Source organism: Periplaneta americana, chromosome 8 (assembly GCF_040183065.1).
Source record: "Periplaneta americana isolate PAMFEO1 chromosome 8, P.americana_PAMFEO1_priV1, whole genome shotgun sequence".
Classification (NCBI taxonomy): domain Eukaryota; kingdom Metazoa; phylum Arthropoda; class Insecta; order Blattodea; family Blattidae; genus Periplaneta; species Periplaneta americana.
In genome coordinates this window covers 97,201,545-97,273,633 of record NC_091124.1, presented here as the reverse complement: position 1 = coordinate 97,273,633, position 72,089 = coordinate 97,201,545, and positions in this window count along the sequence as shown.

The window sequence follows — 72,089 nt, the reverse complement described above, 5'->3', positions numbered from 1 at the left end:
TGCTGAATGAATGTCTGTAATGCAGCGCAGCAAGAGGTTAGATCATTGTCAAAGTTCCGTAATTAATGGACGTTTAGTAAGCTAGTATACTTTTGACCTTGCAGAAACTGAGTTGTATGTACTTCGATATTCTAAAAATAAATTCTGTAGCATCTTTTAATTTTGTTATTCAATGAAATCATTTATAGGAGTAGATTTACAGCCAGATGGCGTCGATAACGTGATTAAACAAGCCTTCTCCTGTCACACCAATTGAACATGCAGCATGGAAACAAATTCTAATAAAGTAGCGAATATGAATCGTCTCCAGAGGTTTTGAAGGTTCGCTGCGCAGTGTTTGCACGTAGTTAATGAGGTCAGCGTACAAGGTGCGGCGCTCGGACTTTATGTTCTATTTTTTCCCACGCCATAAGCCTAGTAATATGTACATACGGAAGCCACAATATGGAGGGCGGGCCCCGGCAAACTTCCTGTTCATGTCAACATTCAAACAAGCACCGAAATATAAAGTAGATGTTTCCACTGCGAGTAGTCCAGGATAAATGTGTTGTTGCAAAGTATTTTAAAAGATACTACCTTATCTTTAAATAGAACTATAAATGATTGGAATGACCTACCTGCAGCGGTTTTTAGGGCTGTCCTTCCTTAAGGAGATTCAAGAATAACTTAAAAAGTTGTGTATAAAATGTAAATTAAAATTAAGGTGACATATAACATTTAATTTTTTAAGGTGACATGTATTTATTTAGCCTGACGAGTTACTACCTTGGTTTGAATTGTAAATTATTTTAAAATAGCGTGTAAGAGGTCTCAGATTATAAATGTTTAGTTTAAATGTAGTTCTGTTTATAAGTATGCATAAGGGTGTAATTATTTGTCTCATTTGAGCTGTTGTATCAGTGAAGCGTGACGAGTCAGTGAAGTTATGGTTTTACAGTGCAGTGAATAGCTCCGATCAGTGATAATTTATAGTGTCAATGAAATGTGTTCTATAGTGTCAGTGAAATGTGCCCTAAAGTGTCAGTGAAATGTGTCATAGTGCCACTACAGTGAGTGAGATGAGAGTAAAGTGAAAGATTATTATCAGTACCAGTGTGAAACTTATGTAGGGCCTATACATATTATATAGGTTGTATTGTACAATTAGGTTCACTTATCAATTATGTTATTTCATGTATTATTATTAATTGTAATTATTGTGTTGAATTGTATTGTGTATATAATTGTATTGTGTTTTGTATAATTGTATTATGTATTGTATTGTAATTTCATTGTATATTGTTTATATTGTGTATACCATTGCCACCGGGTGCTTGCCCACTTGCAGTGTACATACATACATACATACATACATACATACATACATACATATGTATATTGGTGATATGCAAGAAAACGTGGACTATTATGTCATATGAAGGGTTCTTTTTCTATCCCAAATGTATCTACTGAAATATCACAGTCGTTGCGGCCTTAACCATCGTGTTCCGGTGTCATATTAATTGTTTGCATCATCTCATATTCACTCTCTTAGTTTTCGACTGTACACAATAATTAGTTTATGATGCTGTTCCTTCCATTAACTTTACTTTGTTTATTAAGTTATATCTCATAATGGATTAATAAATTATTTAGTATTTTTTCAAGCTAATTTAAGATGATATTCAATTATATAAAGTCATATGCTACTTATTCGCTATAAACATAGACTAATTTACGATTGTCAAATAAAAATATCCATTTATAATTCATTCATGGTGGAAACTTTTTAAATCCACCTTTGTCCAGCAAATAACTAGAGAGATCTTAGCTTACCAATAGTTAATATTTGTGATAGGAAATCAATTAAAACTATTTCGGTACAATAATCTTTGCGATATAGTCACAACACTATGAAATCAAATCGTAAAATAGACATTATAGACGAGAACCCTTACAAAAGGATCAAACAAAGGAAGATATCCTATACAATGCTCCGACTACAATAGAAAAATATTTTACTTTACATGCATTATTCATATTTATGTCAGAAAGTCATTAAGACGACTGAAGTCTAACGCACAAGGCACAGATGGCATCAGCATATCACTGTTAAATAAAATAATTGATATGTCGTGCCGACAGTGATCCATATATTTCATGTACCCCTCATAACTAATACTTACTTATGGCTTTTAAGGAACCCGCAGGTACATTGCCGCCCACAGGTAAGCCCGCCATCGGTCTCTATCCTGAGCAAGATTAATCCAGTCTCTACCATCATATCCCACCTCCCTCAAATCCATTTTAAAATTATTCTCCCATCTACGTGTCGGCTTCCCCAAAGGTCTTTTTCCCTCTGGTCTCCCAACTAACACTCTATATGCATTTCTGGATTCGCTCATACGTGCTATCTCAAACGTCTGGATTTAATGTTCCTATTTATGTCAGGTGAAGAATACAATGCGTGCAGTTCTGCGTTGTGTAACTTTGTCCATTCTATTGTAACTTCCTCCCTCTTAGCCCCAAATATTTTCCTAAACACCTTGTTCTCAAACACCCTTAATCTCTGTTTCTCTCTCAAAGTGAGAGTCCAAGTTTCACAACCATACAGAACAACCGGAAATTATAACTGATTTATAAATTCAAACTTTCACCTTTTTTGAGAGAAGACTGGATAACAAAAGCTTTACCTTTGCTAAAATTTGGAAAATAGCACTAGTAATATCTATATCTAAGACGAAAACGCCAACCTCATGAAACGACTACAGGCCTATAAATATATTCTCCCCGCCCCTTCCAAAGTTCTGGATCACATTGTACACCGACAGCTGTCAGACCACTTAAACATGTACAAATTTATCAACGATCACCAATCTGGTTTCAGATCTTCTGTTACTTTGCTTCCATATTCATTCAGAGATAAAATGTTCTAATGGCGATAGGATAATCGCACGCGAGTGTGCTTAGCAATACTACTGCTACGTTTCGACATTCAATAAAAAAAAAGATTCTAACATTATTAAGTGCCTGTTTTGTGACGAATTCGGTAAAGATAATGAACTCTAGTATCATTGTGTCCTGTGTTCAGGATGGGTTCACTCAGATTGCAGTGGTGCTGAAATTCCTCAAAATTACATATTGGTGAATTTTGCCAATCCACATGGAAGAAATGTAGCGTTAGGTTTCTATAATTGTTTAATATTGTTGCTAAATGTTGATTCTATAACTATTAATAAATATTCCAATTGCAATTGTATCTGTGTACTCCTAACCCAGCTGCCTGCGTTCCATTTCCCACTTAATAGGGTAATGACACTCATTACAAATTGTTCATATATCAATAAAAAAGAATGTTGCTTATAAATACGTTTTGTAACTTGTAAATATTTTTAGAACGTAGTTATTCTAGTATCTCCGAAAGATTCAGTGTTACATTAAAATTATCGTGGAATTTATAACAATAGGAAGTTAATGTAGGTGCGTGCAATTACCCCACTCTCCCGTACGTTAACTAGGTTAATTTTCATCTTATATTAGAGCAAGACACTTAATTTTGTTTAGTGATATTGTAATATGCTATTTTCGTGAAGTAGCGTTTATTAAAGTTGCAACGGAAATACAACGAATTATTTCAAAATTTCTATGTGTCTTGAAATTCATTTCTAGAATGTGACAGAGGATTCATAGAATTTATATAATTTTATGAAATATTTACGCTCTCGGTTAGGTATTATATATATTTTAAGGAATTGTTTCTATCCATAAGACGTCTCAATACGAGAGCGAAGTAAATGAATTGTAATTTATCTGTCATTTTGTAATGATAATTTTTACTTAATTTTATTGAACATATACCATAAGCCTACATTTATACAAGTATTTAGGATGAAATTACTGTATTTAGCTTCCATGTTGAAATGCGATCATCATTTTGACTGTTAAATTTGCTTGCATTATATGTTTGGTCATTTTAGAGGTTAGTTCACCTATTTTTATTTCTAAGTTTTAGAGAATAAAATGAACGGCCACATCCTGGACAACCCTGACGAGGAAAACTTTCATCGACAAACTTCATCCACCCACGTGTTCGAAAGAGAAACTTGGCTTAGTATTTGAAGAGGATATATCAAAGTTTACTCAAGTTAACCTGATGGATGTGTGTGCGTGCGTATATGTGTGAGTGTCAGAATTTGCTCAAGAGATACTTCGAAAATTCGTTTTCACTAATCTCAAACTGTAACGCAAAGCTAAACTTTTCATATGCACAATTCTACGCACTTAACATACTACTACATATTAATGGACGTAAAAATCAGAAAAGTTGTCTTCATTACTGGATAAATAAAAAATTATGTGGCTCTCTAATCAACACCTCTGTGTATCAGAACTGTTTTGGCTCCCTGCACTTTAGTCATAATCTGTTTGATGTTTCTGATATTTTTTATCGAAATTGTATACCTTTTTTATAACTAACCAATGGTGTATTCGTTTCTCATCTCTTTATTCTTATAAATCCTTCAATATACTCGTATTTCAGAACACTCATTTGAGATGTCTCCATACTCCATCTACTTTTATTGCTGTCCATAATTTGTGCAATGTGGTTATATTAGCATGATCACTACATAAGCAAATTCTTTTCTATGTACAGATTTGCTGATTATTAAGAATTCATTTTCAAACTTGCGCGCAATTTGTATTTAAATAAATGTATGTAATGCAATAAATTATATTTGTCATAGCATTTTAGCAATCCTAACTTGAATATAGGGAAGTTAAACCTGAAAAGTCACAAAATAAGGCAAGAAACTTACAAAAGTTGCTGAAATACATTTCCAAACTTAAGTCAGTAGAACACACAAGTTTATACAAAAGAGGCAAGGAAAAATTTAAAGAAAATTAAGCTGCATAAATCAACAGAAATGGAAGAACCATGCCTCAATCCAAATAGTGCTGACAATTTTTTAATTGCAGACGAAACATTTTACTAGGGAAATGACGTTTGAGAAAGAAGGCATGAATTTATTGAGATCAAAATCAAACACTAATTCTGCACAATCTTAAAGGTAATGCTGATGGTTGTGATGATGATGATGATGATGATGATGGTAGCGATGTTTTCTTTTTGTTGGTTATTTAACGACGCTGCATCACCTACGAGGTTACTTAGCGTCGAAGAGACTGGTGATAGCGAGATGATATTTGGCGAGATGAGGCCGAGGATTCACCATAGATTGCCTGGTATTCACCTTACGGTTGGGAAAAACCTCGGAAAGAACCCAACCAGGTAATCAGCCCAAGCGGGGATCGAACCCGCGCCCGAGCGCAACTTCAGACCGGCAGGCAAGCGCCTTAACCGACTGAGCCACGCCGGTGACGATGGTAACTTAAATTCAAATAATATAGTTAGGAACACTGTGTAGAATTTATATCCAGAATTTGAATCTTAACTTTCGTAGGATATTGTGAGTAATTTCTTTTAATTTTCAATTTTATGACCTATCATTAATGCGAGTACATATTGACATTTGCTAATACATAATGATTATAGAATAAATATATTATGTTTTCGCCTGTTATGGCATCATCACATAGGCTATATGGCTTTATTTACTACGATATCTGAATAGGTTATGTAATTGAGTTGCCGTATCATCCAAATTTGTATAACAAGTACTAAGTGGGTCACGATTTTTATATAGTATGTCGCATCATATGGAATAAAAATATATATGTTTAACAATCTATTTGAATTTGATTTTACAATTCTGAAACTTTAAAATGTATCTATACATAATGCTCGTATTACAAAGTATATTACAGTTGTTGAGTTTAATACAAATTCAAAGTTAAAATATTGTAAAATTGTAAAAACCAAGGGCAGTACTATCGTACAACAGACCAATAGGACGAAGAGATCAGGGAAGACCACAAACAAAATGGTTAGAACAGTGAACAGAACTAGGCAAAAGTGTCTAAACCGGAAAGTCAGGAGAGAAAGATTATTGTTGTTGTTTAGTCAACTGTCCGAAGACAGGTTTGAACCTCATAAGCAACACCAATAAGGCATCACTCAGCAGGCAACTAGACCAGGAGATAATGGAATAGGGCGACCAATTCCTTTTCCCCTCCAATGCATACATCGCCGATTAGCTACATATGCCACTAATCAGACTTCAGATGCAAACAATAATTGTTCTTCCTTTGACACACATCGTAAAGTGAGATGTACTGCATGATAATATGTAGATATACATATTTGCCAGAACCTCAATCAGAGGTATGATTATTATTATTATTATTATTATTATTATTATTATTATTATTATTATTATTATCTGCTGCAAACTGATATATTGTATTAGGGGAGAAAGGGGTTTTCGAACGCAGCGGGTAAATGATAAGCACCTAAATTTTGGGATATGACAGGACTTTATTGGCCGTGTTCGGTGAGTTAGTGTGGCTGGCGCAGTGCCGTATGTCTATGGCAAGGGAAAGATCCCAGACCATATTAGAATGTCCAGGTGCTGAAAATGTCGTAAAAGGAAATACAATATTGTTGCTGCTGCTCCAGATACTGCTGCTGCTGCTATACCTTCAGTAGGTTTCGAGAAAATAATTTAATATTCTGATGATAGGAATTTGCTCACCAATATCACCTTAAAAGCATAATGCGATAGAAGTTTTGTTATGGAATATTAGTTACGCTTAAAACATATACAGTACCTAGGTAACTTTGCTTTGTACTTTAATTTTGTTTTGATTAGTTCACTGATTACTTTTATGAGGCTAAAGATACCATCAATATCAATTCAAAGTTATCATGTCACACTCAATCTCTCTCTTTGGGGGGGATATCACTATTTTTATGAATGATGTGTATCATCCACTTGGTACAGTATAATTGTACTACTATGGAATTTATGTGAATATTCCTTCTTAATTCTTTAGTATGTTATTAACGTTTAACACAACTGCAATGTTAAGAAATTGGTGTTAGTACTTTTGTTTTACAGACAATATAGATAATATGAAACAGAAAGAAGCCATATAAAATAACGACATGATATTTCACGTTCCGTTTGAAGTTTGTGCACTACTGTTTTCTTAATCCAACAGGCTGCTTATTTCTCATTCCATACCTAGCACTTCATGCCCGCGCACGACGTCGTCAGAAAAATGCGCTTGGTTTGACATCACTGGGCTACAGAGTCCTCCAAAAAATGCATAAGGAACGAAAACTATTTATTATGTGTTTGTCTTACATTGAAATACTGATGACACATATAGTACTGTCTTCAGTTAAGCGCATGGTTACTTTAGACATTAAAAATGTTCGCCGTTGGAGGCCAGACACATAACGCAACGACGAGCGGTCGCCGGAGCTACATCGGTCAATGTTTCAATGGAGATCGCTGCACATGCCGCTGTAATCTCCTGGCGAAGGTCCTCCAGCGTGTGCGGCTTACGTGGATATACTTGATCTTTCACAGTTCCCTACAAGTAAAAATCCATAGGGGTTAGATCTGGCGTGAAGGGAACTCAATGGGCCCTCTTCGTCCAATCCAATGTCCCTGCAGATTGTCATCCAGGAAAGTTTGTACAGCTAGTTGGTAGTGTGGTGGTGCCCCGTCCTGTTGGTAGAAGACCTCATCATCGGTTCCATAAATCGTACGTAAACCTAGTAAAATTTATGTGCGTAACATTTCGAGGTACACTTCTCCAGTGACAGTACCATTAAAGAAAAAGGGTCCTACTAAGCCCTTAGATGATAGTCCACACCACACATGAACCCCTGGTAGATAGACCGCCTTATCCACTTGAACATGCGAATTTTCCTGTGTGCAGTAGACGCAGTTATGCTGATTCACTGTTCCATTAAGTTTAAACTGGGTCTCATCAGACCACACTACCTTCGTCACAAATTGTTCGTCTTCAGTTTTCATTCGCTGATACCATTCGCAAAATTGCATTCGACGATTAGGATCGTCATCATTAATAGCGTGCAGTAATCATGGGATTTAAACTTTACACTTGCAGCTTTCTGAATTTGTCGTACACTTGTACTGCTTATCCCCACTTCACGTGCACATTGCGTAGCAGACTTCTGTGAAGAAATAACAAATCTTTCCAACACGACAGCCGACGAAGCAGGACTTGTAGCTGTACGCGGTCTTCCCGATCTTCCTTTGTGAATATCACAAATCGCTCCATGTGCCTCAAACTTGTCAATAATGCGTTTAATTGTCAGGCTAGTTGGGAGTTCTGTTTCGTACTCCCGCCTCCACTGACGCTGCACTTCAACTACATTATCAAACCTCATAAACCACTCCAGGATGCATTTTCGATGCTCGAACGTCAAGCGTGCTTCAGCCATTTTGTTTTCTCACTATCTTGATGAAAGTATCGACATGTGTTGAGCGAAAGACCATACTACAACATATTCGTAATTCAAATTAAATGACAATATCAATATTCCGATACAGTCTGACAAAGAGTGTATTCATTCTTTTGGCGGACTCTGTATATGTAACTACTCAGGGAAAAGCATAAATAATTCATTTTGATCATTCATTTTCTTAAGTTATTTTTACAGTTGTGCTCCGTTCCTACCGAAATTAGGCATGTACAGATTTCATTTTCCCTTTCCGTTTTTCTCCCTTTTCATTTTCCTCATTCACACTTATGCATAGACGCATATAGAATTTTTTCCCACATATTATATGCTCTCCAGTTAGAACTTCATTAATACTTTTTACACACATACCCTACAACGTACAGTTTTGACCATTCTATTATACCACTAATACTTAAAAATTGCAGTTATTCATCATTAATGAATAATTCTTTACAGTTCTGATATTTTTAATTTAATAACACAACACATAACACCACATTTAGAACGTCAGTCTGTCTCACTTTTTAAAGTCAACGTAAATTAACTTAGAACAATATCATGAAACTCTTATAGAAAATCGGATTTTGAAATCAGTATTAATTTTTTTTTTCTATATAACAAGTTGATGCATAAGTTTCTATCGCCTTTTTTCAGAACTATAGGATATTTGTAAGGAATTTGTTTGGGTTTCGTAAATCTTCATTTTAATGTCATAGTATTATGCTACTCAATACGTCTTGTACGTTCAATTTCCCGAAAAATTTGTGCTAATTATGAGCTAAAGAATATGGACTGTTGAGTAAAAAAATCGGAGTAAGCTGTGTAAGCTACGAGATTTATGCGTGAATACGTCGCTGATAGAATTGTTGTTGAGATAAACGTCAGCAATGACAATAAACATCTCCTCTTTCCAGATATCATGAAAACCTGCTTTATTTTCCCTGTATTGGGACCTCTGGCAGTAGCAATCATGTATACATAGAGAGTAAATATATCGGTGCTGTATCTTTTAATATCAACTGCTTATAGCTACGCCCGCTCCTATACTGTATTTGCGCTGCACCAGCATCGACATTGTAAATTTTCTCGCTTCTCTCAAATTATGATGCTCGAAAAAATCAGGAATACAATATCTGCATTTTGCTGCTATTTATAAGATAAATTCGTTTATTGCATAAAATTAATTTATTTATTTTGCTTTTCAATATTAAATTAATTGCTGGTCTCGTATTAAAAATCGAATACCTTTTTTCAGTGTTATTTGTGCTACTTTTTTGTAACAGTATGAAAGTTACAATACTTCTTCCATAAACCGTTTAATAAAAACCAATTTATTTCAATGGTCAGTATGGTTGGTCTCTTATTGCGTAACTCCGTCCAATTATTAATTTTGGTGTAGAAACATAATAAAACTATTAGCAATATAGTACCATAACATAAAAATGCTAAAGATATGCAAGAATGTAAAATAATTTTACCCAAATAAACATTATTTTGTGTATTACGATTTACACGATTTTAAGAATGGAATCAACGTAAAAAAGCTGATGTTACATGAAACAATATGTTAGCGAAACTTGGAAACTCACGAAGAAATTTGGAACAAAATACAAAGGGCAGAAATGAATTTTTAAAATGATATATGTCGTAAGAAAGTTAGATTTTACATAATTCAGGAGAGCATAATTAAAATTAGACATTATAAACAACTGAATAATCTCTGAGGGCACGAGTTCCAATTCCACTTGGACTGATAACATGGATTGGATTATTCCAAGGTCAGGTAATCCTATAGCTATTCTTGGCTTCAATTTTCCAAATAACTAATACTAATTCCATTGACACTAAGTAGCTTAGGAGTTGATATAAAGTCTTTAAGTAATCTACAAATGCAATAAAATACATGCATAACAAATAATTGAATACATCATGAAGACATAAAATAAGAATAAGGAACAATTAAACCACATAATAAAGAGATCATTATGAAACAGAGATGTCGGTAAGCCGAGATATAGGAAGATACCCTTGGAATTCAAGACATTAAGTATACCTATTAGGCCTACTTGAAATGTAAAATAACCACAAGATGGATTCTCTAATGCAGTAGATATTAGCTTCTTTAGAATTGAATTCAAACATTGACCTACTTACTATATTCTGAAAACTCCATAGGACCAAGTCTACCTTGAATTTCAGATTAATACTGCGAAACATGAAAAATTACCTATATCATTTAATCTTTCAAATAAGAAAATTACTTATTAATTGATATTAACTTTTGTGAATATTTTTTACAAATTGTTATTTTTGTGAAGAATCCTGTTTTCTCACAAGTTCGTACTACTTTACGAGACGTAGCTTTAATAATAATAATAATAATAATAATAATAATAATAATAATAATAATAATAATAATAATATTCATGATGAATCTCTTGTCCCTGTGAGAGAGCTTTCAATATCCTCAACTATGGATTTGTTAATTATAGGAATGGAAATAATTTTAATTGTAATTTGACTGCATTACTACTCTCAGTAGAACCTATTTCCTATTTCACATTATAAAATTAAATGCTTATAAGTTGAAACATTACCCTAATGAAAGAGAGAGAATTGTGATATTCAGCCAGTTCCATGAAACGTTATCCCTTTGATCCATTATTTGCATGAGGATTTTGGCATAAAGATCATAGAAAAGTACGCTCTACCAGCACGGGGAATTTAATCCGGCAAGGCGGCTGAAATCCCTTCCCTCAACTTTTATGCAGAATCCTGCCTATGCAGGTGCTTTTTCCACCGAAAAATTCCATGAATACCATCTTCATTAAGCGAATCAGAAATACTTTTTCAAACACCTGATCAATATTCTCTCAATGTACATTACGTAGCAGAACTGTCTCAGCAATGAACTCAGAGATGTGTGGGTGTGCTTAAAGTCTTGGTTTTCCTGAACCGACGCATGCGAAATGCAGTGTTGCCAACTGGATATCACTGAATCCCGAGAGACGGAACTTAAATATAAGCTATTTTCGAGCGAAAAAAGCTACATTTCCATAAAGTACTTTAAAATCAAGTAATTAAAAACTTCATTTATAGATACTGTTAGTTATATACAGGGTGGCCAACTTAACTCTTTCACTTCCGATAGCGTGTGAAATATTTCAGATACACACAAATCGACATTTACATGTTAAATTACATCGAAGGGTACATCTGATACAAGTTATATATTTCTTGTACATACAATAATTTTCAAGATAGGCTATTAGAGTGAACTTTCTTTTTTTTTAATGGGAATCAACTATGTATTGCAAATGTTGCTTTAGCTGTGTCTAATAACAACTGACTACTATACTTTACTGACGTAAGCAATGTCTGACCAAGAATCGAAAAGAGGGAGAACAATTCTGGTTAGAGTTGTGCGTCAATTAAATCACAATTACAATATACCGTGCATTTTAATACTACGAAAATGTTGCACATGATGAAGTGAGATATAAAAGTAGTGAGCAATAAAAAATAAACAACTGTTCTCAAAAAACAAAACACAAGATCTCCGGTGTGCAATCAGATTTCTCGCCGATGTCTTATCGTTCAACTGTCCAGTACAGAACTGAAGAAAGAAGGGTTGTATTGGGTAGTGTACAGTACTATGGATGTGTTCGATTTTCAATTACGTCAACATTATGAAGAATACGTAAAAATTGTTTATGTTTATTCTTACCGGTGGTATTCAAACAGTCTGTAAAGTAGTAAGTTGTTATTAGAGGGAGCTAGCGCAACATTTTCAATACAAAACATAGTTGATTCCCATTAAGAAAAAAGAAAGTTGACTCTGATGTCTTGAAAATTATTTATTGTACAAAAAATACATTATATGTATCAGATGTCCCCTTCGATTTAATTTAAATTGTAATTGTCGGTTTGTGTATGTTTAAAATATTTCACAGCCTTTCAGAGGTGAAAGAGTTAAGTGAACCACTCTGTATACTGTATTACATGTTTTAATATTGATTAATTTAAACTATGATTACCTGATTTAAATCAGGATCATTAGAATCAATGTATGGATCCTCAATGTTCAGTATTAATGAAGAAATACTGGCATTGGCGGCAATATCTCTGCTATTAGATGTATGTGAAGTACTCGGTGACTTGATTCCTCCTTGTATGCAGCCAGAATCCCTACTTTACGCATCACATCTATTGGATATATATATACTTAATCTTTACAACAACTGTTCAACTTTCTTGAAGAAGAAAATACACTTGATAATGTATTTGTGTTTTAGGTTTTCAATATGTCTATAGGCTATATTGATTAAGTGAGTCACATCACCTCAGTTAAAAAGGAAAAGATTTGGGAGGGAAGGATGATAAGCAGGTCATAATTATGTTCTTGCATAATGAAACATGTTTCAAGCTCCTCTCTGTCTATATTATTACGTGCTTACCACGAATAGTTCGAGATTTATATTTATACAATATTAAATGAAGTTGATCTAATATTGGATTAAACTACGCAGCTGACGTGACTGCTAAGCGAAGGAAATTGGCTAGTCATCCCGCTAAGCGGGATGGAATTTCTTTTGCCGCTGAGCTAAACATCAAAAGAGCTACATTTAGCCTTAAAAACCTATATTGGCAACACTGGCGAGGTGTGAGGTGTGGTGGCAACACTAAGGAAACAGAGCAGTGACCTTGAGCAGTTAGTGCCCTTCAACTGAATAGCACTCCAGCTTAGTGTACTGTAGAGAGTGTTTAGCGGTATCCGTTGTCAACGTAACTGAGTACTATAACTGAGTGTGCTAGCGCATCTACCTCTCTGCGGAGAGAGTTATTATGCTAAAGCTTTGTATTTCATCCACTTCTGACAACACTAATTCCTTTTCACACATTTTATACAGTACAGTAACTAAAGGTCCACGATGCTAGTTATATAGTGCGCTATTTAACAGAAATATCACATCACGTGGGCAGAATAGCCCGCTATTTGTAATTTTTTGTATAGAGCTAGAAGCTATCACGAAGATCTTGCAGTACATGTTTACATGTTGCTATGAAATTCGCGCTGGATTTTCTGGCGCAAGAGCGTTCTACTTGACCTTGTAGCACTGACACTCACAGTGTAGACCTAGACGTATTCATTGTAATTATTTTTCCATCTTGACCTAAAACGAATAAAGTGAAAATGTAAAACAAAATGTTAAATAAATTAAGAAATGTTCTTGATTATACTGTATGTCAATTCACAATATCACAACCATTCCTACACCTTATATATCAAGATCATACATAGGCCTACATAAGTGTTCTGCCAATGGGCAGGTCTTCCACTGTAAACCCAGTTTTCTTCAATCGTCCCTATTTTCTGCCTACCTCTTAGTCTCCGCATATAATCCATATACCTTAATGTCGTCTATCATCTGATATTTTCTTCTGCCCCGAACTCTTCTCCCGTTCACCATTCCTTCCAGTACATCCCTCAATATGCAGTTTCTTCTCAGCCAGTGGAACAGCCAATTCCTTTTTCTCTTCGTGATCAGTTCCAGCATCATTCTTTCTTCACCCACTTTCTCCAATCACAGCTTCATTTCTTATTCTGTCTATTCATTTCACACTCTCTAGTCTTGTCCATATCCACATTTCAAATGCTTCTAGTAGCTTCTTTTCACTTCGTCGTAATGTCCATATTTCTGCCTCTTACAATGCCACACTTCACACAAAACATTTCACTAGTCTCTTCCTTAGTTCTTTTTACAGAGGACCGTAGAAGATACTCCTTTTTTTTATTAAAAGCTTCCTTGCCATTGCTATCCTCTATTTTACTTCTTGGCTGCAGCCCATGTTTCTGCTTATAGTACATCCCAAGTATTTGACGGTGTTCACTTGATCTACGGCCTCATTCAGTATTCGCAAGTTTATCTTTATTTTTTCTTCCGACAACCATGGTCTTCGTCTTGTTTATATTTATATTCATCCCATACTGCTCACAGCTGTCATTTAGCTCCAGTAGCATATTCCTTAGTATCGTTTTGTCTTCTGCTAACAATGTCACATCATCAGTTATCATTTACTTACGTTTTATTGTTCTTTAGCGATGTAAATAATAATCATGTTATAATTTATATTGTTACCATTCTTTAGCGATATAAATAATATTCAAGTTATCATTTTTATTTTATTATCGTTATTAGCGATATAAATATTCTTCAAGTTATCATTTATATTCTGTTATCGTTCTTTAGCAAAATAAATAATATTCAAGTAACATTTATATTCTGTTATCATTCTTTAGCAATATAAATAATATTCAAGTTGACATTTATATTTATGTAGTTTAGCGATATAAATAATTTAAATTTAATTTTAGATTTAGAAAACTACAGTTGCATAATTCTAGTGTTAGTATTTTCTTCTTATATTATTACATTATACTATCCTGTAACGCAATACAGTGAAAAGGAACGACGAGGATTTCAGCTTGAGACGTTGACACCTGAATTCAGACGTTCTTTCATCTGAACTACAGAGGCACAAGTAAAGAAGCATAATAATATGCGGCAAAAATGTCACAATCCCTCTCCAAGACGTCCTGATGATTTGTGGAAGCTCGTCCAGGACATGTCCACTCGACTGCAAAATATAATCGAGATTGGGGGAAGATGGACTAAATATTGAATAGTGGCTTTTGGTTTGTTTTTTCAACTTTTAATTGTTTTTTTATGTTTTTATTGGGTTATTTTACGAAGCTGTATCAACATCTAGGTTATTTAGCGTCTGAATGATATGAAGGTGATAATGCCGGTGAAATGAGTCCGGGGTCCAGCACCGAAAGTTACCCAGCATTTGCTCGTATTGGGTTGAGGGAAACCCCCGGAAAAAACCTCAACCAGGTAACTTGCCCCGACCGGGATTCGAACCCGGGCCACATGGTTTCGCAGCCAGACGCGCTGACCGTTACTCCACAGGTGTGGACTTTTAATTGTTTGAATTTTTTAAGGCAGACGCCAGTATGCTTGTTTTGTTTATGACACGAAAGATATTTTTGTTGAGTGTAATATTTTTTCTTTCTTTCCATTTGCAGCCATACTGTCATAATAAATAATAATAAAGTCATGGCTTAATGCATTCATGCATCTGAAGTTAAATAGGCCTACTAAAACAGTCATAAGAGAGACAGCAGCAATTATATTTTCTCTCAATCTTAAAAACAAAAATAAAGATAAAAAAACACTTTGTGGTGTTCGAACGCACGACCTCACGAATAGCAGCCCGGAACACTATTATTACGCTACAAGTGTAACATGCAGCATGCTTTACTTATAAATGTATATAGCAGGCATCGTAGTCCAACAACTTCGTCTGGCTTCGAATTGTAGCGGAGGTACCCGAAGGGAACTTAGTATCTAGAGACCGGCCACTTTTTCTTTTGACAGCTGCATAAAGGACTGGCATCCTTACTGCTATTAATGTCATTGATACTATTAATCCCACTAAGGTGGAAACCTTAACCTTTCGCCATAATCTGGGCCAGTTTGGTCTGTAATGGGATTGACTTTACTTTACCTCACTATAGATATACATAATTGTAAGTGTTAAACATTTCATGAAGTAGCTTCCGGTTCAATTAAAATCCATTAAATGACCAGTACACGAAAGTAATAAGCCTATTATATATTGAAATTTCATATTGGTTAAAAGTCATTTTTTTTTTAATATTTGTTATAACAATTGTGCACTGAATTACGGACGGTTAAATTACAAAATTACATTTTTCGGTTCTGAACGCGTGTATATCCATGATATTCTTGTGAAAGGTTTCTCAACAGTATATGCCCTACATTAAATCCAGACGTTTGCGATGGGCAGGGCATGTAGCACGTATGGGCGAATCCAGGAATGCATATAGATTGTTAGTCGGGTGACCGGAGGGAAAAAGACCTTTGGGGAGGCCGAGACGTAGATGGGAGGATAATATTAAAATGGATTTGAGAGAGGTGGGATATGATGATAGGGACTGGATTAATCTTGCACAGGATAGGGACCGATGGCGGGCTTATGTGAAAGCGGCAATGAACCTTCGGGTTCCTTAAAAGGCATTTGTAAGTAAGTAAGTATATGTCCTACTCTCTCCATAATTCGTTTGATGAAATACTGAAAAGTAACAAACCAAAGATTCTCACTGTTTTAAACTTGATATGTCATATATGTCAATGCGAGAAAGATTGTAATATTTATTTTGTAGTGAAAATATTACTCTATAAATATAATAATAATAATAATAATAATAATAATTGTTATTATTATTATTATTATTATTATTATTATTATTGTTATACGATGAGACGTCGTGACGAAATTAGCATGAGACTGGTCTATGAGAAAAAATTGACTGAACAGATTCCTTGTAACAAAGGAACACTAATCTCTTTGAAACTGTCTAAAAATTATATTAACGACATGTTAAGAACCGAGAAATCTTATACTGATCCAGGAATTTGTAATAGAACAATTCATTTTTGAACAACTTTCCCTTATAACTCTCTCAGTTGATAAGGCAATCATTTTGGACAGAGAAGATAAGCTACAGAAACCAATATTTCCTTTAATTAAAGAAAAAATAATATTGTTTTAAAATATTGTCTAAAGAAACTAATATGACGTTTAGGGAAAATACACCCAGTAAAAATTTAGGAATCAGGCCCTAATATAAGGAAAGGTTACAGAACAAATGCAATGCTTGAGTACCCGAGATGTTACATACCTAGGCCTATATGGGAGAAAAAAGATAGGCCTACTTAAACAAAATTATGTAAATATCTCTGGAGGAATTTATGAACGTTTAGAGAAGAAAAGGTTCCGTCATTTTTTTTTAATGTTGCTGTGTCAGTGTTAATATATGAAAGTGCAGTCAAACTAATCAAAGTAAGGCCAGATAAAGGTAAAGGTATCCCCGTAACATGCCATGAAGGAACTTGGGGGCATGGAGGTAGAGCCCCATGCTTTCCATGACCTCGGCACTAGAATGAGGTGGTGTGGTCGGCACCACGCTCTGACCGCCTTTAACCCCGGGAAAGACCCGGTACTCAATTTTATAGGAGGCTGAGCGAACCTCGGGGCCGTTCTGAAAGTTTGGCAACGAGAAAAAATCCTGTCACCACCTGGGATCGAACCCCGGACCTTCCAGTCCGTAGCCAGCTGCTCTACCAACTGAGCTACCCGGCCGCCAAGTAAGGCCAGATAGCTCGTAAAAAAATACATTAGAGCAGTGGTCGTCAGCACTCGCTGAAATGGGTAACGGAAAAGCAGTGTATCGTAATACGCAGCGTCATGCAGAAGGTCCCTTCTGAGAGTGGAAGCATACCCACCAGCAGTCACGGGTGCACGCTAGTGCAATGTCTTATCCGCGGGTAAGAGAAGCTAGCTCGAGGGTGCACTGTGCTGATGACCGCTGCTTTAGAGCATACAATCCTAGACAAAATAAGATGTCAATAAGAAAGAACTCGAGATAATTATAACCCTCGCAGAACAAACTAAGAAGAAACAATAAAAAGAATATTGGACAACAGGTTATTACCTTCATCTATAAGATACAGAACAACAGAAAAACAATGCGTAGGAATATACGATAAGAAAACGCTGGTGCTGGTGGCTACGGAATAAGTTCAAGGTGAACCTAATCTGCGAAGTGAAGAATAAAATTATTATTACAGAAGAGTGCGTGAAGTAGCACCCATGAGCGTAAAGCAAGTTAGAAACCACGTTGGGAGAATGTAATTATCACCACAGTTTTTTTTTTTACTAATTTCGGCACCGCAGCCTGAGGCTTATTGTGCCTAGACCCACAACTCTACTGAACACACACACACACACAATGCAGGCCCCCCCCCCCCCGTTTACTGGATCAGGGTACCCGGGGGCCACTGCGAGACACCACACATACTGGGACAATGGACAAACAATCAGTCCCCGTGAAGAGGTCCGATTAAATCCCCCTAACTTCACGACCGGGAATCGAACCCGTGCGACCTTGATCAGGAGTCCAGCACGCTACCTCGAGACCAAGGAGACGGACATCACCACACGTTCCTCGTGCGAGGAGTAGCAGAACTTTTTAGGTTGGATTGCCGTGATATTTCTGTGCTTACAAACAGTAGAAAGGAGCAACAGTAATATTGTAGACACAAAAATAAATACGAATACGTTATAAAAATTATATAAAGGAGTTTTTAAATAAAAGGACCTTTTTATATTTTCGTGCAGAAATGAGTATTTTACATTAATATTATTGTTCTACATAAAACAATAGTACTAATAGAGTCGAAAGTAAAAGAAGCAGCTCTAGTGACACTAGTTTTAATAGTAGAATATTAATAGCAATAGAAGAAGACAAAAGGGAATATAAGATCTTCTGAGTAACATTTTAAATTAGCGATCATAACTAAATTTAGTACCAAGTGAATGATTTTAAAATGTTGATATAGAGAATTCCCAGATTTTCTCCCTTTTACTGTTATCAAACAAGAAACTTCACCTTTCTCCTAAGGAGCGTCTCCAATATTTTCGCAATAAAATTTTCATAGCTAATATTTCTGAGTCCCATAACTACATACGTACAAAATACATTTAAAGCTACCGCTTACTAGATATGAACAACGATCGAGAAACCGAGACTAACAGCGCCATCAGTGGTTCTTTTAATATTCTCTTCAACCACCTGATACAAACTACTGAAGCTTCGATTGAATAATATATTTCAAATTAAACCCTTTTATTCTTACTATTATTTTGCAATATTAATTAATAATTGCCATAACAACACTTCTGATTGGTCTGCTAGAAACACTAGGCTTATGATTAATTCTTACACTTTAATTGAGATTTAATTACAAGTAAGGAAGTAATAAGTGTATACAAAGAGATAATAGGTTTTCAGAACTTTGGTTTAAAATGGAGTTAAAAGGAAATCTGAAAATGGAAAACATTAGTTATAAAAAAAAAATAAGATCCAGACGTCCAAAGGAAATAGGCAATTGAAAATACTAAATAGATACGAAGATAGATAACAAGTAGATTAATAGGAAATGAAAAACTCAGCTTATACATGTAATTTATAAACATCAGATACAGAAAAATACAGTACTGTGTGCAATATATTTGAGTTAGACGATCTGTCATGGAGCGGCTTTAGAACACAACTGACTTCCACCAACATATTCTGCGCAGTAAAATAATAAGCGCAAATGGCGCAGGTTCTTTTCTACCTTGCAGACCAGTGATGTCAAAGCAAGCACATTTTTCTGACCTTGACGTCGTGCGCGGGCAGTAAGCGCTAAGTATGGAAAGAGGAAGGGTTGTGTATATAAATAAGCAACCTGTTGGATTAAGAAAACAGTGGTGCACAAACATCAAACGGAACGTGAAATTTTGTGTCGTTATTTTTATATGGCTTCTTTCTGTTTAATATTATCTATATTGTCTGTAAAACAAAAGTACTAACACTGATTTCTTAATATTGAACTTGTGTTTAAAATCTGAATAACATAATAGAAAGTTAAGAAGGAATATTCACTTAAATTTCATAGTAGTATAATATTATACTCTAGCCTATTAAGTGGATGAAACACATCATTAATAAAGAAAGTGATATTCCAAAGAAAGAAATTGAGTATGACATGATAAGTTGGAATTTATGTTGATGGTATCTTTAGCCTTACAAAAGTAATCAATAAACTAATCAAAACAATATTACAGTACAAAGCAAAGTCACCTAGGTACTGTATCTGTTTTAAGTGTAACTAATATTACATAACAAAACTCTTATCGCATTATGCTTTTAAGGTGATATTTGTGAGCAACTTCCTATCATCAGAATATTAAATTATTTTCTCGAAATCTGCTGAAGCTATACAGCTGATATTTTTACAACACATAGGCACGTATCTTTTGCTTATGATGTAACAGTAGTTGCTTTGTTAATTAATTTCCTTACAAACAGTTTCCATGCGAATATTTTCAAAATTTTCAATACACTATCTTCAGTAATACGTATATACGGTATATTAGATTTACGAAAACATTCTGTAAGGCTACTAAATAAATAGGCCTATATCTGAAAATTTCACTTTTCTATACGAAAAGTTGAGAAAATATTTCTTTTCAATAAAAAAATCAAACTTCTGAAAAATGAGCATTAAAATTAAAACTTACATTCTTGTAATGCAGTTATACTTCTCAGGCACATCTAAAAATTAACATGGATACAGTTTTAATAAGTTCTTTTCCCTTTATCTATAGATTGAGTTCTGGCCATCCCTGAATATAGCTCGACCAAGCGGCATTTACCACCTATTTCGTCTGTCTCTCTCTTTCCGCTGTAAAGCACTCAGGCTCTCCTGGGCTCTAAAGCGCGCGCTTGCTCCTGTGGGCATCAATTAACATGCCTGTTGTAGACTTTATAGGTCGCAGCGTTACACACATATACATGCATACGATAAGACACAGACTACAAGAAGCCAACATCTCTGTAACACCAAGTTTCACAGTCCTCGTCACAGATCACTAAAATCATATTAGTCACAATTTGAAGATTAAAGATGGTACTGAATGTTAATATAATATAGCAGAGCAAACGATAGACCATAAAATATTAGAGTTTAAAAATTAGAAAAGGAACGAAATAAGTAAAAAAAAAAAAAACAAAATGTTTCAGTATAAGTCTATGACAAAAACTTAAAAGAAACACCTTATACACCTTGACATAAAATTGATTTTTAACTTTTATAATCAGAGTAAATTCAATTCCCAGTAGGCTTAATTGTATATATTTCAATGGTAATAAAAATGTCAAGACGCTAATAAAACAAAAAACACACGAAAATGAAACCTTAAAAAATAAGAAAAAATTAATTCATCTGAAAAGAAATCTATTATGAATTAGTTTGAAGATTGCTAAAATAAAATATGCAATAACTAGCATATAATATTGCTTCTGAAGTAACTTAACGTGCTGAAAAAATACATACATACATACATACATACATACATTACACACATATACATGCATGCATACATACATACATACATGCATGCATGCATGCATACATACATACATACATACATACATACATACATACATACAGACATACATACAAACATACAAACATATGTAGGCCTATACATTAAGACAAAGCTGCAGTTAATGAAAGAATGTATACCCCTGAACAGTTGCGTCTTCATTAGCTAATGGCTGAGAGCCTCGCAGTCACTGCGCCCCAACACTTTACTAATTATATCGGGATCAAAGAGTCCGCACACCCATACGCGGATAGCGAAGAGGGCGCCCTTAATCTTACACAATTAACACTGAACCGCGCGCCGCCACGGCAAAACACGGAGCGCAGTCCACGCACATTTTCTTGCAACACTGAATACGCATGAGTGCAATTTTAGAGTCTGAGGAATGCTGACTACTTCGTCCATGATTTATTATTATAGGTGTGAATTATAAATATGTCTTCAGTATTAGGCAACTAACATATTAAAAAAGTTAATTTGAGATAAAACTTTTGTTTTTTTTAATTTACGTACACATTCTCTTACAAATTACAAGCTAATTAAGAAAAGTAACGTTACGAAGTAAAGTTCTGTCAAATGATCAAATTGAATCTTTAGAAACCAGTTACTTTTTCACAGTTGCAAAATAATTCCAAACGTCGAAGCTTTCTATCTGCTGTACTTCCTGTAGCCTACAGAAATATATAAAATACATCAACAATAGGAATGCTTTCAACCCACATCAATCCAACGGATTACTGATAAAAAAAACATTGCTAACCAGAAGGTGATATTTCTAGTGAATCACGTTTCTTTCTCCTCTTACCGTCTCTATTAATAATGATTAATATTAGTTATTTACTTATGAACTTATAGAGACGAATAAATGGAAGCTTAAAGAAAATAAGTAGACAGTTGGGCAAGCGTGTTAAAAATTGACTTAGGCCTATATGGTACCGTGCGGAAAATATTTTTAGCAACAGTGAGAAAAGTTATTTTAACACTGACATTCAAATGTGTGCGCCGATTACAATTGACTCATTTTGATTCAGAAACTTACAGAAATTAAATTAGTTGTTTCAACACCTACTTTATTGATAACTACATGAAATAATTATTAAAAATGAAAATTAGTTATAAACATTGGTATGTACTCGGGTATTAACAAATGAACTCTGGATTTGCAGTCAATTGCTGCACTTCGTAGTTTAACTACCGTCATTTCCCAAACTATTATCCTGGAACACATCTGTGGTACACGATACAACCATTCAATGAACATTGTAGAAGCAACTGTAACTACAGTACAGCAAAAAATATAGATAAACGAGGTACTACGTTATGCAGTACAAAATTTGAATGGGTGTATCGTGGACCATAGCTGTATTCTAGGGCCATAGTTCTGAGAAATGACGATACTAGCTGCTTTTAATGTAACAAAGATTGATTATTACGAAGGGAGGGAATATAGCAGTAGAGAAATCAAAGGGATTGTCTGTATACCAGCACGGACGAACGACTGTCTAAAAGTTAATGTAGGAGACATACAATTAATTTATGTTAGTTTGTAGTCAACTGTCTTATCTTTACACGGATAACTAATTCAAGTTTGTAGCATGTGATGCAGTGTATCCCGAAACTATTAAAGATACAGGGTGCAAATATTTGAGAACATTTATCCACAAAATTAGCAGTAAAATCATTAAGAATGTTGTAAATAACTTACATGGCAAACGATAGATTACAAAAGACCATCAGTTTAAACGACGGATTCTATTATTAGGCAAAGAGAAAATCTATTACGCAACCAAGACTTCAGCTGTATCGACGAAATAAATAGGTAAATGTCTTACGTAATTTTTTTCAGACCAAGTACGAGTAGGAATACCACAGAGTAAGAGCAACGCAAGTCTAGCTACGGAGTCAACCTTATATGAAGCAAACTAAATGCTACAACTTGTAATAAGAAATCTGAGAACATGTACACTATACGTTTTTAAAACTGATTTAACAAAATATTTTGTACAGAATGACTGCATGTACTGTACACCATTCATTAATTAAATGAAAAAAAAAAACTACATTATAAAATGGATGTCTATAGACTCCACAAGTGGATAACTTACATAATTTTAATTGTAGTTTCAACCTAACATGTTCTCACAAATTAGCGAATCCTATCATGCGAAGTAGCTACGGAACGTTATGGGCGAACTGAAAAACTAAAAATTCCAGAAGAAGACGGGATACGCAATGAGCAGAAAAAATTGGGCTAAGACTGATGAAACCTATCATAACCTCATTCAACAGAATCTTAGAAACAGAAGAAATAATTCCACAGCAGCGAAAAAGAAGCATAATGGGAACAAAAGGAGAACAAGGAGAACACAAGGATAAAAGTTGGATTAAAAGAAAAATCATGGAACAAAAGGAGACCAAGAAGAATACAAGAATAAAGGTCGGAATACAAGGAAAATCATGGAAATAAAAGGAGAACAAGGAGAATATAAAGATAATATTTGGAAAACAAGAAAAATCATGGAACAAAAGTTGAACAAGAAGAATACTAGGACAAAAGTTGGAATACAAGGAAAATCATGGAAATAAAAGGAGAACAAGGAGAATATAAAGATAACAGTTGAAATTTAAGAAAAAATCATGGAAATAAAATGAGAACAAGGAGAATATAAAGATAACAGCTGGAATACAAGGAAAATCATGGAAATAAAAGGAGAACAAGGAGAATATAAAGATAACATCTGGAATACAAGGAAAATCATGGGAAGAAAAGGAGAACAAGAAGAATACAAGGATAAAAGTTGGAATACAAGGAAAATCATGGAAATAAAATGAGAACAAGGAGAATATAAAGATAACATCTGGAATACAAGGAAAATCATGGGAACAAAAGGAGAACAAGAAGAATACAAGGATAAAAGTTGGAATACAAGGAAAATCATGGAAATAAAAGGAGAACAAGGATAATATCAAGATAACAGCTGGAATACAAGAAAAATCATGGAACAAAAGGAGAACAAGAAGAATACAAGGAAAAAATTTGGAATACAAGGAAAATCATGGAAATAAAAGGAGAACAAGGATAATATCAAGATAACAGCTGGAATACAAGAAAAATCATGGAACAGAAGGAGAACAAGAAGAATACAAGGATAAAAGTTGGAATACAAGGAAAATCATGGAAATAAAAGGAGAACAAGGAGAATATAAAGATAACAGCTGGAATACAAGGAAAATCATGGAAATAAAATGAGAACAAGGAGAATATAAAGATAACAGCTGGAATACAAGGAAAATCATGGAAATAAAAGGAGAACAAGGAGAATATAAAGATAACATCTGGAATACAAGGAAAATCATGGGAAGAAAAGGAGAACAAGAAGAATACAAGGATAAAAGTTGAAATACAAGGAAAATCATGGAAATAAAAGGAGAACAAGGAGAATATAAAGATAACAGCTGGAATACAAGGAAAATCATGGGAAGAAAAGGAGAACAAGAAGAATACAAGGATAAAAGTTGAAATACAAGGAAAATCATGGAAATAAAAGGAGAACAAGGAGAATATAAAGATAACAGCTGGAATACAAGGAAAATCATTTAAATAAAAGGAGAATATAAGGATAACAGTTGGAATATAAGGATGACAGTTGGAATACAAGGAAAATCATGGAAATAAAATGAGAACAAGGTGAATATAAGGATAACAGTTGGAATACAAGGAAAATCATGGAAATAAAAGGAGAATAAAGAGAATATAAGGGTAACAGTTGGACTACAAGGAAAATCATGAAAATAAAAGGAGAACCAGGAGAATATAAGGATAACAATTGTTGTCCTACTTCATAAGAATGGCACCAAAACCGAACTCAACAACTACCGCCCGATCAGCCTAGTACCAAACCTCTACAAATACAGAGTTGACAAAATCCTGACCAAGACACGAACGAAAATACTAGATGTAAACTAACCCGAAGAAGAAGTCGGATTTAGATTAGGTTATAGCACAGCAGACCACCTCCAGACAATAAACCAAATTTTGGAAAATTCAGCGAGTTCAACCGAAGACTGTAGGCCTACGTCGCATTCATTGACTACAACAAAGCCTTTGACTCCGTAGAACACAACAAAGTACTGCACGCACTGAACAAACGAGATGTAGAAGACAAATTCATCAGAATACTGTCCCAAATCTACAACCAAAGCTTTACAAAAATAAAGAGCAAAAGGGAACGAGCACCATTCTGATTAGAAAGAGGAGTAAAACGGGGAGGCCCCATCTCATCCAAACTATTTACAGCAGTTCTTAAGGAGGTTTTTGGCAACTTGAGATGGAACTCAAACCAATGCATAAACATCAATGGGAGAAGGATAACAAACCTCCGCTTCGCGGACATCATCCTGTTCGCCAAATCAGCACATATACTGCAGGAGAAGATAAGTGACCTAAACACTCAAAGTAAGGCAATGGCCTAACAATGAACGGTATGAAAACAAATAATGGCAAACAGTCAAGAAGCCCCAAGAAAACTGGAATGACACAGATTATAATACATCTCAGAATGCAAATACTTAGTACAACACGTAGCCTTCAACAGAATGCCACCCTAGAAGTAAAACGTAGTATAACATCTGCTTGGAAAGCATTCTGGAGTCTAAAATTCGTACTATTAGACATAAAAATCAATCGTAGACTAAGATTCGTGACCCTAGAGACTTGGATCTTCCCAGTAATTCTATATGGATGCCAAACATGGGATCTAACATCAAAACTCAGTGATCCAAGTACTACGTACGAAAGTTGCAAAGGAAAATACAAGGTGTCACTCCGAAAGACAAATCTCAAACGACAACCTACAAAAAATGACCAACATAGCTGACGCAGCAGGACGAGCCAGGATAACAAAGTGGAGGTGGGGAGGCCACGTGGCAAGAATGGACTCACGCTGTCACCATGTGGGACCCACGCATAGGAAGAAAAAGTCAAGGAAGAACAAGACTCCCATGAGAAAACTTGTTAGTGACAACAGCAGGCAACCAGTGATCAAGAATAGCGAAAGGTAGAAAGCAGTAGAAAAAAGAAGGACTTACAGTAGTCTAACAACAACCAACAATTAAGAGTGCAAAAGTGTAAAGATAATAGGACACAAAAACTGAAGTGATAAAGAAATGTAAAGGGACAAAATTTTACCTCACCCCAAATGGCTCACCAGGCGAGAAATAATTAGACAATCCTCTTTTAGGTGAACTTGCTCTTTAAGGGACAAAATATCTCCATTCATTGAATAAGGTAAAATGTCTTTTAACTCAACATCATAAAATATATAACACGATTAAATCGCCAATATAGTGTTCAATATAAATTACATTAATAGGACCTGAACATGTTTTATGTAAGAGCAAAAACGTTACTCCATCTATATATGTAAAATAAGGTGTAACACTGATATATTCACTATTGTGTTAAGTATATAATAAAGAAATGCCTTACGCCTTTCTTGAAAATCCGTTAGCCCTGTGAAAATCGCCGAGCGAACTTAAAATCAGGCCTGTCAACCTACGAGAGATGAGATGGGAACTTAGTAGGATAGCCTTTTCAATCATATTAACAATAATAGTAATAATAATACTAATAATAACAATAATAATAATAAATAATAATAATAATAATAATAATAATAATAATAATAAGAAAAATAAAGTAGCCTACACAATCTTGTTTACATTGTGTAGGCTACTTTATTTTTCTTTTCCATTTGTCTTTAGGCTATGGTTACGGTCAATGTATCTTTTGTGTAAAACTATAGCTCTAGTATATATTTGTAAAATAGGGCTACCCCCATTGGAGATTAATAATAATAATAAAAATAATAATAATAATAATAATAATAATAATAATAATAATAATAATAATAGGAACAAATCATATCAGTGAATGCGAAAGTAATGCGATCATCTCTAAATCGCGGAGCATGTAAATGCAGGAAAACGGGAGTCTTGATCTAAGTGCGTGTGACTCGCAAATTATGCGTGAACACAAACTCATGAGAACAAACCTACAACAGCGATCTGCTTTCGATACAGCTCACCTCTTGGCCGCACAGTTTAGAATGCACTACAGAAATAAAACGTAGGCCTACTCATGAATTTATCATACACCCAGTATCTAGAGTAATAAAAGCAATACATTTTTGCAGAATTTGTGATAATAATAAAATTTGTGGAACTTAAACTGAGAGGATTCGATCCGACATCTGGATGGGACTCCGGTGTGTCTTAGTGGATAGAGCATCGGCACGTAGAGCTGAAAACTCAGGTTCAAATCCCGGTGCCAGAGAGAATTTTTTCTCCGTTTCAATCATCTTTCATCAATAAAATTTGTGCCTGAACATAAAATATATGATCAACTATTTCCATTTTACCACCTTGGTTATGATATGAGAATATTTTCTAGAAGACACAAATTGTAAAATCCTCAAATTTCAAGCAATATGCAGCACCAAGAGTATAACGTAAACAAAATGAGACATACAAAAATTGTATATGTAACCTACTGGTTTTCTCGATGCTATTCTATGGCAAACAAACTTTTCCAAGAACATTACAATAGAATTGAGCAATTCCATCAATGTAAGGAATGTCTCTTGCGGCCCAATCCTATACTGAACAAATGGTAGTCGATGTATGCAATTCATCGGGTAATACTGAACAAAGTACTTTTTGTAATCTGAGTATTATTCCTATTGGAGAAAGGGATAACTAGAATAGAAAAATGAAATTCTTAACTAATGGTACGTCGAAATATGGACACCCTCAGAACGAGGAGGTAATTGTATTACTCTGTGAACTAGTTACAGACCGAGGTGGCCAATATTACGATATTGATTAGAAGAATATAGAGAAAAAGTGAAAGAAAAAATAACATGAACCAAGAGAACGTCAATTATATAACGTCTCAGAAACAGTGGAGAAAGTTTTCTTTAATCTGGGAACAGGTTCTGGTGGCCAATATTACTTGTGATAAAAAAGAATGAGAAGAACACAAGAAAATAAAGAGGAGAAAAAGAAAGGCACTTCCTTCATAAAGGAACAAAGTATAGACTACAGAGTCCAAAAACAACAAGTTAAAGCAATGATTTACCATTTTAAAGTGCAGATGTTAATAAGATACCCATGATAATAACGAGAACTAAAATTATTCAGGAGATATGTATTCGTAAAAATCTTTCCCGTAATCACAATGTCTATAAAATATCTGATAGGATCTGCAGTAATATACAGGGTGATTCAAAACCTCTGCGACAAACTCTGAAGGGTGCTAGACCTAACAATAATTAACCTATTTGTTTAACAACCTATGTCTTTTGACGCGTCGTTTCGAAGTTACCGTTGAAAATGTTTTTGCGCGTGCGGGCGTACGTCTATGTATGCGAATGTGTGCACCCCTGTTTGTTTGTTGAGATGTTTGTAAGGAAGAGAAGGGTTGTTGTTTCTTTACGTTTAATCTTCAATACCTTTTCCTTTGAGTTCAGTGTAATCATCAATTGAGAATGGCTGTGTGTTATGGGAAGACTCGCGGAAACGGAATAAGAGGGTAGAACCGGGATACTTTAGCAATCAGTGTACGCAATTGACTATAGCTTTTACACACTCGGTACTGGGCACATACTGCGGATACAAACAAAGGTAGTAAAGTCTGGTTATGATTGAAAATAAAGTACATGAATACATACAAGGTTCCGTCTTCTTTGGTTTCGTTACCGGCATTACAATGAACAACAAAATACATCCGAAGATTTGCGAACTGAAACGTCCTGCGGCGATCACTCAAACAGTTTTTATATTTTGAGAACGACCATTCAAAACCACAGGATGTCAATGGTGAATGCAAATAATACGACTGGTATTTCGATATTGCACTTGTACACGTTACCAAATACAGTAGAGCGTCTCGTTTAGGCACAGTGAAAACGCAAAGAAATACTGGGTGTTCATTTCAAAGTGTCATGACGTCACTGCTGATGAGTCAGTGATTTGAAGCGAGTTTCAGCTTTTGTATCAGAGAAGTTGCCTATTAATCAAGGCTTTCAATCTGAACTTGAGAACGTGTACGGTATAACTTGAACGTCGTAGTAACAGATGGCTGTCTGTGCGGTCTGTGTGCTACGATAACCTCTTTCGAACTGTGTTTTGCGCGGGCAAGTCATACGCAGGGTATTTGTTATCATAGGTTGCGTACGGAAACAATCCACAACACAAATGAAATGCTCCGTGTCCATGTTGACCGTCGAAATTAATGTCAACAAATACGTAAGTAATCGTCTTAACTCTCTCCACATATCCCGACAGTAAGAAAAAAACTCACCTCAGTACACGTTTCGAAACAGTTCACATTCCTGCCACTACCGGCGTTACCGTACGTATCAGTAAGTACTCTTCTGAATGATCGCCGTACTTGCTAGGCAACTTCTCTGGCACATAAGTAATACACCTCCGCGGAAGTGTAGGAAGATTGAATTCTCTAGGCTCATCGACTAGCCACATGACGGCATACAGCGAGCCATGACACCCTGTAGAAGGTAACGTGTGGGAGAGGACGAGACGTACGATAAACACGAGGAATGCACAAGGTTTTAGTTACAACATTTATGGCGGAGCATTAATTGAAATTATATTTTCAAAAACACACAAAACAAAAGAACACAAATTGCATAACTTTATCATACACACATTTTAAGAAACAAGCAATTGTAATGTTGAAATAATTCAATATAAAAAATCAAATTTTACTACATATATGATGTTGCTTGCAACCAGCATTTTTCATAGTCACAAATTTCATTCTCTGTATGACTAACATAATATCACCGTCTTCTGTGGCCGAATTAACAAAACTATAGTCGCGACGCTGTTATTCCCGGCGTGACTCCTCCTCTTTGCTTACGTCTTAGGAAGTCAAGGCTCTATGAAGTCTAGGTAGGTAGTATCGTTCGCCATTTTTGTTCTTTCGTTACCGAACTACCAGACGAGGGATCTATTTGCCACACCGTTAAACATTATCATGTCGTAGCTCCTATGATAATAAATCAAACGCACTGCAATTCAGCAAATAATTGAGCGGCAAATAACGTCCTCGTGTGCTTTCTGCGAAGGCCAACGAAAGAGCCAAAATGGCGAGCGATTATATATTAAGTACTTATACAGCCTTACGAAATGCTTTACATCTTCATCAGCGAATCACAAGACGCACCCGTTTAAATGTAGCCGACCTGCAACATGATTGGCTGGAGGAAATTAGAGCGACTGGACTATACAATCTATTGGCTTGAAGTGACAACACTATTTCCTAATCATAATAATTATCCTTCTCAAAGTTCAATTTATTCAGGTACAGTACAGAAGACGGTGACATTATGTTAGTCATACAGAGAATTAAATTCATGACCGTAAAAATGCTGCTTGAAAACATCATATAGGCCCTAAGTAGCAACATTTGATTTATACGATGAAAGAGTAATGGAACGGAGAAAAATTCTCTCCGGCGCCGGGATTTGAACCCGCGTTTTCAGCTCTACGTGCTGATGCTTTATCCACTAAGCCACACCGGATACCACCCCGGCGTCGGACAGAATCATCTCAGATTAAGCTCCAACTCTTGGGTTCCCTCTAGTGGCCGCCATCTGCACTAAGTCATAGATGTCTATGAACGAGGACCGAAGTCCACACATGTGCTGAGATGCACTCGTTATGAGTGACTAGTTGGCCGGGATTCGACGGAATAAGCGCCGTCTTAAATCACGAAGTGATTTACGCATATCATATATATTATTTTAATGTACCGAAGTGCATATGATATTTCCATGCAGATATTCTGCATCATCATACGATGAAAAAGTAATGGAACTGAGAAAAATTCTCTCCGGCTCCGGGATTTGAACCCGGGTTTTCAGCTCTACGTGCTTATGCTTTATCCACTAAGCCACACCGGATACCACCCCGGCGTCGGACAGAATTGTCCCAAATCTCGGGTTCCCTCTAGTGGCCGCCCTCTGCACTACGTCATAAATGTCTATGAACGTAGGACCGAAGTCCACACATGTGCTGAGGTGCACTTGTTATGAGTGACTAGTTGCTCGGGATCCGACGGAATAAGCGCCGTTTAAATCACGAAGTGATTTACGCATATTATATACAATTTGATTTCTATATTGAATTATGTGAACATTACAAATCCTTGCTCGTTAAAATCTGTATATGAAATGTTATGCAATTTGTGTTCTTTCATTTTGTGTGTTTTTGGAAAATATAATATCAATTAATGTTAATTGATATAATTAATTATAACTAAAACCTTGTGCATCTCTCGTGTTTATCGTACGGCTCGACCGTCCCCACACGTTACCTGGACTTTTTTTACGTTTTCACTATGCCTAAACGAGACGATCTACTATACATGTAAACATTGTGACAAACAATCTCGACACTAACGTCAGACAACTGTTCACTATGACTGCGCACAAATCTCTGCTGGCTTAGGTTCGGTCCCTACAGCGCGCAACGGGACGGTTGACATGTCATTTTGCGTTCTTAACAAAATGTACCTACGAGAGTAACGTCACATGTCTAAACTGCGTTGTGCATCAATATATTGCCGCCGTATAGGTAGTCTAGTGATAATGCTAGCGAAATGAAACCAAAGTCCAGCGCCGAAAGTTACCAAGCATTTGCTCTTAATAGGTTGAGAAATAGCCGGAAAAACTTCAACCAGGTAAATTGTCCCAACCAGTATTTGGACTTGGGCCCACTCGTTTCATGGTCAGGATGGCTGACCGTTACTCCGCAGCTGTGGACTCCTGCCCTGTTGTGTTGAACTGAATTTTGCACCGCAAAGTAAATGTTTCTAACTTATTTTAGAAAAGGATTACTTGCCTAGGAAAATACCTTCATTCAAGGAGTAGTTTAGTAACTTCTAAAGAAAAATAATTAACCCGAACAAGATTAGAATTCCATTGACTTCACAAAGACATGAATGCATCATGAGTGAACTAATGATCCTAAAGATACCTTCTCTACAGACTACCATGTATTTGAAGAGTCCACTGCAAGAATAATGGATGTCACTTGGAATACATTTTGCAGGAGAAGCAATTGAAAGTTTGAAATGCTTAGCGCTCAAAGCTTAACTGAGGTAGGTTTTCCGATCATTACTGGACAATAGGGTGTATCGAAAAAAAAACTTTTCTTGAAAAATGAAGGTGGCTAGTGCGGAAAAGTTGCTATTTGTGGCAGAAAGAACGTAGAAAAAAAGAAAATACTAATTCGACAATATCCTGTGTTTCCGCATCAGCCCTAAAGTTTTGCGAGCTTAATGCTCTATGTCTCTTTTCAAATTTTGTTTCGTAGTGCAACTCTTCACATATATATATTTTTTTTTAAATTTACACTAAAAAATAACCCAGGGCTCACTACGAGGAGTTGGTTGCACTTCCAGCCCCATCCCTCGACCCACCCTTATTAGTATACCCAGTGTCAAATGTTGATATACGCTGCATACTCAGACTTCGTTTCGAAGCATGGCATTTCTCAGCTGTGCATACTAAATTATGTGAAGGTTTACTAAAGCTCACATACAAGTGGAGAATCCTGTAAGTAGTTCTAAGTCATCGAGATTGAACAACTGGCCCTGGTTTCTTCCTTCAGGCTCTATCGGACAATGGCCAGAATGAACAACTTGGTAGATCCCCAGAATATACTCGTGGTCAGTAGGCCTACTAAGATCGGAGATACGTTCCACGTTAATTTTGTGGATCCAGGATACTTCAATAACTTTGAAATTCGCCATGATATGTCTCACAATGGAGTAACTCTTCTCCGATACGTCCAGAACGTGTTTCTGGACCTGTAGTGATACCAGCAAGATGTTTCATGAGATAGCGGTGTCGAAATTCATTTACATGGAGAAGACAAATTATTCGTTTCAGTGGCCTGCCGATTTCCTTTTCGATGTACACCATCGATCCGTTTTTTCTTCCTGTATTTGTAGAGGCTCCATCATAACCAAGTGCTGCTAGGGGCGGTACATCTAATTTACATGCCTTTAAATATTTAAGCACGGCTCTTCAAATCTGATATCCATGTCCAGAGAAAGGGGAGACATGTCGAATATACTTTGAATATGGTTATTCTAATAAAGTTATAATTATGCTCCTCTTCGTTTTCTTGGCGATATAATCCGTTGTCCTTTTTCTCCTGTGTTAGTGCCTTGTCCTTACGACCATCAAAATATTCTGTTCGAATGAACTTATTATTAGATGTTTCTTCTTTCTGAATTTTATCTCCAATCTTAATTTCCCTCGTGACCATCTAGTATAAGATTCTTATTGCTAGTAGATATTATTCTCGCGCTTGTAGCATAGCTGTCGCAATTAGAGCCACATCTCTCTTCGAGGTGCCTATCTTCAGCAGCCTTCAGATAATTTTGGTAGAGGCAAGCGAGCCTAAGCACCAGAAGGCTTTGATTCGAAGTCCGAATACACACTCCTTCACTGCTGTTCCGAGTGGTGCGAAGGCGAAGACTCAGAGCTTGTAACTGATGTCTATTTTTCTCTTCCTCGGAATTCAAGCCGCACTTCTTCAGATCGTTGGCGAATGGGCCTCTTCGCTTTCCTCTCTTCACTCTTAAATAGTGTCTTCGTCGTCACAATGTCAATATTATCATTAATCATATTTCGTTAATTTCTCTATTTTATTAGAAGAATAGTTCTATCGATGGAAATTTCCTACTTCACTCACATTAACAGAGGCTTTCCGGGTCCGGGCACTTACAAGTGCATATATAAAAAAATGTTCGACCTTTATTAATAAAAGCTTATTCATGCGCCCTTGAAGTTAGCCCACTTCGTTAGTACGATTTCAGAATATTCTGATATTTACTATGATACTATTTCATCTTTTCCACTACTCTACGATTGCTGATGGTAGGAAGGCTTGCTGTTTTTCAAACCTCGATAAGTCTGTCGGCAGTAACATGAGCGAGGTCTTTTACTGAATGGTGTTTTCCACCTAGTTCGCTTGTCTTTAAATCTCTGATCCAAAGAAAATGTATTATCACATCTTTATAGATTGGAAGTTGCGACTCTCTTATCGGTCCTGGTATATCAACAAAGGACTCAGAAGTACGGCAGTACGAAATTATTTTTTCCACTCATGACAACACGATGCATAAGAACTATTGCATGTACCACTAAACCACTGATATGATACACGATTTCACAGAAACAACAGCGATACAAACCTGGCCAGCATAGCCTACGAAATACGACTACTGGGCAGATTCTACCCTGACTGCCAGCATCCCTCTCTTCTCTCATTCCACAGGAAGATACTGGTGCAAGGTTCTTCTCTCCTTGTACTATCTTTGCTAACTTTTAAAAGATCTGGTTAACGAGGGGTAGCTGAATAGGTATGCAGACTGTCTTTATAATAATTTGTACAAGGTGCGTTATAAATTCGAATCTTCAGTATTAATGCGGAGACACAAGATATTGATTAAATTTAATTTTCTTTCTCCTGCAGTCTTTCTGCCACAAGTCGCAACTTTTCCACACTAGCCACTTTCATTTTTTTTTTTCAAAAAAAAAAAAAAAATCGATAGACCTTACTGGACAATGACTATCAGTGTTAATGTCATATAACTCTGTATGTACATTTTATATGTCTTTAAGCTATGCATTGACAGTCTTGGTTCATTTTCGACAAGAAAGTGACATCCATCATTCTTGCAGTGGACTCTTCAATTTTAAAGAAAATTCTTCTACAGGCAATAACCAACGACTATCAAGTCAGTTAGAGAGAGAGAGAGAGAGAGAGAGAGAGAGAGAGAGAGAGAGAGAGAGAGAGAGAGAGAGACAAACTTGCAATCCATTCCGTTTTGATTCGAATGCCATTTGAATGTGATATTTAGGGAAATACTCTTGTATCGACCAACGCCTGGTTAAAGCAAGAGTTGGACACTGAATATTTCATATGAGTACGCCTCAACGGAGCAAATAAATAAAAATTTCTGGACTCATATTGTTATAACTAATTTTCCTTCTCTACTTACGAGAAATTCAGTACTGAAATTTTGGCCAGTATTTTTTGTTACATTCTGTATACTCAGTGATTCATATCATAAGTATAAATATTAGATGGGTGTATATGTAGAGTATCAGTACAAACAAGGCTAAATCATCTGACACTACTTTCATATTTGTGTAGCAAAGAAGCAGTAACAAACTCAATACCAGCTGTAAGTAATTCCTGTCAAGATGTTTACGTGGTCTTCGCCTAAGAGATTTTGTAACATCACCAGTTCAATTCATTCCGAAAACTTTCAAAACTTGGTCCAATTCGTCGCTACACTTCAGCTCTATCCGAAGTGTCAGTGATGTACACTAGTGACTTCAGCTGTCTCCACAAGAGGTTTCATGTTCGGTGATACCGACGGATCCTCCACTACGTAACCATTTTACTGCAGCTTAACTCTGGAATACAGTATTTTTAGATAATATACTTTAGGTCGTTTTAGTCTTATTCTTACTGCGGCATTAAATCCACCTTTTATTTATAATTAGGAGAGCGCAGGGTTTTGGTACGCAGCGGATTAATGGTACGCTTCTAAGTTTTAGAATATGTCAGCACTCTATAGCCGTGTTCGATGAGTTAGTCTAGCGCAGCCCTGCACTAGGTTTCCGCTCTCCGAGTCGACTCACAGCTCTCGAGCGGAATGCAGATCTTGGCTGCGCTCTGTATAAGGGAGGACTCGTATAAAATGTACAAAAAAAGTACTAGTACGAGTGTTCATGACATTAATTCCCGTTCAGTGTCTACAAAACTATCTTGGACTATTATTAATTAATAAATAAATATTTATTTAACAGAAATAATAGAAATTCTATAGCTACTTAAATATACAATATCATTTTCTTATATTTTTATTTATCAGTACTTCAAGACGGAGTTTTATGCTGTTGGCAGCTGGAAGGAGAGTACTAATAGTAATGAAACGTCAGTTACAGATGTTCGATTCCTGTCTTTATTAAAGTTGGTTATACAAAACAGTTGCTCACAAATATTAATGTTGAACCAAACATAGCAATCATTTTCACAGACAGCCTGTGTAGTCGTGGATATTATTGCTGAGGTTTCGTATTGTAAATTTCAACCAGGCTAGTAGTATTATTCAAACGGTCTTTACCCCTTAGATCACATTGAAAATCAATAAGTTCAAACTGTAAAACGTTAAATGTCATGTTTTATTTAACGACGCTCGCAATTGCAGAGGTTATATCTGCGTCGCAGGTATGCCGGAATTTTATCCCACACGAGTTCTTTTACATGCTAGTAAATCTAATGACATGAGCCTATCGCATTTAAGCACACTTAAATGCCATCGACATGGCCCGGAATCGAACCCGCAACCTCGGGCATGGAAGGCCAGAGCTATATCAACTGCGCCAACCAGGCCGACCTGTAAATCGTATGACACTGTTTCAACTGGTGTTAAAGGCATTTATTATGATAACTTTAAACTTTTTTCCAATTAAGACAAGTTCTTGGAACCTAGAATTAAATTCATTTTGAATTTCAATTAATATTTGCACATAATCGTTTAACATGACTTCATCACGAGGAGTTTCTATCGTTCGAAAGTGAGACATATTACCTTCCTGAAACTGACTTACGAAAAGTGTAAGTTTACGACTGGAATCCCGTAATTTATTCAATATATCAACAATGAGCTGGCCTTTTCCCTAAAGAGAGATATTTAAATTGTTGAAGATCAATAAATTCTAACGTACTCTACCTCATATGTGATAATGCAACTTTCCACTACTGAACCTTTTTACTGCGATCTTCACCAACAAAACCATCGTATCTCTATGTGTGGGCTAGTAATGACGCATTATATTACGCTTTCCTCTTTCTTTCAAACTTTGTGGCAGATAAGGCACTGAGTATTGACGCCAGCTGCTGTGAAAAAATAAGCATTTTCCCATAATATATTGAAAGAATTTGCCTGATGATCATTTTTCCGTCTTTTAGATTCCTCCAATATGTAACCGTAGATAGGTAAAGTGAAATAGCTACTGACAATACACACCACAGCAAATAGCTGCTGGACTATCCTCTACCTATAGCAGGGCTATGTCATTCCGACGTAGCTTTCCGGCGAGCTGTTAGACGGCTCTCCTGCTCCGAAGGAGCGGCCGCGCTCAATTAGCGCCGTTTGTGCAGGCCTGGTCTAGTGGCAACATCGAAACATCAATCTAGTCGAGTGTGAGCGCTGTACTGTTCATTCAAGCGCTTCCGCTCTGTCAGTCGATTTTTCTGTAGTTTTCTGTAAATTTGTGGCTTCATTGTGTTTGAGGTAAGTAATATGCATCTGAATGATCAGGATTTTATGTAATGTGTCCTAAAAGTGCAACTAATTACCTTCTAACTTGAGTATAAAGATCTTCTGTTACTTCGCTTCCATGACCATTCAAAGCTGAACTATTCTAATGGTGACAGTTGGGATATTCGCAAGCGGTTGTGCTTCCCAATACTCCTTCTGCATTCTAACATTCAATGAGAAAAATTACTTCAACAGGTAGTGCCTGTTTTGTGGTTAATTCGGTGAAGACAATGGATCCTGGTATCGTTGTGTCATGTGTTTAGGATGGGTTCACTCAGATCGCAGTGGTGCTGAAATTCCTCAAATTTCATTTGTAACTTTTTCCAACCCACATCAAAGAAAATTTAGTGTTAGGTTTCTCTAATTTTTGCATATTGTTTTAAAATGTTGATTCTATAACTACTAATATATATTTCAATTGCATTTTATCTCCGTACTACTATTCCAACTGTATGCGTTCCATTTTTCCCACTTAGTTATATAATGGCAAGCATTACAACTTTTTCGTTATCATCAATGGAAAAGAATTATGTTCGAAATACATTATTTAACTTGTAAATATCTTAGAAGCTAATTGTTATATTATCTCCGAAAGTTTCAGTGTTACATTAAAAATTATCTTGGAATTTTTAACAATAGGAAGTTAGTGCGTGCAATTAAACCACTCTCCCCTACTTATGAATTACCATGTATATCTTCTCATTAAAAAAAAATGTTATGTTATATCCGAATTAACCTAAAGTGACTAGTGTAACATGTAGCTAATCGGCGATGTACGCAATAGAAAAGGAACTGGCTACCCTAACCCATTATCTCCTGGCCTAGTTGCCTCATAAGTGGTGCTTTTTGGTACCACTTGTGAGATTCAGACCTGTCTTCGAACAGTTGACTAAACAACAATAACAACTGTCTTTGATGAAGGGCTTCAAGAATTAATATTATGCCATTTATCGCCCAAGTTCATTTTCGATTATAAATAATTCAGCAGTTGGTAGAGTTATGAAATGTACTACTACGAGTAGTACTAGTACCAGTAATACTAGTATTAGTATCACTACCATCACTATCATTACTACCACTAATACTAGTATTACCACTACTACTACCACCACCACCACTCTTACTGTACTACCAATACTACTTCCACCAACAATACTACTAGTACCCTCACCAATACTATTACTACTGTCACCATCAATACTACTACTTTTACCACCAATACTATTACTACCAGTAACACAAGTACTAGTACTGTCACGGTCAATACTACTACTACCAGCACCACAAATACTACTACTGTCACCATCAATATTTCTACTACCAGTACCACAAATATCACTATTGTCACCACCAATACTACTATTACCACTACCAAAAATACTACTACTGTCACTACCAATACTACTATTACCACTACCACAAGTACTACTACTGTCACTACCAATACTACTACTATCAGTACCACAAATACTACTACTGTCACCTCCAATACTACTACTGCTACCAGTACTACAAATACTACTGCCAACACCAATACTACTACTACCAGTACCACAAATACTACTACTGTCACCACCAATACTACTACTGTCACCACCAATACTACTACTATCAGTACCACAAATACTACTACTGTCAACACCAATACTACTACTACCAATACCACAAATACTACTACTGTCACCACCAATACTATTACTACTACCAGTACTACCACTACTATCACAAATACTATTACTATCACCCACTACCACCTACTACCACCACCATTACTACTATTAAATGGAGCATTAATACGAGTAAAGTAGAGCACTGAGCGCTGAATTTATTTCTCTCCCAGTTCATTACATTAACTACCAAAGTAATGAAACACTGACGTTCACTATTTGGATACAACAGTCAGCGAAATTAAATCAAAAACAGTAAAGGAAGCATTTAGAACTGGAATGAAATAACGCAGATAGGTACAAACTAAAAATTTCTGTTGTCACGATATTGGACAGAGCTGTCGAAAATTACAAGCACGACAAAATGTTTTGTTTCTGAACCACTGCCGCATTGACAGTCAAATTGGTGTGGCGAATTGACAGTTCGTTTATTGGGGAAAATAACCATCCCGAGTTTAAATGGAATTCACGTAATGAATCAGTCAAGACTGTCAAAAAAGCGGAGCGCGAGAACATATACAAACTTAATAGTCAATTAAAACGCAAATTCCAGAACTGATTACATTTTACTTGCTGAATGACAAATGAAACTGAAGTGAGGGAGGAGGCGAGGGACCGCGCCTCATCAACAGCGGTGTCGAGCTCGTCTGGGAGGTCACAAACATCAGTTAAACTATTATTTAGCTGATGTAAAATTAGAATTAAAGTGACTGTAAAAATCAAATTAAACAAGAGAAACACGAGCCCCTTCCTCTGCTAGTTCGTCTACTTCAGAATGTAATTTCATACATTTAATTAAATACTGGAGCAGATCGTCCACTCATCGTTTGACTGGCTCCCGTTTATATAGGTTGTTGTATAACAGTGGAATATTATGTGTATATCGGTACTGTAGAAATCAGCATAGAACTGAAGCGTTCTGTGATGTTTTTCTAAGAATATATTGAATCAGATTACAATACAAAGAAACCAGTAGCAAACAATGCAAAGTGAAAGAAAATCTCTTCAGCACATTGTAACAGTAAATAACCGTGTTCATAATAGAGGTTTGAAAAGAGACGTGCCCGTTAATATAACACAAATGGTATGGACTTCACGCCATCCCATAGGTATAGCCTAAGTCCAGGAGTTAATATGGTGATCTCAACATTACTTAATAATCCGTGGCGCTACAGCCCGTGAAGGGCCTAGACCGACCAGCCGGCTGCTGGCCTCACGCCCACATGCCGAGGCAGAGGTGGACGATCATCCAACCAGAATGGAGGTATCGTGTGGTTAGCACGATGAACCCCTCTGCCGTTGTAGCTAGCATTCGCAACCGGATTTCGCTACCTATCGTAGCTCTCCAAGTGCATCACGATGCTGGGTGGGCACCGGTCCCATACACTGGCCCAAATTTCATGAGAAAATTTCTTCCCCATGAGGACTCGAACCAGTGCGTATTCCGTAACGCGAGACCTAGGCAGGATGTCTTAGACCGCGACGCCACGGCGCGGGACCAATATTACTTAAGTACTTACTTAAAAATGGCTTTTAAGGAACCCGCAGGTTCATTACCGCCCTCACATGAGCTCGCCATCGATCCCTATCCTGTGCAAGATTAATCCAGTCCCTTTCATCATATCCCACTTCCCTCAAATCCATTTTAATATTATCCTCCCATTTACGTCTCGGCCTCCCCAAAGGTCTTTTTCCCTCCGGCCTCCCCACTAACATTCTGTACGCATTTCCGGATTCGCCTATACGTGCTACATGCCCTGCCCATCTCAAACGACTGGATTTAATGTTCCTAATTATGTCAGGTGAAGAATACAATGAATGCAGTTCTGCGTTGTGTAACTTTCTCCATTCTCCTGTAACTTCATCCCTCTTAGCCCCAAATATTTTCCTAAGAACCTTATTCTCAAACACCCTTAATCTCTGTTCCTCTCTCAAAGTGACAGTCTAAGTTTCACAACCATACAAAACAACCGGTAATATAACTGTCTTATAAATTCTAACTTTCAGATATTTTGACAGCAGACTAGATGACAAAAGCTTCTCAACCGAATAATAACATGCATTTCCCATATTTATTCTGCGTTTAATTTTCTCCCGAGTATCATTAATAATTGTTACTGTTGCTCCAAGTTATTTGAATTTTTCCACCTCTTCCAAAGATAAATCTCCAATTTTTTAATTTCCATTAGGATTGGTAATTCATAACCTATCCATCTCCTGGTACACATTAAGACAATGTTATTAATAGAGCTTCTCTTCAAATACGTAGGAGCACTAACGTATTGAAGCCATAAACCGCCTCCTGTAATTTGAGTAACAATTTGTGCTGTGTATTACACTTTCATTTCATAATAGCTATGAATAAAGCATTTTCAAAATACAGCCTACATGACCTTAGAGAAGTACAGTCCGTCGCAGCACTTACGGAACACGTTGCATAATCTTAACCGCTCTTTGTTGTGAGCTCTCGTATCCGTCATGCAATTCACTAACTCCATTTCCTGATATTTTTTTTATTTACTAAAAAATTGCAGCTCAGTTCATCAATTTTTCTTCTGATGCTAATCATGAATTCTCAAATAAATAATTTCACAAAGAATAAAGTCGTCAATTTGGAGATATAATTTTGTATTTATCTGATATTGTCTTCATCAAATAATTATTTTTCGTAATACGAATGAAACATGACATCAAATGTAATTGAAAACCATTAAAATTTTCCAAAATATTTTATTGACTACTTTACTTCTTTAGAATATATATTTGCATACGCCAAATTGATTTACTTCAATTCTATTACAAATATATTTAAATTTTATTTAATTAAGGAAGGAGAGCAGTCAAGATTATTTCTTCATTAAATAATTAATTTTTACAAATATACTGGTTACAAATGTATAACTTTTTCTTCTAAAGTTAGCTCCCTGAATGCAGCGGAGAAGAATTTTAATAGTTATGTGTTATATAAATATTCAGTTTACTTTCAAATTCATTTTTTCGCAAGTTTATTTTACCTGATCAATATCAACTTTTTAATGCAAAATATTAATCAATCTGGATGAAAATTTTGCTACAAGTGTTGATGGGAAGCTGCATGTTCCTATGCGTTTATTTTGTAAGAAATGCTGCTAGCTTCTTTTATTAATATTTGTATCATGAATTATAGAAAAAAATAATAATTTTAAAAGTTCAAAGAAATGTTTGAATGCGAATAAATGAGATATTTCATAAAACGAATGCACAGAAATATTCATTTATGTATTGTGAACGTAATAAAAAAGAAAGTAAGCTGAAAATTGGGATCTTGTACTAAAAACTTGGGTTTGAAATTATTTCTAAAAAAAATTAAAAGTCAAAAAGATTTGGGAGTTCAACATTTGGATTTTGTTAGTCTTTACATAGTAAACACGCTCTCAAAATTTAGTTAAAAGGATTAGGAAAAAAGTTGTCGTTTTAGTGGAGTGTTCCCTTAAAACTGCTAGTACAAAAGTGACAGACTATCCAGCGATACACTAAAGGAGTACTTGGAACAGGCTTTGACGCAGACAAGGAAAATAAAATTATATTGTTCACTCACTTCATGGAAATACTGAAAGCATGTAATATAAGCTTAATTAAAGAACAGGTTGCTGCTGTGTACATCTATATTGGTACGTTGAGATTAATTCTCTATAATGTTTGCTGCTCTCTGCTTTTAACCTCTTGCTCAGAAAAGTTATACACAATATTGTTATCAGAAGCAAATCTCTTTTGTGTCTGGTCTATTCCCATATAGATAGATACAGTTTTGAGTTAATGTATTACTTCAGAAAATATTTACCTTTAGATAGTTACGCCACAGGTATAGAAGGATCATCCAATGTCTTGACGTAAGGTAGGTGAACCAAAGGTGCCAGGAGTAAGCTTCGATTTTTTTTTGTTTTTGTTTGTTTGTTTGTTTTTTTTTTTTTTTTTTTGTAATTTTGATGTGAGAAAAATTCCTGCAAGAATAATTTGGATTCCTCTTACCATTGTTGACTGGAATGTAATGCGAATATCTTAATTACTTTTTTCAATGGCATATTGGTCCGTTAAGTTCAATATTAATTAAAAGAAGAATGTAATTCAGTCAATACTTAACAGTAAGAAATACATTAAAATTATGTTATAACAAAATTAATATTACATATATACAGGGGGTTTCAAAATTACGGGGCATAACTTCAGGTATGTATTTCCCACATGTAGAAAATCAAAATAGTTCATTACAACATGTGTCCGGAAATGCTTCATTTCCGAGTTATGGCCTTCACAACATTGAAATTCACGGAACGTTTTTCTTTCCGCAGGTCGTTGTCATTACAGAAGATGTTCAAAATGTCCACCTCCTGCTTGAATACAGACCTCACTCACATCGATGTCTCATTGACCTGCGAACACGATCCCAAACTCCAGGAGTACTGCGTATGTCCTCAGAACATGCCACAATTCGATTCCGAAAGGATTCCAAATCAGGCACCGGAGACGAATAAACCAATGATTTTAAATGGCCCCACAAATAGAAATCGAGAGAGTTCAAATCAGGTGAGCGTGGAGGCCAAGCAATTGGGCCACCTCTACCTATCCATCGATCAGGAAACCTTCGATCCAAGTACCGGCGAGCAGTACGACTGAAGTGTGCAGGAGCGCCATCATGCAAGAAGTGAATGTGTCGACGATTGATGGAGTGTCTTCTAAAACAAGAGGTATGGTGTTTTCCAGGAAGTTTGTGTACGCCTGCCCCGTAAGTCTGTTTACAAGTACATGGGGTCCAACTAATCGATCACCAATGATACCGGCCCACATGTTGAGGGAGAAACGCACCTGGTGAAGAGATGGAACAGTTGCACGTGGGTATTCATACGCCCATACATGCTGATTGTGGAAATTTGTTATGCCATCTCGTGTGAACTGTGCTTCATCTGTAAATAATACTAAGGCAGGAAAGTTCGGATTTACACCACACTGCTGCAAGAACCACTGACAGAACCTAACTCGTGCAGGGTAATCTGCTGGTGACAGTGACAGGGCCTGTACACGTTGCAAATGATAAGGATACACTTGATACTCTTTCAACAGTCTCCAGACAGTCGTATGAGGAACATTGACTTGCAACGCTACCCTTCGTGTGCTGATAGGAGGAGTCATGTTCACAGCCTCCAGAATCTCCTCCTGTACTTCTGGAGTTGTAGATCTTGGTCGTCCCCTTCCCAAACTAGGAGAGTTAAATTTTCCATACTCACACAGACGGTAATGGAGACGTACAAATGTCTTCCGATCTGGACATTGTCGCTGTGGGTACCTCTCCTAGTACAAACGACGAGCCAGCGCAGCATTGCCGTCCGCCTTACCGTACATGAAGTGTATCTCTGCCAGCTCTTGATTTGAATACATGTCGCACAGTCTAACGCCTACACAACACTGAATGTAACCTTCGCCTCGGAATGAACTATCAGAGTGGCCTCTTAATGTCTCCTTTGACGGCAACGACCTGCGGAAAGAAAAACCTTCAGGTGAATTTCAATGTTGTGAAGGTCATAACTCGGAGATAAAGCATTTCCGGACACATGTTGTAATGAACTATTTTGATTGTCTGCATGTGGGAAATACATACCTGAAATTATGTCCCGTATTTTTAAACACCCTGTATATGTATTTTTTTCTTTAAATTTTAACGACAAACGTTTTCGCCAATTATATTGGCATCTTCAGATCGAATGAATCATGTTAACAAAATGAACACTTGGTCTTAATTAGTTAAAATAATGTTAAAAGCAGGATATGAAATTAAAACAGTTAATAAAATTGAGTAAAGCTACTATCAAGTTGTATGTAGAAACTGATGTATAGTAGAAAGCATGTATGATGAGGGGGACGACAAGACCTCTTCTAGTATTGCGGTAGCAGTTTTAAAATCAGATTAAAGATGCTACAAATAGGGCGGTCGTGTTGCCGAGTAATGGTGACAGGATAAAGCCCTGTAATTAGCAAAGGATGGTATGAACAAAAGTGTTTGAAAGTATTATTTAAGATCGTATAAAACTTTACTTACAAGAGTTGAAAGAGTTGGCTGGAGTTCATGAGAGCGGTGGCACGACTGACCTTTACATTAAGAAATAGCTTACAAAGAAAACTGCTTACCCGACAAGACTAGTAGATGATCGGAAGTTACTTCTGTATAATCTTAAACAGCGGGTTATTTGAATTTGGATATTGTTCATTAAGCAGATGGCTATTGTTACTATTAGAGTGAGTGCTAATGTATAATTCTTCAGCAGCATTCATATAATATCAATAATTGAATAATTATATACATTTTTGATAATTACTTATCATCAATAATTATTCACCCTTATTGTTAAAAAGTGGTGCTGCTCCCTTTCATTGATTATTCTTAGCAATACATTACTGTCCAAATATTGAAATAGCATTTTCAAGAACTGCTCATATAATTGTGATCATTGATAATTTTTAGAACCTGCAAAGCATCTTCTATGCCCGTGAGATCGTGATTTTGGTTGATAAGATGTGCGGCAAATTTTGATTTATTCCTATTGAATTTAAAGTCCGAAACATGTTCTCTGTAGCGAGTGCGAAAGATCCTTTTAGTTTGGCCTGCGTATTTGCTGGGATAATTTTTACTTTGCAATAAGTAGATCCCACTATTGGCAAATTTATTGTGATTTCATAGGTTATTGGGAATAATATTATTCAATTTGTTATTGGTACGGAAGGACACGTTAATCTTCGTTTGTCGTTAAAATATATGTAATGTTAATTTTGTTATAACATAATTTTAATTTATTTCTTACTGTTAAGTACTGACTGAATTACATTCTTCTTTTAATTAATTTCTTTAACTTTGGTGTTATTATTTTAGATTTAAAAAACAGTGCAGGCGGGACAACCTTGGGTACGGGTGAACCAAATGCCTTAAAATAATTCTCTAGATTCTAAAAAACTCATACTTATTTTGCAGGAAACTCCTTTTATTTATTACTGCTAACAGAACACTTTCTTTGTTGGTTTCATATAGACACAAACAACACACATATTTGAATAATTTATTATATAAATATTATTCAGGTCTGCTTCACAGGGAGCTTTACCTGAAAGCTAGATTTGCATAACATACATATTTGTTTTTAAATATCACACGCTGTCTTTCAATCGGTGTCTGACAGAGGATGCATACAAAACCTGGAATTTTGCTATTCTTCTCGGCACTAGTGATATCTATGGGCCCGTTTGTAGAGTCGAGATGAGTAACTGCAATTTGAAGGCTCTAGCATTGGACAAAAATTTGTTGCTTCAAGAGGAACTCATATATATAATCATGCATTCACAAATACTTTTTCTTCTTCACTCCGAGATAGACAATTTTGACTGCTTTGACTTCAAGGATCGAGCCGTTGTTTGTGGGCCTTCTCTGATCTCTTCATCCTGCTAGCAACTAACAAAATATAACTGAAAGGAAATGAGACGTCGAGCTTCCGGTCTGTATTCAGGCAGAATGTGGGCATTTTGAACAGTTCTTCTAAGGAAATGTAAACAGAAAGCATCAAAATAATTCCAGGAAACAAAAGTACTGGAGTACACTATAATGAAACTTGCAAAATCTATTCAGAAGTAAGCATTTGCGGACTCATGTTGACAAGCATTTTTCCTTCTATACATATAAAGAATCCATACCTGAAGTTTCGCCTGTCTTTCTTTACGACACGTAGCCTATAATTCTGCTAACAATTTTAGATAATGAAGGATTTCTAGTTAAAATAATAGACAAGCATATCAATTATAGAGTATCTAAATAGATGAAAAAAGTTTACATAATCTTCGTTTCGCGAATAATATTATAACACCTAATAATAACAACTTCATCAAGAGAACTAAGAACATTATTAGAAGTAAACAATGGAGATTGGTTTATAAATGAATTCAAACAAGTCATTGGCCTAAATACAGTCATGAACTTTGTGCATACTCCAAACCCTCATCTACAGCTCAAAGGCTTACTGACCAACAAGGAAAAATGGAGAATCAACGTCAATCTGGCAAAGAAAGACGAAGAGGAAAGTCCTGTGCATTAAAATAAAAGACGACAATGGAATGAAATTATTAGAAGAACGAACATCCAAGATGCAGAGATCGCCACTATAAGCCTCAGTGTACAGGACATGTGGCACTCCGAGACTTCAACAGGTGGATGCATCGACTCATAGCTTGGAATCCAAGAATCGGCCAGAGGAGTGTAGGAAGAGAGGTGACCAGGTGGGCAGACGATCTTAAGGGATACTAGGAATAAGTTTCGAAGTTTTTACAGTTTTTGTACCATATCCTTTCATTTTTCAACTGTTTCTTAAAAGCATTAAGAATAAGATATGTTCAAATTTTCAGCTCTATCTGACTGTTACTTTCGAAGCTAAATATTTTTTAATTATGCAAATTAGTAATGTAATAAAATGTTCGAGTCACATTACATTTAAAGACAGCAAGTTCATATATATATATATATATATATATATATATATATATATATGTTTTTATATCGTCCCGCATTCATTGACAATACCTAAAAACTGAGAAATTCATGATATCTTGGTTAGTTTAAGCTGAATAAAATTTGAAAATCAGACATATATTTTTTCAGGTTTTTGGTTAACTTAATAATTTTATCTCTTATTTTTTAAGGTATCGGTACTTACTATTTCTCAACGTTAGATCTCACATAATATACTCCTGAATATGTAGGCCTATAATATTTTTCATTAAATTTGGTGAAAACTGCATGCGAATGGAGCATTTTGAATATCTAAAAATTTTATTTCTAGGAATAGCAAGTTCGTTAAAAAGAGGATGCAATACTGACCTATGCAGCAGGCCTATATAAAAATCGTCCCTAGATTTGAAAGATCATTTTTGTACCAAAAAGGAAAATTGCTTGTTTGGCCTTTTTTTTTTTTTTTTTTTGTAAAAATCAGTCTCAGTGTCCGTTAAAAAGATATCCAGGCTCAGATGGACAACGAAGGCCAGAAGAAAAACAATCTGGGAAAGTGAGATCAAGCGGAAAGACCCAAATTATCATGATTTTTTTTTTCGTAGCAACTACCTGCGATTGCATAACTGACATACTTTCCCAGAACTATAAGAGACGTTTACACTCATGGGTGCTCTGAGCTGTTTTCATTTCGTTATTTTTATTTATTTATTTTAAATTTATATTTATATTTCCTAATAGTCTCCGTGATTCTAATATTAAGCCTGTAAAACCAACTTCTTCTAAGGCTGAAATCTACTCCTTTACTAAAAACTTCATATTCTTCTGGTATTTCACCACTTTTTCAAAATATAAAATGTTGCTACATATCAATAATTATTAACTATATCAGGCGATTCAGTGGTAAAACACAGGGCTTATATTTGGAAGAACATGAATTCAAATCCCCAGACCAATCGAGGAGCATCGTTTCAATACGTATTAAGTCCCCAGTGGGCGAAATTAAATTTGTTATTTTCTATTTATTTTTCTTTCATACTGTGAATTGTGATGATTTCAAGTCGTCATATTTGTAAACTGTGAAACCAGTACTTAAAAGTGGTTTTCTGTAGTGTTTTGAAAACTTCTCCGGTTAACGAGTAATCCAGTTTTTCGTCGTTCGTGTAAAAAAATTGTAAGTTGCACATAATACGTTTTGAAACGATGCTCTTATCAATCTCATCGGGTGTTTCAGTAATATCCTCGAATATTAAATAAGATAGCAAGAAATTTATTTTGCAGAAAATATTTTGAAATATCCACTTGATGAACATATCTGCAGATATACAGACTAGATGACAATGCCCCAATCAAATGTATGTACAACAATTTCGGCTATGGCTCAAAATGCTTTTCCAGTTGAGTCGACTCAAATTAAAAAAAATGATTATGATTACTTATCAGATGGACCAGTACGTGTTTAAGGCGTAATATAAATATAATCAAATCAATTTTATTAATTATGAAAACGAACGGTCGTTGAAACATTATATCTGTCATAATTCTGGTAAGTTAGAATACTGCAGTGATGAAAAAACAGAGAAAGCAAAAACAAATAATTACATAACAAATCTCACTAAGCGTCCTTATTCATTTGTATTTTGTCAATTACGAATCACTAGTGGTTCTAGAGGTATGGTTTGACGCACGGCTATTCTGGAGTATTAGAAAAAATTTAATATGAACATATATATTTGAATTGATAGTTGCATAAACAACATGAGTCCAATTTTTATAGAAATTAAGTTAACTGCTGTGCAGTATTCGTATGTAGTAGATACATGTCTTGATGCATAAATAACATGACTACTTGTATTTCAAATGGGTAAGCTTGCACATTCACTTTGATATTCTTTGTATAAACAACTTCAGTCCTGGATTCATGTTCTTATTCAAAAGAGAAGGGAGATGACAGCATCTACATTTCTTTGAACAATCAACATCACATTTTCAAAATTTACAAAACATTAATACAATGTCTTTTAAATTTCTTTTATTTCCTCAAACCACTCTTCCTGGACTTTACACTTTCTTCTTGGTATTTTCACGCTGAACTAGAGAATGCTGTAAATTCACTAAATTCACAGTAAAAACACAGTGAAAAAAGAGAAACGTAAACAGTAAACAACGTGAGAATGACGGCAAGAGAGCACTTTTTGAGTGGCGGAACCGGATTAACGTTGGTTAACATTAATTATCCTAATAACTAGCAATGCTCTTCTAGCACTGCTGTCAACTATAAAGAAGAAATATAGCTAAGAGTAAGATTCTGCTCAAATTATGGCTATGCGGAGTGCCGTTCCGACACAGTGGGCAACATTCCAGACTATACGAATTTAACAGAGTATCCAACTTGCGCGAAAGAAAAATCCTAAACTATTACGTTGCCCACCGCGTAGACACAGATAGAACTAATCGTTATGCAACCACACTTTGAAGCAAGCGATTTCACATCATGGTCTTTCTTTTTAAAAAGCAGTTTCGTGTTATAAGTATAACATTATCAAACAATTAATTTCTTATCACAGTTCAATTTATTTGAAATGTGATCAAAAGGGCGTCCGGAGACTTGGGCAAAGATAATAAAAAATCTACTGTCCGAGTTAAATCCGGACGTCTAATTATTGATAATAAGCATTTATATCAGCTTTAAAATTCTATCTTGCTATAATAACACGAGTCCATAAAAGTAAAAAATTTGCAGAAAGTAGCAGTAAAAAGTAGCATCCTTAATTTTATACTCAAAGTAGCCTAATATGGAAGCTTAATATTGCACCAATTGAAGACACTTATGCATTCACAATTTAGGCAAATTTGTTTTTTTTTTCTCGCCTGTAAATTTACATTTTTTGGACTGATTGTATGGCACCCTTGTACATAGAACTCAGTGTTTGTGTAATTCTGTGAGTTTTGGACTGTTGGTGTCCTCAGCCTGTTCTGGATCAGACTTTGATGTAAAAATCAATAACTGAAAATAACGATTTATAATGAAAGAATTGGAAATAATTACGGTAAATTAATCCCAGCAGTAAGTGATATTTAAAAGTCTTTAATATAGTTTTGATGCAAATATTATCGACAGAAATAAAAATAAGTAGAATTTACGCTAAAAATTCTAGAATGTAGTAACATTTGTAAATAAAATTTAATACCATTACTATATTTCTTATTATCTCGAGTTAGTATTTTAATTGTTCGAGTTCGAACGTTTTGTAATCTCTATGGTGATATGAAAATTGTCCGGCAAATGAGGATATTACCATTTTCGTTTCTGGAGTCTACCGTAGAGTTTAAAGACAACAATTCATTCGTCTTCAAATGACTTCATATATTTTTATAAAATGTTATCCATAAGTATCACTTGTTTTTAAATTGTACATTCTCATCTTTCACCAACACAAATTTTGTTTCCAAACAAAGATGATTTCACTTAAAATTTCAATATTTCTAATATTATTAAGAGACACATAATTTACATTACTTATATTAATATTGTTGTTAAATGTTTGTTTTTTCCCATGGTGAATTATAATTCAATAATTAAATACGTCTTAAATAGTAATTTAAAATAACGAAAATTTAGTTCAGATTGGATACTAGAAAGCAAAGCTGTAGCTGTAGACATTAGCTACAGGTCCGATAACAGCAGGTCGTCCCACATCTTCATTACTACTTCAAACATAGGATGTTTCATAGTGACCTATACAGTTGCCACGTTCAAACGACATATAACCCATCAATCATTGGACTCTACTGAACAAGAGTTTCACAGAATATTATGAAGTTTAAATCATAACACTACCTTGTTTCTAATTTTAATATTATTTTAATTTTATGACCTGTAACATTACATTTTAATTATGGAGATGTTGTACATTATTAATTTTAAACAGTTTATCTACCACCAATGTAATGACTATACAGTTTGATATTGAGATATTGTATAATTACGCCTGAAGATGCCTGAATAGGCGAAAACGTTTGCAATATGTAATTTATGTGTTTAAAACTTAATGACCATATAATATAAGTCATTATTTTACATTGATTTGTCATTTGACTGAGTAACAAATATTATATTGCATTTATCTATATTAATTGACAATCTGAACAACTTTCATCATGCTCTCTAAGTTAGTATTTATTTATTTAATATTTCATTCATTCATTCATTCATTCATTCATTCATTCATTCATTCATTCATTCATTCATTCATTCATTCCTCCATCCATTCATTAATACAATTACTTATTTATACTTTTACCTGGAAGAGATAAGCCCATTAGACCTTCTCTTTTCCTCTACCACACGGTATTGCAACTACATTACTGATAATACAATTAAAATTAAGATCATTAATGATATTAATAAAACAGTAGCAGAAGCAGTAATAACTGTATAATACGATTAAATCAATGGTAGTAATAGTAGCAGTAGTATTTATATTAGTAGCAGCAATAGTTTCAACTCATAACTGCAAACAGGGAAGAATTAGTTTTTGGGAACCATAGGATAATAACCATAGGTCGATTACTGGATCAGGAAACCATTACTAAACTAGTTAACATGGAAGATTGGTTTGCCAATTTGTAACTATATCGTGATATAGGCGCATATTCCGTTGTTCTTTTAAGCTGTCTGGTCTCTAATAATCGTCGTAATTTAACTCTCCATTAATTAAAAATGTATTCAAAATTAATAATGCAATCGGTCATGTTGCTATGACATTCAAAAGCTGAAAAATTCTATCACTCATAGATTAATTTCAATGTGTAAATAACGCGATGCCAATGTAACACCCGTTAGAAGAGCAGTAATTTCATTTGAAACCTTACTATTATATGAATCAATATGAGCCCATGTGTGGAACTAGTTTAAATATTACATGCATGCTTTTTTCTGTGCGATGCAATCAGTTCGTATTAAATTACTCAGCAACGCGTCGTCATGGAAGCTAAAACGAACAGTTTGAATCACATATACCAGAAAATGTAACAAAACTTGATTTCTTGCTTGCTACCTCTCTGTTCCAGATCTCATATTTTCAACCGTACATCATTCACTGCCTCCAATACAGCAAAAACAACTTTGATTTTTCAGTAGTTTGTACCCTGTAGAAGATTAATTTGTGTTCGTCTAATATGCATTATAATATATCTATCTTCAGAAAGATTTTGGTGTCTGTAACAAGTTTACAGTAAGCCATTATGTATGGTTTTTCGACCGATACTTGACGGAAGTAGTGTTGCAAATATGCATTCGATATGAATGAGATATAATTAATTATATTTCCCTGTTATTTATTGTTGGGCAGTTATCATTATCAAGAATCAAGAGCTGAACTGTTTGCAGTCGTACTGTAGCTACTTGAATTTGTTAACGGCTTCTTATCAAAGTACTTTGTATTCGAGATCTGTGATACTTATCATAAGTAAAAACAAGTTCTATATCTGAAAAAAAAAACAAAGGCAAAGACGTGATCTTATACTAACAATATACCTCGGCTAATAAGTAGATCCGGACTCACAAGGTTCTTTCCTGTAGTGAGTGGATGGAAGCGATCAAGATGAATGCGAACGTGTCAGCTGTGAGTAAGTACACCTGGCAAGTCTTCTGGCAGTAATCTCTGTCGACGTTGCGACAGAGAGGTTGAAACCCTTGTCCATGTCGTGGGGGGCTTGTCCACACGGTGAACACCTACGAAATACGCGGCATCATACAGTCAGATCTATAATAGCAACTGCCTTAAGAAACAATGGCTGTTCAGTATATGAAGAAGTACATGGCATATCCAGTGAGGGCAGTAATCGAAGAATAGACATAATTGAATTTAAACCTCCCTCTCTTCAATGTTACAACATAGATCCTACTGAGAGATTCAAATCGCATGAACATCAGCCAGAAGAACTACACGAGGAAAAAAGGAATATATATGAACCTTCCATCAATTTTTATAAGGACAAATACCATCTGGAATCCATAGTCATTACGGGACTAATGATAGGAGCCCGTGGGACCATACCCCGGTTCCTAGTCGACATCTGTAAATCTGTTGGCCTGCATAAAGATATTTTAGGAGATCTAGCAATTGCAACACTCAAAGGAACAATAGCTATTTTCAGGCATCATAAATATGGATCTTGGCTTTAATTCGCATCTTCTTGACATTACTTGTATATTATTATCTGTTTCAATCTACAGTATTTCAAATTGTTATTTTTCACTCTAACAACAATGTTTTACTAAGCCTCAAGACATTTACTGTATATTTATTGCATCATGGTATTCTTTTCAATGACAATCTGTAGTGGTTACAGGAAGAAATAAGTAAAATAAATATACTCTAGTATTTCCAGGTTATTTGCTATTATTATTCTACATTAGCATCACAACTTCTCAATTAACCATACATATCTTGTAGTGTTCTGCTGTATTCGAACATGAGAGAGGTAACCAAGACATTACAAACTTTGTCTTATTCGTATGAAAAACTAATCGCAAGATTTGTGCTAAAATCCTTAAGCAGTTAAAAAATGAAATGTTGGGAGTGGAGCACAGCGAATATTTTTATAACATGGTTAAACAAACACGTCAGGCCTCCTTTTGCAGAGCGAACATTGGCGAATATCGAACTTCGACAGACTCGACAAACTTGAACCGAACATAGCGCCTGTAATGCCCGATGCTAATACATACACTGAGCTGATTCCCTAATTTCAGTCTCCAGTTGTAGTTCATATTAGGAATGATAAAGGGTAGCTACATTTAAGAAGGATATTTATATTTATAGATATGCTGATTGTTTCCATTTCTGTTACAGACTGTTAGCGATGGTACTAAGAATCAGAAGGGAGAGTTTGTCATGAGAAATCTGTGTTCGGGGAAGTACTGTTTGATCGTGGTAAGTCATTAAAGCGATTAGTAAATGTGTCCGTATTATTATGTACCAGAGCAGCCTTACGTATAATGCTGAAATAATGAAAGACACAATAATACCGAAGCAGAAGCTTCACTGAGGGAGAAATTAAATTAGATTTCGGTAAAGAAATTTTAAGTCGAAATGGTTGTCAACTGAACTTGTAAAATAAACAAGAAGAACAAAGAATATAATAATAGCTACAATATACATTTAATTATTCTTCGTTCTTATTTGCCAATGAAAGTAGCACATTTTGAAGTTTAAGTTAAATCAATTATTTTTAATTAAAAAACGTAGTACTAAGATTTGCTTAAAGACACCTATGAATTATCCAAATAAATCTGTATTTTCGGATTTTAATTTATTAGAACTTATGCAACAGTTATAAGAAAGGAATTTACTTGTTTTCTTTCACAAATATCAAAATATTTAAAAGGGCCATCCTCACTCTTACTACACACGACGAAATGTTCCCCTCCCCTACAAAGAAACAAGGTGTTATATCTACGCTACCTGGGTCAAATCACAGTTTTTTGTGGTACAAAATTGTAGCCTATATTATTTTATGAAGATTCCCTGACATTTGTAAACTTCTGCATATATACGAAGATCTAAGAAAGAAATGTTAAATGTTTATAGAAATGTTTATAAGTTATTTAATTATTTTTTACTAATAACAATTATTACTAAATGATTCTACTTTATTTTTATTGCAGTTTGTTTCTTATATTCGCCCTTTACTAAGTAAATGGTTCTATATTTTGCTTATTACTTTTAGTCTTTAATAATAATAATTAATAATTACAAAGTGGTTCCATATTTTGTATTTAATATATTTTGCTTTCGTTTTTAGGATGAAAACGTTGATTTTTGTAGCCTTCGGAAATTTTTACATATTATATTGAAGAGACTCCCGAATACGAGAAATTGCTCTTTCATAATCAACTGTATTTTAATGTATGTATTTTTATTTTCAGAATCTCTCTGATATGGAATCATAATCAGAAATTCATTTCACGAATTTTCTTCTTATTAAAATAAAAACTACTGTTTTAGGCATTTGTCATTTATTTACACGTTGAAGAGTTAATATTAGACCGCATTGAAAAAAGGCAATTGAAATGGTTTGGACATTTCAGAATGGAAGAGCACAGATGGTGAAATAAATTATACCAGTGGACACCTCAAGGGAGGAGGAGAAGGAAAAGGCCTCAGTTTTTTGGGAATGTTAACTAAGAATAGTTATGAAAGATAGAAACTTGGAAAAATATTTAGCAGAAGATAGGCATCTATGACATTTGGAACGGAAAGGCGGCTTTCAGCTGTATAAACCCTAATAAAGGAAATATAATCATAACAATAATAATTTTTATTTCAAGATATTATTATTATTATTATTATTATTATTATTATTATTATTATTATTATAAAAGCAACAAGAAATTAAAGAATAACAGTAACTTAGAATATTAAGGAAATATACAAAATTGAATGAGGGCTGAATTTCAGAAATTAGCATAGAAGTACTCATGACTATATTTCTGTACTTATAAACATATACAAAAATTGAAAAAAAAAAAATGAATAAATTTTCTTAATCCCTAAATCGGATTTAATTATACCGTATTTAGATTGTAAAGGTAGGCCTATTAGTGCTCCAAATAACAATAATGAAGGTCAAATTTGTTAACAAAGTTGTGGAGGAAACTTTCTCTGTCACGCATTATTGTAATATTTACATTTATAGGGGAACCGAGAACTAAGTTCTAGTATATAAATAATGTATATGCTATTATTGTAAAAGCTAGAGAGACGATAACAGTGACTTGGGTGAGATAAAATGCGTTCATATTAATAATATAAAATGCTTAATCAAAACTCTTAGGAATGTTAACATTTGGAAGAAAACTAAACAAAAATTAAAATATTTGTTTGCGTGTTTGCGTGCGTGCGTGTGTGTGTGTGTGTGTGTGTGTGTGTGTGCGCGCGCGCGTGCGTATGTGTTCGCGCTCACCGTATGTGTGAACTTTTGTCACATTTGAGGCTAATTCTCGTATGTAAACCCGGTAATGAGAAAACTTAAGAGGTGAAGTTTATTGAACATAATTTCTCAGCTATTACAAAGTAATTTATGTAATGATTATTTTATATAAGTGAATTTCAAGGCTCGTTTTATTACAAAAGTTTTCATTCTCTTGGGTACAATAACCCAACGCATAATTAAATGAAATGCTTGGTATTCAATATTGGAGAGTTGTAAGGCAGTAATTTAATTATAAAGAACTACATAATTATTGGCCACTAGACTTCAGAGACTGTAAAATGTAAATCTTGCAAGCGGCAACCAATATTCTACTATCATAAATAAAGAGGGCAGATAATTTTTCATTAAGATAATCTACGCCGGCGAAAGGCAATGAATTGGTAATGGTTTAAATGAAGCAACTGAGAGACGAAAATGGTGAAGGACACCTGCGTGCTTGGAGGAAACTTGCCTCGAAGTGCATTTTCTCGTAAATATCACAAATTATCTCGTTAATCTAACCCAGGTCCATGGGGTAAATAGCCACGTCTAAACTATGGTGGAGTATGTACTCGTACATAACGCTCGAAACTCAGTGTGGAGAGCTGAGTCGTGCTTGGAACCTCAAATACTATTCTGAAATTTTTTATTTTGCAGACTTTGCGCGCTCCTAACTCGAATTTGAATCGCCGTGTGTCTAAAAGGAATTTTTGGTGGAGAAATACGGCACTTGGTAGTATATTTTCGTGTGATACTCCGGTTTATTTTACAGTAATTTCGCCATTACTCCAACGGTGGCTGAGTGGTTAGTCCTTTGACCTGTTTGGGTTCGAGTCTTAGGCCATGTCTCAAAGCTCAATTCTATACTACATGCTAATAACTAGCAACTAGCTGACTTGTAAACTACACACTAGGGAGCTTTGAACATGCATGCTTAAATCATGGTCTTCTTCGTAGACTATTTTTGTCAAAGCCATGAAATTACGGTATGGCACTAAATAAAGAAGGCAGTGTCCTAATGCAGTTTAATTACGAGTTATCAGCTGTTATTTTTTTGGAAATTCGAATTCTTTTTCTATAAACAGTTTCCAGTAAACAGTTCAAGAAACTTAATTCTGAGGTTTATGAACTGAATGGAAATTTCCTCAGACACTAGAAAAGAAACATAAAAAGATGTAGAATTGTAAAAGATGTTCAAAACATATCTATGAAAATTACGTTTGGCTATCAACAATCGAAATAAATGTTGAAAAGATAAGAGCCTGAAATATTACAATATTAAAAAAATGTAACGCAGATACCAACAATGGCAATGTTCCAAGTTAACGTGTTATTCTACATTGAACTCACATTTTATTTCCAAAGCATTGTCAGATATCATAACCCTCAGTTGTGAATGAGGTATCCATGTTTGTTTAGTATACTAGTCAACAATCAAGCAAGCATTTTCGTTTACTAGCTAATACGGACATGATTGCTATTCACTACGTAGCTTTGGATCGTAACTTCTGATGTCATATCCGTCTATTTAGTCAACAATCTAATTCGCTTCAGCTGAAAATGTAGCTTTGAGACACGGCCTAAGCCTGGCCTTGAATTTTTTATTTGAAAAATTCATAATGACATTTCTGGCGGACAAGGTCACAGTTGGGGCTTTTCTCGGAATCCTCGTTTCTCCATTTTAAGCGTCGGTACCAATTTTTTCTATCTCCATTCCGTTGTCACTCCACAGCATCCCCTGAACGGGCTGACAACGCACGGAGTAAGTTGGTCTAGAGATGAGTGAGGTTCTGTGCTCAAAACCTGAATACCATAAGAAGGGAACCTTAGTATAGTCAGCAGGTGTGAGTTGGGAAAGCACCTCGCTCGAGAATAAGCGCAATAAATCTTATATCTTGCAATGCTGGGTCGTAGTGCCCCTTTCCGAAATTCAATTCAATGTAAATGCACCGCGTCACACGCTTAATCAATGACGATGAAAATGCAACGGCGGTAAAAAGATCTATAGTAGTAACGGCGCGTCACTTCTGTAGGGGCACTTGGGTGAATACACAAAGTCGAGTACTACCATTTTATTTAATGTTTTGCTTCTCATGGGAGGAAAGATATTCATTCATTCGTAGTTTTCTGCCGAAGGGTATGTCTTTCACTGCAAACCCAGCATTCTCCAATATTTCCTATTTTCTACCTTTCTCTTTATCCCCGCATATGATCCATGTATCTTAAGGGGGAACTAAGGTCAAAATTATGATTTTCCAAACTATACATGCCAGAAACCTACTTTTTTGCACAGACAGTTTATGTGACACTAAAAGTAACTGGAAAGTATGAATTCAATATCTCAATTAGTTTTGAGTTATTTTTTGTATTTAAATTTTCCAAAGAATATAACAAAAATGGATGTACCTTCTGACACAAAAAATAATGCTACCTCTGTTCCAAAATATAGTATATAAAAATATCACTAAATCTGTTCCAAGATATAGTACAGATTTGTTAAAAATCTCGGTAATATATTGTAACTTTAATACATCTTCCTGATACTTATTTGTTTGATAAATTAATATAAGAAGAACATCTGTGTGATGTCAAATTAATAAAAGAAGAAACAAATATTGTTTTGAGAAAGACAAATTAACATAAAAACTTGCATAAATTATAGCCCGTTTTTATACGAACATTGACTGGGTTGTTATTACATTTTCTGCAACAGAAACAACACAGCAGGTGCCCATTTGATTTCTGTTCATAATGAACTGTTTAAATATTATAGTTTGATGCATTGGAAGAGATTAGAAACATTCACAATTGCACTGTCTGATAATCCTTACACTACTGAACAGAATACAACACCGCGAAAAATTTCGTGCACGCATGTACAATAATAATCAAACTAGTTTTGTTCTTTACTAAATCGTATTTTGGAACGGAGGGAGTATTAAGCTCTAATATTTTTATTTGCCATTCTTTAGTATGTCATGAATAAAATGTGCGAGGAAATTTTGAATATATTTTTAGTACTCGAGAAAATAAAAAATATACAATAAAATAGAAAAATAAAACAAATTGGTCAACATTTTACTTTTTTTAAATGAAGTTCAGCCCTGACAAAAATTCCATGGATCATTTTAAGAAACACATTTTAGATAATATTGTGTAAAAATTTCAGAGCCGTAGCTGTCACATTGTGGGAGAAGATTCGCTTTAGATATGAAAAAATTATCAAAATATTACAACTGAGAAAAACCTGTTTAAAGTTTTGCCTGCTATATCTATAAGAAAAAACACTTATTCACTGTACCTGTACTTTTAGAAGTGCCCACCTTTATATGATAGTTCATCCTTCTTATTGGCAGCATTTTCAGCCCTGTTAAATCTGGAGACCTGGTCGGTCATTCTACTGGTCCATGCCGAACAATCCAACGTCCAGGGAACTGTTCGTTCAGATAGTTTCGAACAGCCAGATCATAGTGGGGTACGGCGCCATCTTGTTGAAAAAAGATTGGAATTCACCTTCTTCATTTACTAAATCAGGAAAGATATTTTCTTGCAACGTGTTCAAATAAGAAATGGCACTCAGGTTCTCGTCAATAAAGTACGATCCAACAATACGACTTCCCCAAATTCCACTCCAAACCATTATTTCACCAGCATCTTGCAACATTTCTGTGGCTCAAGCTTAATATGAGTTTCTTCAAAACGCAGTAAACTTGAGTCCCGAAACGCAGATTGTATTATTAAGCAACTGTTTAAAATAATTTAAAGAAAAAAGTCCCGTTACGTAACTGCTATATGATTTTCTCCGCATCTACGACCTTGCAACATAACCACTCGGACGGACAGTAGATATGTCTCTGTGGAATGCTTTGTTAGACTGCAGACAAGCAATAACCGAAACAGAAAAAGATTTCATCAATATGGAATTTACAGTACGAGACCATCACCATAAGGGATTAAGAGTTATATTTATTTTATTGAAAATTCATCATAATGAAGAGCAATATTATTGACCTCATGTTTCCTTTTCCATGTAATAACTGCATCGTAAATAAACTTCAATAGTTCACAAAGAAATATTCAGCTCGTTAAAACTGCGTAACTTCGACAGGTATATTGCAAAACTCCCCGCAGAGGCGGTGAAATCCTGGCTCCAATCCAGATTGCTTGTTAGTGATATTTTACCACAATATTAGAAAGAGATATTTCGCCGGCATGAGAATTTTAATTAGCAGAGGGAAGTTAAAATGAACCACTGACTACATGCAGAATTTGTTAGCTAACTTTATAATAAATACAGTGGCTTTCTATATTAAACATTCAATACAGGTGTAAAATATGTGTAAAAAATGTGTTTTGAAGATCTGAAAATCCTCTTCACGAAAAATGCTTATGACACTCGGAATAAAAAGGACTTTAAGATAAATACTATTATAAATGTATAAATATACATCATCGTCGTCGCTATCATCATCATCATCATCATCATCATCATCATCATCATCACCTATTATATCATTAACTTAATCCGTTTGAACTTCAGTAATACTTGTAGCTGTGCTTAGGTCTGCTAATACTTAGCCGTTCTCTTTATTTTTACTGAATGTTCAATTTTCGATATATTTTTCCGCCATTCTACTTGGGGACCAGACAGTATTTTGTTGTATATATTTTTATTTTACCACAAATATTTCAAGTTGCCAATCTTTTGCATTTCAAATTTTGTTTTTGTGGTAAAGGTTTATGTAAAAGCGAATTTTATCATTACGAGTTTTGCTTCAGTTAAAGTCTTTTTCCTTTAATATCACTCAGAAATATTGCACAATACTGGAACGCGTAAAACATTGCATGTGTTAAGACAAAATAGCAAGGAATTTTTAAATTATACAATTTATGATATTGTAATTGGTATGCCTTTTACTTTTTGTATAATTTTTGCTTTGTCGTTTCATAAATACCTTCAGATATTGTAATTCATTTTCCTACATAATCGTCGTAAACAGAGTCTCACAGTTCAGGCACTTTATTTGATATATGACAACCTCCGTCACTTCACCTTTTCGTAAATAAATTTGTATCACATTTATTGTTTCCATAGACTGCAACAAACTTCTGCTTCCTTTCGAAGATATTTAGTATAATTATTCTTTAGTATACGATTCTACTGAGTGAATCAAAAGTCTGGAACCATATAAATATGTTCCATGTGCTTGATTTTCGATTACTGTAGGTGTTCCCAGTATTTGTAAGACCAAATGCTCTACCAGTGACACATTCGATTTTAGTCCTCAGTTATTTCAAAAGCCACTATTTTGTTTCCAACTTTGAAATCCTGAATGTAAAGGGGTCATGTAGGTACTCAAAATCATGTGAAATTTTCTGAAAAAATAAAAACAATGATGCAATCTGTTTTGAGATATCTCTAATCGTTTTCAAGTTATTTAAAGATAACTGTCATAATGACATAAACATTAGTTACTGCATCTACAGATATTTTGTAACATAGTACCACAGTCTAGTATATACAGTCACGAAGCTTAAGTTTATGAGGGTACTAGGAACAATAGACTGTGCAGGAACTATTTCGCATCGTCTGTAATGAGGCGATAGTAGCGATCCTAGGGGTTAGCAACTATCTATGGATGCATATTTACTACGTATTGAGCTTCGTGACTCTATATACTAGACTGTGATAATATAGTACTAAGGAGGCTTTGGAAAAGTTATTTATATGCAATTCTGGTAATTAATTTGCCCTGCATTACTGTTTGGTTAACCTGTGCCAGTTTCAATGCATTGTTATTATTTGAAGCTTTCCTATAACAAATTTCTTGATTTTCGTGATGGCATTAACGAAAGAGGGAAGAATTGATATCATTCTTCATTCTGGTGGGTTAAGCCACAGAAATGTTGCAAGGTGCTGGTAAAATAATGGTTTGGTGTGGAAATTGGGGTAATCGTATTGTTGGACCGTATTTTATTGAGGAGAACCTGAGTGCCATTTCTTATTTGAACATGTTGTAAGAAAACATCTTTCCTGATTTACTAAATGAAGGAGGTCAATTCCCATCTTTTTTCAACAAGATAGCGCTCCACTTCACTATGGTCTTGCTATTCGAAACTATCTGGACGAACAGTTCACTAAACATTGGATTGGTCGGCGCGGACCAGTAGAATGGCCGGCTAGGTCTCCAGATTTAATACCTCTTAATTTTTTTCTTTTGGGGTTACATAAAAAGCTTTATATATGAAGAGAAAATTGAGAATGTGGAACATTTAAAGAACCGTATCATTGAAGCCTGTGCTAAAGTCATCCTGGAAATTCTACAAAATGTTATCTCTGAATGGAAAACCCGTCTACAAATGTGCATAGTCGAAAATGGACAACGTATTAAGCACATTTTGTAGAACTTTCTTTTTGTATTGTGACAGTTATCATTTAATCAATTGGCAACGATTAGAGTTATCTCAAAACAGTCTGCACCATTGTTAATGCATTGAAACTTAACTAAGCAGTAAAGCAGGAAAAGTTGATTACCAGAATTGCATTAAATACCTTTTCCAAAGCCTCCTCAGAACTGTACCATGTTATAAAATATCTGTAGATGCAATAACTAATGTCTTTGTCATTATGACAGTTATCTTTAAATAACTTGAAAACGATTAGAAATATCTGAAAACAGACTGCACCATTGTTTTTTTTTTTTTTTTTTTTTTTCAAAAAATGTCGCATGATTTTGAATACCTACATGACCCCCTCTCTATTTAAAATTTCAAAGTTGCATCAAACATATGGAAGATATTTATATGGTTCCAGACTTTTGACTCCGTCTGTATATTTAAAAATACTCCTCCCCAGTTCGTCTTAAAAAATAAAACCTCTCACCGAAATGCCAGCGCTATGATTTCGGATGATAAATTTCTCAAAGTTCAATACACAGCGAACACAACAATAATTGTTAGGTTGGCGAAGCCACACAGCAATAAATACGTGGGGCGATGATTGCTTCGTAATACTTATTGCCTCTATGGGAAACAACATAAAACATATTGCACAACTGCAGGAAACTCTGTGAATAGACAGAGACAAAGAATAGGGGACGTATTGAAGTGCTACATCAAATATATACCTCAGAACTCTAAACTCATTTCTAGTTTCCACACTTCCGTTTCTCGAATAAATTTCTACTGTGGCTCGAATAGCAGCACTCTCATATACAAATTCAGCGTGCTTTGATTCGATTCCGAACACAATACTGGGTAATTGTATTCTATCCACAGGAACTAAGTACTGTATGTAATCCTGATCTTGTATTTGCCTTGTTTTATCTTGTCATGATTCTTCACCATGCTTGGCACACAGTGAGAGTACTATGAATATCTAGTTTCGATACAAATCCAGAAAAATGTAAGAGTGATTGAAAAAATGCTCCAGAATTTGAGGATCGGTGGTGGTGGTGGTGGTGGTGGTGGTGGTGAAGTTTATTCTTTATTATAGATGAAATTTCAGTACAGTTAGAGGCCGGATTTATATGTACTAAAAGTTAATATTGTTACACGGTATAGTTTATAAGTATAAAATCCATGCCACTACTTCTCTTAGATGCCATTCCTGTCATTCATCATTTCCCTTTGGTTTAATCCTCCTAACCAACATTTAGAAATCAGCGCGCGGTTTACAAGTTGCACTATCTAGTCCAGGCATGGGGAAAAGGAGAGGAACTCGCTTTTTGTTTTATTAACCCACACCACTTTCCAACAGCAGCGATACGCTTACTTCCTTCTTTGAACTTCTGTTCGTACACAAGACGTTACCAGTGGCGGAACGCGATCGGATTATAACTATTTCGATCTATTATTATTAAAATCAATAAGGTACTGCACAACTACACATAAATATATTATATTTAATTAAATGTAACCAAAATAATACTCTTTCATTACAAAACATGAACATAATACTAATTTATTACATAACATAAAAATAATATTCTTTTATTCCAAAACATAAAACAAATATTCATCGTTACTGTTTTTTACGACTATCTGCATGACATTATCAAGACATCGTGCTTTAGCACATAATGCCTCTCTATTATTATGCATGAATTGCAACTAATTCATATCAGGATTCATTAAAAGATTTTAGAAATCGTCGTAATATATCTATGAAGCCATTATGTTTCCTTATCATTGCTGGGACGTCATCTGTGGCTATACAAATCAATTTTTCCCAAGATAATTCATATTTTGTCACAACTTCAAAGACAGCTTCGAAAATATCATTTCCCCTTGTATTGCCTCTCAAAGATACAAACTCAAGAAAATCTCCTAATATGTTGAGTTCAGAATCCACACCCCATAGAAAAATGGCTAATTGCGCAGTGTCTTTTGTATCTTTTTGTCGATAGCTAAAGGGTATCATATCAACTCTCTCAATTTTACTTTTTGCTGATCTTCAATGTCCTTAGCTATTTCCGTAATAAAGTTTGTCTGTGCTAGTTCGCCGAGAGAGACTTATTGATTTAAATACTTCAGTTTTTTCCGGACAAAGACGCTCGGAGACAATCATCAAACATTCTCTAATAAATTCTCCTTCCGAGAAACATTTCAAATGTTCGGCTATGTGCTTCGAGATAAGATAACTGACTCGAATTACGTTTGTTACTAAACAAACTGAAGCGGGCTCATGTCTAGTTTCCTTTAACTCTTATAACTTTCTGAAAGGGTTTGGGCGTATGCAGAAGGAATATAAAAAGTGTACTTTTAAATATGCGTAATTCGGAATATCTTAAAATCATAAGCATTTTGTAAAAAATAGTACACATATATAATGAGACAGCCAACTATATATATGACAACCACAATGTGAAAAAGGAAATGAAATAACAATTGAAATACAATGAAATTAAAATATAGTCGCACATGAAACAGGGCACAATAGAACAAACAAAATGCCTCATCATTATGAGCGACACAAAAGTTCTTTAGTTCCCATTCGAGTTTGAAGATATATTTCTTTCCTCTACCACGAGGCATGACTCCACCACTGATGACCACCCAAATGTTATGAAAGACATATTGGTGCTTGCCTAGTAAAGGCACTTTTCCCCATGACTGGTCTATTCCTTATGACTAAGTTCTCTATTGATACTTATCGGAGTCTTGTGGCCAGACTTAAAAACCCTTCTAACCGACATTGCAGCCACTCAACTATGTATGATGTGTCATTTCTTAAATTTTAGTACCTACATATAACTCCAGTTTCTAATGATAACATTCTTAATTTTCTGTCAGCTAAACTTTAGCTGATTAAAGAAATTACATAGCGGTACCTGTTTAGACGCATTTTGAGATACAATACTAAATTAGAAAATAATGCTGCTCAACGTACATAGCGAATATATATAATAAGCATAGAAACTTATGCAATATTAATCGTAGCATCACAGTATTTAATTTTATCTTAAATTAGTGCGTAGTAATACATAAATCACAATAAAAACTTATTTAAATTTCTACCAATGTTATAAATAATATAATTTATTCAAATATACAAAGTATGACAAACTTCTTATCCTTTTAAATATGAATGAAGTTCCTTGCAACGGTCTTAAATCATACACAAACTAATTAATTTGTGTATAGAGTATACCATGAAATAAATGCTAAACATAGCACTAACAATATAAAGAATAACTAAAATAAATAAAAGATTAATTCTTTTATTCCTAAAGGATAGAAATCCTAAAGATTGTTGATTTTGGGAACTGAATAAGGAAAGAGAAGGTATGTGATTTGTTAATGAAGTACATCTGGAGATATATATTAATGCAACCAACAATTTCGAAAATTACGCAAAACTTCAATGATGTACGAAGAGTAAAGAATAAGGAAAAATTCTGGAAGAACAAAGACAATTTCAAGAGAATAAAATGCCTTTTTTTATTTTAGTAGGTTATTTTACGACGCTTTATCAACATCTTAGATTATTTAGCGTCTGAATGAGATGAAGGTGATAATGCGGGTGAAATGAATCCGGGGTCCAGCACCGAAAGTTATCCAGCATTTTCTCATATTGTGTTGAGGAAAAATCCCTGAAAAAAACCTCAACCAGGTAACTTGCCCCGACCGGAAATCGAACCCGGGCCACCAGGTTTCGCGGCCAGACGCGCTAACCGTTACTCCACAGGTGTGAACTAAAATGCCTTTAATACAATGTTATCGTTCCAAGAATATCCGCATAAATCAACAAAATAGGTGAAACTTGAATACAATGTCAGTCGTGCATTAGTATAGAAAATCAGAGGAATGATGTTCATATAAAATGCAGTTTTTACTACCTACAATTGAGTGTTAAAATTTGTGATAGAATAAAGGAGTTCTTTGAAACCTTATGTAAGAAAATGCATCAAAACTCCGATCCTGTGACGCATATCATAATTTCAGATTAGGCAATATAATGGCCTTCTGACAACTCTCACTGGATGGCAGAAGCTCATACACAGCATTCTCAGGGAGTCAATGAGTTGGCAGGTGAACCAGAAAACGACAAATTTGTTCCACTTGTCATAGAAGCATAGTGGCACTTTGGTAATTGCCTGCAGCTATTACGTGATTATGTTATCCGAAATTATAGAGCACAGTTTCTTAGGGTCCTTCAGGAGAACAAGTGATTCTTGCAACATTGCGTTCCTGCGCATTTTTGGAGAGCAGTAATGGATTTCCTGACAAATGGAACGGAAGAAGAGGACAAGTAGTGGCCTGCAACATCATCTGACCTCACTCTGTTGAATTTCTTCCTATGAGGCTACTTTAGTCCAGATTATTTTGGGATTAAAAATGTTGAAGACGTGAGAAGGAATTAGGTATTAGATTTATGTAACAGATCAATCCTGAGAGAGTCTGGTAAAATGTTCACTTACATACACAGTAACAATAATATTTATAAACATTATGTGAAAATTAATGCAGACCAACATATAATCTGTACACACGAATGACGTATTTCCTAAAACACTCTCTTACTTGATTCATTTCCAGCAAAATCTGTAATAAATCTACGAAACATCTTATAGTAATGCTAATAATTATTAAGTTTCGAATAACGTTCTTACAATTTTACAATACATAATCACTCAATTTCGACACTCAAAACAATTATTAAAATCCAAGACGGAGAAAAGCGCATGGAAGAATTATCTTTTACAGATTTGTTAGTAGGCTACCTACTTTTCATATGACACACTTGTCTGTTTATTCACATGCTCTGTAGGTTGTTTATATATGACCAATTTTCGGCCGGCCACCCACCCATTAATTAATCTTCGTTTAATCTTAATTTTTGTGTTAAGCCGTTAAACTAGCGAGTGGTGAACGAAAACTCTAATCCTCATATCACTGAGCCTTGAGTCGGCTTGAATTTTCTAGTAGCAAACACAGGTTGGATTCATGCAGCTAGAATCTCGTTCACCCATTATGTGAAATATATTTGCGATTATTGTTGCAGTCCGAGAGGTGGTCTGGATGACATTCGAGATTGCGATGTTGACAGGCGGGCCATCCTACATCAGTACTGACAAAGCCAGGTCCCAACCCCAGACAAATATTTGTTAATCCTCAGTGCACAAAATCCAAAACCGATAGAAACTATACCAATATAGGTAATCCATACTACACCCAAAACGTCATCTCAGCCTACTTTAAATATTGCAAGTGATAGGTGAAATAATGGAGAGGAGAAAATTTTTGAAATAGAAGAAAGAAGCGGAAGTAGCTGGAGAGAGCCTTCTATTAATATAATGTTTACTATGTCCACCACAAATTCTCTCATAACCAGGTCAGATATCAAACACGGGTCGTCTGGATGTAAAACTAGCTTGTTAGCGCATAGACAGGAATATCTCTTGCAGATATTACTGGTGAAACGTTTACACGCTCAGCTCGCTGCTATTAATCAAATTGTACTGCTTTTACTGCCTAGGTACAAGGGGTAAAAATATAAAGCAAGTAAGTTATTTTTAAACAAATTTAATGAAGAAACTTGAAAATGTTAACTACAGTTGTGTGGTTTACAATGTCGGGCCCATATATGAATAACTATACTATCTGTCATTAGTTGTGCTTTGATCTTTAGTTTTTGTCATGGAACTTATTCGTCCTCGCAACGCATAAAATGAGTGATATCGGAGATCCTGTTGAAATATAAGTAAGAAAATAATAGTTTTATAAATGCATATAGAGTGAATCAATTTAATATAGGGCCAATGTCGTACTACCACTTTTAGGTCTTTATTTGACAATTGAAACAAACATATACAAGAAATTCAAGCTCAGAACATTATTTCAATCTAAACAACACAAACTTACTTCATAAAAATATAAATTGTTACTTGTAGAGATACAACGACTCTCTGAAAAAATAACCTAATATATATGCACACAATTTAATATTGGGCCAGATAAATTAAACTTTTCCTCGTACGTACAAAAATTTAATGCCTACAATTTAGTTTGATTCCCTTTCTGTCTAACGAACACCCTCAACCGTTGCGGCATATTCTCAATTATTATCTGGGTATCATTTGAATCAATAAATGCCCACTAATCCTGCAGTCTCTTTTTGAGCTCATGTTTTGATTATATTAGTCCCCTTTTCAGCTGTTGCCAACAATTTTTCGATTAGGTTTCAATATGAACTTCGTGGAGGTGTTTCTATTACTTTCGGGCAGTTATATAACAACCACATTGTGTTCTTCCAAGCTTTATGTTTTGGGTAGTTGTCCTGGTAGAACTTAAAGTGTCTCTAATACTCAACTTTTGAGAACTCTTATGAAGACTGCTCTTCAGGAGATTCACATAGTCATTTTGGTTCATTTTACCCCCGATGAAGGCCATCTCCCCTATCCAAGCTGAAGACATGCACCCCAGACCGTCACATGTTTAACTGTAGGCTGCAAGTATTTAGTTTTCAGTTCGTCATTTACTCTGCACCATACAGTTATCCTACCATCAGAACCAAAACCATTTACCTTGTTTTCATCCGTAAAAAACACATCTTTCCACCGGTTTTTATCCTTATTAACGTACTTTTGCGAATTGAAGTCTCTTCCTTCTATTCAATTTACTTATGTATGGCTTTTTTCTGGCAGCTCTGCCATAGTACTCTGCTTTCCTAATTACACAAAGCACTGTCTCTGGATGTACTTTTTCATTAAACCTGTCCACAATTCGGAAGCTAGTTTTGGTGCACTTATTCTTGGATTAGTTTGAACCATTCTTAGTACAAACCGTCCTTCTCGCTCAGATATTTTCTTTGGTTGACCTGTTTGTGGTATACTCTCTATCCTATCCTCTTTTCCGTATAGTCTTATATTATTTCCAACACTACTCTTGAACAAATTTAGCATATTGCCTATTTGTCTTTGACTTTTACCTCTTGCACGATGGTATATAATCAGTTGCCGCTCCTCAAACGTAATGTTGGGCCCTCTTCGCCCCATGCCACTCTTGTTAGCTTTGGTACATCCACATACCACAGAGACCGCACCTGACTCCACCTGAGACTGAACTGAATACCTTGAGGGATAATAACACTGATCGGCCTCATATTAAATTGACGCACTCTTACGGTATTTCAAGAAAAATAATACAAATAATGTCTCCTGATGATTGAAATAGTTTTACCACGTTATAGTGACCATAGTACAATACTTACTTTTCTTACTTTTATTTGTACAATATATTTATATCCATGTATTTTACAATATATTTATATTTTAATGCAAAAATGTGATTCTGCACATATAGTAAGATAGTATTGACCCAATATTAAATTGATTCACTGTAGGTTTTATGACAAGACTCACTAAGCCTTAACTTAAAATGTTAACTACGACATTTTCATGAGACAAATTTCGAACATATAGTTTGATTTTACATTAACAGATGACGTTATGGGAAAAAATTTCGATATAATAGATTCTACTATATGATTTTGCGAGTAAGAACTGCTGAAGATATAACAAGCAAAACTGATGGTAAAATCCTACTTAAACTATGGAAGTAACACAATGAATTCATATTCATTTTTTATTCTAATAAAATTATAGACTATGTATTAAATCTCATCATCGTCAGTCAAACATTGATTAAGCCCAATAGACTTGTCCCGTTCTCATGAAGGATTAAACTGTTGAATCCAACGTTTTCTACGTCTACCAATGCCCCTTCTTCTCCTTAGCATACAAATTATTATTTTATGTGGAATACGGGAGTCATCCATTGTATTGACATGTTTCAGATAATTGGTTCTGTGTTGTGCTATTTTGTGCTGTAAGTTGAATACTTTCAGTTCCTGTCTAATGTCTTCGTTTCTCTTCTTGTACAATTTTGTATAGCCCGCCACACGTCTCTTGAATTTCATTTCCGCAACTTCTTTATTTTTTTCTTCCTAGTGTTCAAAATTCAGAACCATACAGAAATATGGGAACAGTCATTATTTTATAAAATTTTAATTGTGTTTCTTTTCTTATTTTCTGTTCTATCTTTCTGTTCTTTCAATATACAGGGTGTTAAAAAGGTATCCAATATTTTAGAAGGTGCTAGTATGCATAAAAAAGAAAAAAAAGTCTAATAAACATGGGTCCTACAACACATACTTTCTGAACACTTGTTCATAGGAGGTGCTCAATGTGACGTCCATTCATGGAAATGCATTTCTCTGCCCTTCGGCATAAGGAATCACGCACTCTTTGAAATTGACCTCGTTGTTCTTGATAACAAAAATTCTAGGGAATTTAGATGTGAGGAACGTGCAAGCCAAAGTGTGGGGCCTCCACAATCAAACCAGCGGTCCTGAATAATGTCAGCGTCAGGTGTTCACGCTCATTGCGGAAAAAATGTGCTGGTGTGCCATCATGCATGAACCACATCTGTAGTCTCTGCTGACATAACACATACTCCAGCAAGGTAGGCAACACGTTAATAAGAAAGTCCTGATAACGAGGCCCAGTTAATCTCTGTGGCAGC